The 70,800-nt window shown below is 49.1% G+C and overlaps 3 protein-coding genes across 10 annotated transcripts in view; 2 read left to right on the top strand and 1 right to left on the bottom strand.

Moving 5' to 3' along the window:
• ANKRD11 (ankyrin repeat domain containing 11) overlaps positions 1–14,596 on the top strand; it is a 248,442-nt gene extending 233,846 nt beyond the window's left edge. For 5 of the 8 annotated variants that reach the window (XM_079800356.1, XM_079800354.1, XM_079800355.1 and 2 more), the window contains 4 exons: positions 8,309–8,407; positions 8,494–8,637; positions 10,955–11,047; positions 13,322–14,595. In XM_079800356.1, coding sequence (XP_079656482.1) covers positions 8,309–8,407; positions 8,494–8,637; positions 10,955–11,047; positions 13,322–13,507 — 522 coding nt within the window. In that variant the 3' untranslated portion in view covers positions 13,508–14,595. Of the gene's footprint in view, positions 1–8,308; positions 8,408–8,493; positions 8,638–10,954; positions 11,048–11,237; positions 11,392–13,321 lie in introns of all 8 variants that reach the window. The other 3 variants (XM_079800360.1, XM_079800361.1, XM_079800359.1) reach the window with 2 other exon arrangements.
• A 33,244-nt stretch (positions 14,597–47,840) lies between these two features.
• On the top strand, positions 47,841–52,501 carry SLC22A31 (solute carrier family 22 member 31; the record flags this gene model as incomplete). Its single annotated transcript, XM_079800501.1, has 9 exons — positions 47,841–48,218; positions 49,724–49,827; positions 49,923–50,077; positions 50,375–50,543; positions 50,752–50,897; positions 50,993–51,101; positions 51,220–51,434; positions 51,842–51,953; positions 52,195–52,501. The coding sequence occupies 9 exons, from the start codon at positions 47,841–47,843 to the stop codon at positions 52,499–52,501; spliced, it is 1,695 nt and encodes a 564-aa protein (XP_079656627.1).
• A 765-nt stretch (positions 52,502–53,266) lies between these two features.
• CDH15 (cadherin 15) lies at positions 53,267–70,027 on the bottom strand. Its single transcript, XM_079759624.1, has 14 exons — positions 69,890–70,027; positions 62,876–63,034; positions 62,522–62,677; positions 61,343–61,487; positions 59,515–59,675; positions 58,543–58,671; positions 57,939–58,124; positions 56,797–57,050; positions 55,918–56,060; positions 55,522–55,758; positions 55,082–55,321; positions 54,834–54,970; positions 54,460–54,627; positions 53,267–53,544 (listed from the first exon to the last, which is right to left on the bottom strand). Exons 1-14 carry the CDS (start codon positions 69,929–69,931, stop codon positions 53,344–53,346), a joined length of 2,358 nt encoding a protein of 785 aa, XP_079615750.1. The 5' UTR covers positions 69,932–70,027; the 3' UTR covers positions 53,267–53,343.
• Between the last annotated feature and the right edge of the window lie 773 nt (positions 70,028–70,800).

Genomic DNA, 70,800 nt, shown 5'->3' with positions numbered 1-70,800 from the left:
GGCCCCGGGCTTTTGTTTGCCGGAAGCTTTTTGATGACTGCTTCAATTTCGTCCATAGTTATTGGGCTATTGAGCTGTTTAGATTCTTCCTGATTGAGTTTTGGAAGGTTGTATTTGTCTAGGAATATGTCCATTTCCTCCAGGTTGTCCAGTTTGTTGGAATAGAGTTGTTCGTAGTATTTTGTAACAATCCTGTGTATTTCGTCAGGGTCTGTTGTTATTTCACCTCTTTCATTTCTGATTTTGTTTATTTGGGTCCTCTCTCTTTGCTTCTTGGCGAGCCTGGCTAGAGGTCCATCAATCTTGTTTATCTTTTCAAAGAACCAGCTCTTGGTTTTGTTGATCTTTTGTATTGTTTCTTTGGTCTCTATGTCGTTTATCTCCGCTCTGATCTTTATTATTTCTTTCCTTCTGCTTACACTGGGCTTTTCTTGTTGCTCTCTCTCTAACTCTTTGAGTTGTTTGGTTAGGTAATTTATTACCATTGTTTCTTGTTTTTTGCAGTAGGCTTGTAGAGCTATGAACTTCCCTCTCAGGACTGCTTTCGCTGTGTCCCATAGATTTTGGATTGTTGTGTTTTCATTGTCATTTGTTGCCATGATGTTTTTTATTTCTTCCTTGATGTCTTTGGTAACCCAGTCATGGTTTAATAGCATGCTGTTTAGTCTCCATGTGTTTGATTTCTTTGGGTTGTTTTTATTGTAGTTGATTTCCAGTTTTATGCCACTGTGATCTGAGAAGAAGCTTGATATGATTTCTATCTTCTTGAATTTGGAGAGACTTTGCCTATGTCCTAACATATGGTCTATCTTTGAAAATGTCCCATGTGCACTTGAGAAGAATGTATATTCTGTGGCTTTGGGATGAAATGTTCTGAAGATGTCGATTAATTCCATCTGGTCTAGTGAGTCATTTAGGATTGATGTTTCTTTGCTGATTTTTTGTTTAGAGGATTTGTCCAATGGTGATAGTGGGGTATTGAAGTCTCCTACTATAATTGTATTGCTGTCAATCTCTCCTTTGATATCTTCCAGGAGTTTTTTAATGTATCTTGGTGCTCCTGTGTTGGGTGCATATATGTTTACCAGAGTTATTTCTTCTTGTTGGATTTCTCCTTTTAGTATTATGAAGTGGCCTTCATTATCTCTTGTTATGTCCTTCACTTTGAGATCTAATTTGTCAGATATAAGTATTGCTACCCCAGCTTTTTTTTCATTTCCATTCGCCTGGAAAACCTTTTTCCATCCCTTTACTCTCAGTCTGTATGCGTCATTTTTTTTGAGGTGGGTTTCCTGTAGACAGCAGATATATGGGTTTTGTTTTCTTATCCAATCTGTTACCCTGTGTCTTTTGATTGGGGCATTCAATCCATTTACATTTAAAGTTATTATTGATAGGCACTTATTTGTCACCATTTTTATTCTATACCCCTGTGTTCCTTCTTTGCTTCCTATTTCTTTCTTTCTTTCTTTCTTTCTTTCTTTTTTTTTTTTTTTACAGCAGACCCTTTAGCATTTCTTTCATTGCTGGTTTGGTGGTGATAAACTCCCTTAGCCCTTTTTTGTCTCTGAAGCTCCTGATTTCACCTTCAATTTTGATTGATAGCCTTGCTGGGTACAGTATTCTTGGATTGAGACCCTTCCTTTGCATGACTTTGTATATTTCATTCCATTCCCTTCTGGCTTGATGAGTTTCTGTTGAGAAATCAGTTGCTAGTCTGATGGGGGTTCCTTTGTATGTAACTGTCTGTCTCTCTCTGGCTGCTTTTAAGATTCTTACTTTGTCGTTGGTGTTTGCCAACTTAATTATAATGTGCCTTGGCGTCGGTCTTTTGGGGTTCATTTTGCTTGGAACTCTGTGAGCTTCTTGGATTTGTGTGAGTTTTTTCTTCCCTATATCAAGGGAGTTTTCTGTTATTATTTCTTCTAACAGGTTTTCTATTCCTTGCTCCGTTTCCTTTCCTTCTGGTACCCCTATTATCCTTATGTTGTTTTGTTTTGTGTTATCCCGAAGTTCCCTTAGGCTCTCCTCATGCTTTCTAATTTTTGTTTCTAGAAGCTGTTGTAATTGGGTATTTTTTTCCATCTTGTCTTCTAGCTCACTTATGCGGTCCTCTGCTTCTTCTAGTCTGCTCTTGATGCTTTCTATTGAGTTCTTTACAGCAGCGATGTCATTTTTCATTTCTTCTTGGTTCTTCTTCATTTCCTCTTGGTTCTTACTCATATTGTCGAATTTGTCTTCCATCCTTTTCAGCCACCTTATGACCATTTCTCTGAATTCTTTCTCTGATAGGTTGTTTGCCTCTAGTTCGTTTACTTCCTTTTCTGGTGATGCCTGCTTCTCTTTCCTGGGGGGGCTAATTCTTTGTTTCCCCATGGTCTCTCTTCTCCGGATGTCTGGTTATATAGTTCTCTCTCTCCGGCGTTGATTTAAAGGTACAAAATACAACACAACCAGGCACAACACACAAGGCACTAAACAGAATTGTATTCACGATATTAATAACCTCCAATAAAGGTAACCACCAGAGAAAGCCAAATTAGGGAATAGGAGTGGAAGAGGGAGAGTAAAAAGAAAGAACAACAACAAAAAAAAAGAGTGTGAATCTGAACTTGGGAGAAGAGCAGTAAGAAAAAAGAAAAGAAAAATGAGTAAGAGAGGCAAGAACAATACTAAGAGAGAAAAGGGGAACAAACTATATATATGGGGAGTAGACTCCACTAGAACAACCACTAAACCCAGCAAATTCCAGCAACACGAGCCTGGAGATTAATACCAACTGCAACAGCAACTCTTATCAAGTGAGGCAAGAGAAAACAAAAGTAATTAAAAAAAACAAAAACAAAGCAAACAATAGAACCAACCAAACAAAAAGTATAATCAAAACAATCTCATAAAAAAAGCATAAAAATTCAATCTAATCAACATTCAAGCAAACAACAACAAAAGGCCAGAGAGAAAAATAATTTTTTTAAGGGGAAAGGTTAGGAGGAGAGTGATGGCAAAATGTTAGCGTTGAGATAGGGTAAGGGAAAGATGCAAATAGAATGTAGGACACTAATCCCAAAATAAAAGAAAGAGAAAATCTAATGACATTTAAAAAAAAAAAAAAAGTAAAATAATAGCAATAATAATGCTGATTGAAAATAAAAATGTAATAATTAAAAAGGTGAAAATCGAGGAAAAAGGAAAAAAATTTTTTTTTCTTAAGTAAAGATGCAAAAAATGAAAATAAAAAAATTAGAATAAAAAAATTGAAAAAAAATTGAAAAAAGAATTAAAAATTAAAAAATAGACTAAAATGTGCAGTAGCGGCTGTCATTCACTTCCTCTTTTATTCTGTTTGGTATGCCTGTTTCCCAGTCTGGGCGGTATTTCAGTTCAGCTTCGTTCCTCAGCTCCTCCGTGTTGTAAGCCAATCCTGCTTTTTAAGCCGGCCGTGTCTTAATTTCTCGTATTTATTTTTGATTACACCAGAGACAATTAGCGTTTCAGCCCCTGGGTGGCAGTGTTTCTGAATTGACTTCTGGGCCTCTCTAGCTTTTTTTTTTTTTTCCCTCTATGGCACTCACTACCGGTTTGTGGAGGTGTGTGCCTCACAGCTGCCTCTCCGATGGTCACACCCAGCTCTGTTCCCAGGTTCCGAAAAAAACAACTTCCCCTGCAGTCTTTCAGGGTTTTTCCACCTGGGTTTTCCTATGCGTTGGGCTCAGTAAGCAGAGTCGGAAAGAGCCCAAGTGTGCGGACAGTGGGTCTGTGCGCCAGACTAAGGAGCCCGCACTCCTTTGAAAATTATTAGTCTGATCCTCCTCGTCAGATTAAAATGAGTTGATTTTAAGAGGACACTTCAGTTAGCAACTCAGAGTACCCCCTTCCACATTCACGGATTTCGGCAGCTCCAACTGCCGCTGGTTTTTCTAGGCACAGACCTCCCGGTTCCCGCCGGTCCCTCGGCTCGCGCACTTCCCTCCCACCGCGGGGATTAGAAACCACACCTTATTTCAGGCGAAATCTGACCTTTCCGTGGTACAGTGAAGGGTTCCTTTGAATCCGAATGTTTGCGCCGATAGGGGACCGGTATTCTGGTGCTCGCAGCTGTTCAGTGTTTGCAGTTGTCGCGGAAAGTCAGGTTTCCAATAAAATCCTCCTTTCCTTGCAAGATGGCGAGGCGCCCGGTGAGCCCACAGCTCCGGGAGGGAACCCAGCCCCTGTCAATGCTGTCTCTATGTGGTCTCCACTTATGTCCTTGGTTATCAGAGTTCTCTCCAACTAGTCTTCAATTGATTTTTCAGGAAGTTTTTCTGTATTTTAGTTGTAATTCCAGTTTGGTCCTGGGAGAGTGTCAGTGTAGCTTCCACTTAATCCGCTGCCATCTTGGAATCCTCCTCTTTCTCTGTTTTCTTGAGTTTGTCTTATACAAGTCTGTTTTCTTTGCGTAATCCAAGGAATCATAAATCATGCCAAAGCCAGCTGTCTTGCCACCACCAAAATGGGTTCTGAATCCAAATACAAGGATGACATCTGGTGTGGTCTTACACATTTTGGCTAGTTTTCTCTGAATTTGTCTTAGGTACTGTTGCCTTCCCAGGGTGAAGGACATCAGTGACCATTTGTTTCTGCTGAAGTAACCTGTTGGCTTATGAACTTCCTGGTCCAGATGTTAACTGTGTCATTCATTATGGCAGCCGATCTTCAAGCAGCCAAGGAGAAAAAGAGTTTTCTCAACTTGTTTTAACAGCTAAAGGCCTCCACGGGGATGTATGGCCTGGCTCCAACCCCAGCCCGTCACCCTTGAACTCCTCTACACCTCTTATTCTGGTTTCCAGCAGTTCCATGTTACTGACCTGAGGTCAGGCCTCAGTTCTCATCCCACTGGAGCCCTAAGTGACCCTGGCACCTTTGTCACTTGCTCAAAGCACACCCTTCATTGGGCTTCCAGGCTTCTCTATCCAAGCGGGTCTGTCCTCAGTCAGCACCCATCTGTCTCAGCACTGTATCCAGGGCCTCTATTTTCTTTCTTTTTTAAATATTTTATTGATTTAAGAGGAAGGAAGAGGGAGGGAAACATAATGATGAGAGAGAATCATTGATCGGCTGCCTCCTGCATGCCTCCTAATGGGGATTGAGCCTGCAACCTGGGCATGTGCCCTTAACTGGAATCAAACTCAGGACCCTTCAGTCTGCAGGCTAACGCTCTATCCACTGAGTCAAACCAGCTCGGATCCTCCATTTTCTTTCATCCATTTTCATCCCTTGGTGGCTCACCCTCCACCTCAACCTGATGACTCTTGGTTTATGCAGAGGTGACACATTTAATCCCCACTTTGCACATCACCCTTTTATCCTCATGCCAGGAGCAAATCCATCTATGTGGGGTTCTGCAGGCCAGCACCTCCCATGTCACTGCTTGTCCCACTCTACTCTCTTACCTAGGCCAGCTCCTGCTTCTTGCCCATTGGGGTCTGTTCTCTGCAGAACAAGCAAAGAGATCCTTTTACAGTAGAGCCAGACCTCTGCCCTCCTCTGCTCAGCCACAACCTTCCTGGCTTTCCAGTACTCCAGCCTAATGTGCTCCCCAGGGGTCACCTGTTCACACAGTGTGCAGTTGATTTGCTTCATTTCTTAGACCATTCCACCCCCTTGAAGAAAAGCCAGGACTTCTGTTTGATTTGCCTATTAGGCCCAGAATGAGCCTCAGTCACAGCTGTTGAAAGGATGCTGGTCAGGATTCCCCAGAGGGAACTTCCTGTCCCAAAGGAGGGTCATGTTGGATATATGTGTTCTGCTGTCAGATCTTGGTGTTCCAAAAGTCAGTATCTATGCTGGCTCGCCATCAGGCAGCAGGCTCAGCTAACCAGGACTGACACCCTGGTTAGCTGAGTCAGCTAACCAGTATCTTCTGAATGAGGGTGAGTGGCTCTGAGCATCAGGTTCAATGGCTGAGGCATGGGGGCCCACTTACCAGGGCCACCACCCTTCCTGCCCAGCCCAGCACTTTGTTCCCAGGGAGCATGGCTAGCTTTGAACCCAGCGGGATGTCAGCATCACACTCCCTTCTCCTGGTACACTAACCCCGAGCTGTACTAGGGAGGGGAGACTGAGGCAACCTTGCCCTTGTCTGGCCTGGGAGGATCCAGCTGTCTGCCTTCATCTGGGTCACTAGATTCTGAAAAATCTGGCCTAAGATGTGTTGTTTGGTGAGTGTTTTTGTTGTTTAAATTTTAGTTAACAAAAGAGTACCATGACAAAGTTTAGATTATAAAATAGTAGACGTCATTATACTCCTACTACTCAGGGTTCATCCTTTCAGTGGTCTATACATTTCTACTTCTACGTAATTAAGCACCCAGGCTGTTAAGTGAGGTCAAGCTTTCCTGTATTTTTCACCAGGCCAGAGGCATGAGGCCTTGTTCCAGCAGCTGTGGCACCAGGTCTTGGTGCTTTTCCTTGAGGATCCAGAAATGGTGCCTTAGAAATACTAAAACCCGAAAACAAGAAAGGCTTACACCTAGATGCACCACTGTGTTTGTGTCTCCCCACCTGGTACCACCTATGGGTGGCTCAGGTAGAGTCAGAAGAGGAAGGCACACCAAGACCCCATGGGGCTGGGTCCTTTGAGGCAAAGGGGATGGAGCAGAGCCTGATGAGCGAGGTGTCCAGCTAGAACATTGAAGAGTCCAGCTAGATGTTCTAATGTCTTATTTTGAGCTAATTTTAGACTTGACAGAGTTGAAAATACAGAGTATATGTTGTGCCCTCATTGGGCTCTGGGATGCATCTCCTTCTGGGTCTCCTGAGCTGTGGTTAGTCATCCACCCCTTGTCTTCCTTGAAAGGCACAGTTTGATGACACTTTTGAGGAATATTGATTAGTTGTTTGGTCTAATGTCCACACCTGGATGAAGGGACATGTTTTTAGTGAGAATGCACAGATGTGTTGTGAGGTCTTGGTGCATTGTGTCTTGTTCTTGGTGTCAGCAGTTGCATTGTGGCGCAGCTGCTGTCTTTCCCTTTTTAGTTGATAAATATCTTGGGGAAGGTACTGTGAAACTTTTTTATATTTTTTTTATTTTTTACAGAGAGGAAGGGAGAGGGACAGAGAGTTAGGAACATCGATGACAGAGAAACATCGATCAGCTGCCTCCTGCACATCCCCCACTGGGGATGTGCCCGCAACCAAGGTACATGCCCTTGACCAGAATCGAACCTGGGACCCTTCAGTCCGCAGGCCGACGCTCTATCCACTGAGCCAAACCGGCTTTGGCGGTACTGTGAAACTCTTAAGGCCTATTATTCTCGAGCTTGTGCCTATCTATTTTAGTATCCTTAGTGAACCTTGTCTGCAGCAGTCAGTACTGTGGTGTTGGCCTAATGATTGTCTACTTCCCTCTCTCTACATTTATTGACTAGAATGCTCTTGTAATCCAACATGAATCACCATTACTTATTTTGTGTGCAAATTGTTCCAGCCTTGGCCATTAGGAGCTCCTTTAGGTTGCCCCATCTTTCTGAGCATGTTCTCACTTTTCAGCCTCACAAGATGTTCCAGCTGAGTCCTCTCATTAACCACGTGGTCCCTTCTAGTGGGAATGGTGTTTAGAAACCACATCCTGGGTGCAGGATGTGCTCACTGTCCTGAGTGACATAGCCAGGTGAGGTGTGTTACTCTGCATCCCTCCATGTGGTCTGCATTGAAATCTTGACTTCATCATGTGCTTGCATCTTCCTTCTTTAAGACAGAGACTCGGTGCTTCTTACTGCAAGGTGTTTACTGGCCTGACACTCCCAGCATACATGTCTCATTTCACAAGTGCTGGCCCATCCATGAAATAAATGCGTTCACTGGTTAGATGGCCTTTATGGTAGTTCTCCTGGTCTTCTGCCTAATGATATCTTTTCTAAAGTAACCCAAGTGAGCACTCTCTTCCCCTAACTCTGACCCCCAGTAGGACAGTCAGGCTCTGTTGTTGCATGTGTTCCATGTTGGCATCTGCATCCCTTTGGTGTTAGAGTTTATTTGGGGGACATGAAACCTATTAATAAAGGAAATAGCCCAGCATCCTCCCCCTCTCCTCTGCCCCATTGGCTCTTCTTCTGTCTTTGTCATATTTCTTTTGCACAAACAGCACAGCATTGTTCATTTGCCTGCTCTCTTGAGTATGAGCATCTAATTGTTTCCAGAAAATTCCCTGGTGCATCTACATTTGGTGGGACCAGAGGTGTGTCTTCAGGTCAGACTTGGTCACTATTGTTGGTGCAGGTTCCCAGCCTCCACTAACCCCCCTCCCTCTCACCCTTTGTGACTGTAGATTGCACCCCCTCCCTCCTTGGCGGAGCCCCTGAAGGAGCTGTTTAAGCAGCAGGAGGCTGTGAGGGGGAAGCTGCGCCTGCAGCACAGCATCGAACGGGTAAGAAGAGGTCTTGCATCGGGGACTGTGGGCCTGGGATATATCTGGCCGTGTTGGGATTGGCTCATATGGTTTCTGTCCTCCAGGAAAAACTGATCGTCTCCTGTGAACAGGAGATCCTGCGGGTTCACTGCCGGGCAGCGAGGACCATCGCAAATCAGGCAGTGCCATTTAGTGCCTGCACCATGCTGCTGGACTCGGAGGTCTACAACATGCCTCTGGAAAGTCAGGTCAGTGGTTGCCAAGGTTGTGCACTCACATTTGTCTCCTAAGAAGATCTGTGCCCCCACAAACTACTCTGAACATGTGAGCAGGTCTGCCCTCGGGACAAGGGCGGCAGGGGTGATCAGATAGCAGTACATGCAATGCTGATGTCATGAGATGCTGCATGGGCTCTTCGAGGCCCCATTCCAGGGTCCTCACAAACACAGGCTCTTAGGTCACTGGGTTGCACTGGGCCTTAGTTTCAGTCACATGAAGAGTTAAACTTTCCTCTAAAACATACCAATGATTAGGATGAGCAGCACCCAGAGCTGCTGCATAAATAGCCTTCTGCAGCGAAGACCCCCATAGGAGGCTATCATGCTGGGGATAATGGTGGCCTTGCACCAGCATGGTGACATTGGCAGCCAGGTCCTGCAGTCAAGGGCCAAGAGGTATGAGAGCCTGGGGCTGCTTAGCATAGCAGTGGTTCCCTTCCCACTTCCCAGAGTCCTGTTAGAACTTCCCCGCTGATTGGATGCAGGCTGGGCAGCAGAGTTCAGAGCAATGCCCATCTGTCCTCCAGAGAGGCCCTGCCTCATCCACCCCAGCTGATCATCCTGGTTCCACTTGCCCCCAGGGTTAGATTTGTCCCATGTGGTCATACCCTTTGCTTCCCCCACCAAACCTGACCTGTCATTAAACATTTGGGTGCCCTTGCCCCCATGGGTCTCCTGGGGTGCAAAACTATCCCATTTAGTGGCTCTGTCTACTGGCAACCCCAAGCTTCAGGAGATTTCAGCTGCCTCTTACCAGTCCATGGACACAGTTAAAATTGAAACTGTGCCAAGTAGTCTCTCATGTCCCCAATTGTCCATCTTAAGCCTGGCTGCTTCTCCTACCTCCTACTGCCTGCCACACTTAGGCCTGGTCTCCTGAGGCTGTCTGCCCTGGGTTTTACTCCCCAATTTATTCTCTTCCCCAGCAACCACTGTGACTTTTTTAGAAACAACCCAGTGTGCATCATTCCAGGCCTGCCCTCTGCTTCTTGCCCCGCTCATGTTGACTTTCCCAGAATACTGTTGCTCTCTTGGGCCTCTCCTGCTGCCCCCCTTCACTGTTCAGGCCTTGGCACCAAGAGCCCTACTGACAGATGCACCTCCTGGCACCCTAGCTGGCATGAACTCCTGCTGTGTCAGGATCACATGGACCCCTAGGGTTCTGAGCAGCATTTCTGGTTTGGCTGTGGCTGTGTGGTATCATACAGTGGGTTCAGTGGTTTTAGTTAAAATTTTATTTTAATTAGCAAATTAAAGATTTTCCATTCACTTAACATACATTCTTGAAGGATATATTTGAAAGTTTCCCCACTTAATATACTATGTATTGAGACGAGTTTTTCCTAAAACAAAACATTTGTCAACAAACTATAAAACAGAATATTTGGTTGGGGATCAAGTGATTACTTCAGGGTTAGGTGCTTCAAAGTTTTGCATCTGAAACAAAAAAGGAAAAGGAATATGGTGGTCTTCAAGGGATTTCCTACATTCCTTCTGAATGTCCAAGAGAGAAGGCCTCAGGGTGCACTTCTTCCCGGCAAATATGTTTGCTGTGGAGCCTGGGCTCAGCCACCAGGTGGTCAGTCGCTCACATACCTGTGGCTGAGAGACTTTCACATGTTCTTCTCAGCACGCTGTCCACTCCATCATCCAGGGAGAACCAGACAGCAGGAATCTGAAAACTACTTGCTCCATTGTCTCCTGGTTCCTCCTAAAGCATCCCTGTTTGTAAACTACAGTCCATCACAGGCAGAGATGCTGCCATACTTGAGAATGGTGACCTCAAGGTGTAGTGCTCCTACAGAGTGAAACCAGGAGTCTGGCCCTCAACCACCTCAGGCCTCTCAAACACCCTTTACGAAGAAAAAAAAATTTTACTTCCAGTGTTTACAAACAGAAGTTAAAATAGATACCATCACCAGCTTTACCGTGCGCCTGTGTGTGGCCTCCAGAAGCAGTGCAGGCCAGAATTTGAGAGCCTTCCAATTCTGTTTCTTCTATGGGCGTCGTAACAGACATGCAGAAAGCCTTCATGGACGGTACCAAGTCATCCCCAGGGCAGCTCCATCACAGACAGCATCCACCCAGGCATATTACACAAGCTATAGGCGGAAGAGGACAACCAAGAGTCATACTGGTGTGTCTTTTAGCATGACGACAGCATGTGGATTCAGGAATGAGACTACAGCTTTCATTCTTCACTTAGGAAGGAGGATTTGAAACACCCTGCAGGTTTGATTTCTCCATTATTCCCCTATCAAACGCCCATATTTGATTTCTCCTCCAGGGTGACGAAAACAAGTCTGTAAGAGATCGTTTCAATGCCCGCCAGTTCATCTCCTGGCTCCAGGATGTGGATGACAAGTACGACCGCATGAAGGTGAGTGCACTGTACTCCCCTCAAACGTTACTTGGGCTGGGAGCCCCCAGGAGTCTTCTGGGATGTGGGGAGGCTGCTGCTGGGTCCCATGTTTGGAGGTGACAGTTTCAGACTCTCTGAACCCAGCAGATACTTTCAGGGAATCCTCACCCCCATGTTTCCTCCTTAGAGTATCTTCCCTCCTGTCCAGGTATGCGGGGAGCAGCTCCTGTCACCAGCTGGCGGTCAGACCTCTGTGGGACCCCACCTTGAGCCCTCCACAGCATACACCCATCACCACTGCTCTGGATGTGCTGACCAGTGCAGCAGGCCAGAGGATGGGTGGGAGATAGAAAAATTAGCAAGTAAGAAGCACATCCTCATCTTCAGTTGCTAGAGTTGCACATGGGCATGGGATCACTCATGAGAATGAGCTGTAAAACTTACCAACAATAACAAGCCAGTTACAAAATTCATACACAGGTCAGCACCACCCTAGGAAGCTCCATGAGGCAGGGCTGAGCAGACTGTGCCTGTTGCTCTTCTCACTGCGAGCTACAGAGCTGGTGGAGGGAACCCAAAGCTCCCCCATTCCAAACCCTGTATTACCTGTACTTGGAGAGTAAGACAGTGTTTCCAGGATTCTAGCCTTAACCTGTGCTCCTTACCTCAACAGCCCATGACCATGTTGTCATAGCAGTGCACACAGGTACCACATGAGGTAGACACAAAACACGGAGCCGAGAACAGTGAGACCATGTGGCGTTTCAGGCCCTAGCATTTCATCATGATGTGGGTGCAGGTGTAGCTGAGGTGAGGTCCAGCTCCCAGGTGACGGTGCAGAGTCATACCGTTGTTCTTAGCCAGACTTGAAGGTAGCCACGGGGAAGATTTCCCAATAAAAAGAGAAATAAGTTTTAACCACATTAAAATTATACTTTATAAATTTAAAATGCCACATAAGTTCAGTTTCCTTACTGTACCAAAGAACTTGCAAACTAATAAGAAAAAAGGTGGATAGAAAAAGAAATTAGTGAAGAATGTAGTCGGTTTATGAAGATGAAGCAGCCACACACACCTTCATGAGGCCATGTGTTGTGTGACCATTTGTTTCAGAACCACAAATTAAATTAGATCCTATTTAGAAGACAGAGTATCTATCAAATTTCACAATATTTTGGCCATCTAACCTATCGAGTTCCCTTGAGTCATTTAAAACTCGTGAAAATGTAAAAAAAAAAAAAAGTTCATTGGAACAACCCAATAAAATAGAAACCCAGAAGCCCATTGATAATTCTGTGGTTAAATGGAGTATGGGAATATCTGAAGATGTAATTACTACAAAATATTTTAAAGTAGGCAAACATGGCCCAGCCTGTGAAGGTATCGGAGCTACTCATAAAATGGGTCCAGTCCATCTTGAGGTTCAGACCGTTGCAGCGTACACATGAAGACAGTACAGAGCCATGGCTTCCAGGCTGCAGCACTCAAGAGGTTATTTCCAGAAGACTAAAGATGGAGGATTTTTATCCCCCATCCTCAACACACTTTTTAAAAGAAAAATTATTTTAAAACGTATTATACATTGTGATACTCCATCCCAAATATTTGTGTGCACACTTAAGAAAAGATTATTTTTCTGTACAGTCACTGTAACAGAGTCAAACTTTATTAATTCAAAGTATGGTCTACTACCTGGCCATGTTTAAATCCCCTTTGTTCCCAAAATGTGCCCAACCCTGGACCCACAGGTGCTACATTTGGTTATGTCCCATTTCAGTAATCCAGTGAGTCATTATTTGTTTTTAACTATACCTATTTAATATGATTTAGTATCTATTTAGTAATATACCCATGAAGATTAAACACTTTAATACTAAACCCTAGATAACCCTTTTAAAAAAATAAAACTTCTATAAATGCAAATGAAATCAACATCACCACCCATAAATTAGTATTGTAAACAAAAGAAAATCAGTTGCAAATTCTAATTAGATGCTGTTGTGAAATCCATGGAGGGTGAGGACACAGAGCAGGGATAGTCTCCTCATGTGGTCAGCCAGACTACTCAGAGGGCAGGATGAGAAGGCCAGGGGTGGTGCTGTGGGCCATTCAGAGGGGCAGGCCATCCTGCTGCCAGAGCTTAGCCTGGGTCCCTCAACCCCATCCTCCCAGTGGGTATTGCGGCAGCGGGAGTGGGCAGGGGGGCCCAGGCCCAGTCCTCTTAATTGGGTACCTGGGAGCTGGGCCAGGGTCTTGCTTCCACTTCCCTCACCTACTGTGCTTTCCATGCAGACGTGTCTCCTGATGCGGCAGCAGCATGAGGCTGCAGCCCTCAATGCTGTGCAGAGAATGGAGTGGCAGCTAAAGGTCCAGGAGCTGGACCCCGCCGGTCACAAGTCCCTGTGTGTGAATGAGGTGCCCTCCTTCTATGTGCCCATGGTAGATGTCAACGATGACTTCGTGCTTCTGCCAGCCTGATGCACAACAAGGACAACTGCACAGGACACAAGCAAGGGCCACATGGGTCAGCCCAGCACTGCTGCCGAGTCCAGGTGGCGGAAGGAGACCTTGTCCCTCAGGTGGGAACACCCAGGGAAAACCCTGCACTTTGCCCCCTAGAGCACGTCTCTTATACCAGCTGCCAAGGGAGGACAAGGAGACCTCGGGGACACGGACACGGCAGCCTTGGGATCTGTTTTCCAGCCAGCTGCACGGGCATTTCAGGAGCTGCAGAACGGATTGTGTTTTTAAAAATCTCTTGTTCCATTCTGATCAACTAAAGGAAATAAAATTAAGGCGTCCACTCCTCACAAACAGTGACCTTCAGGTTGGAGGGCAGGGAGAGTGCCATCCTTGCTGCTGTCCTGTTGCCATGGAGCTGCTGACAGCCACAGGCCTCAGACTGGGGCTGGGACGCTGTGCTGTGCGAGGGCCAGCTGCGCCGCCCACCTGCCTGCCACAGAGGGACACAGAGCCAGGACTCTCCGGTTGTGTTTTTAATGGAGTCAAATCCACGTGGTTTGTATATTTTTCCTTTAATCTTGGGCATTTTGTTTCTCTTTCTGAGAACATAACTTGAAACACTACAGAGCCAATAATCATATAAAAAGTGTACCCGTAAACGCTGTACAGTTTTATACACATTCACAATGTACTTTTTGCTGCCTTCTAGATAATTTATTTTGCAACACATTACTGCACAGTTGTAAATAACTTATGTACTGTAACATCACTTCAGTTATGTGTAAAGAAATAAATAAATTAATTAAATGCTCTTTGTACATGACAGTCCCCTTCCCGGGAGGGGCCAGTATACAGGACTGTGAGATGAGGGTTGTTCCACTGAAAAACTCCATTGTCTTAAACATTTTTCCTCCCAAATGATTAGCTTTTGATTTTGAAACAAATTATACAATTGACCCTTGAACAATATAGTCAAAAATCGTTGACTCCCTCAAAACTTAACTACTAATAGCCTACTGTTGACGAGAAGCCTTACTGGTAACATAGTTGATTAACACATATTTTGTGTGTTACATTATATACTGTATTCTTACAATAAAGCTAGAAAAAAGAAAATGTTATCCTATATAATAAAAAGCTAATATGCAAATCGACCGAACAGCGGGATGACCGGTCGCTATAATTTACACTGACCACCAGGGGGCAGACTCTCAACGCAGGAGCTGTCCCTGGTGGTCAGTGCACTCCTACGGGGAGCACCGCTCAGCGAGAAGCCCTGAGCTGGGCTCACGGCTGGTGAGCGCAGCATTGGTGGCAGGAGCCTCTCCTGCCTCCGTGGCAGCGCTAAGAATATATGACTGTCAGCTTAGGCCCAGGGAGCGGGCCTAACCCATCAGTCAGACATCCCCCAAGGGCTCCCAGACTGCAAGAGGGTGCAGGCCAGACTGAGGGGACCCCCCCCCCACGAGTGCACACATTTTGTGCACCGGGCCTCTAGTTAAAATTGTAAGAGAAAATACTTTTACCACATTTATTGGGGAAAATACACATATAAGTGTACCCATACAGTTCAAACGTGTTATTGTAAGGGTCAAATGTATTTTCCCCTCCTTTCTTGCCCCTACTGAAAGGCTCTCCTCCGCTGCCTGAGGAGCTGCTCAGTTCATGATGGGGTGGATTTAGTTGGGGAAGCTGGGGGCCAAACCACAATCTTCACATCCCACACCCCAGACAGACAACAAGGGCCTGGGGCAGATCCATCAGCTCCTGCAAAATACCAAGGCTTTCTCTCTGCTGAGGAGACTGAGGGCATGGGAGCATAGAGAAGACCAGCCTTTGGCAGCCAGAAACAACAGGATGCCTGCATCATCTGTCCTGAGAGGCCTGTCAGAGTAGGAAGGAGACAATCTCTCGCTGCTGGGGCAGCAGGTCTCTGGGCATCATGGCCTTAGAGAGACCACTGTCTAGGCCTGATCAGCTCTCACTTCCTGGCTCTACCTGTTCCCTGTGCTGAGAAAGCTTCTGCTTGGGGATGAGTCTGCATTGTTAGCAGCAGCTGGTGTGGAGTCCCCACTTTAACAACCTGATGCTAACAGAAATCCAGCTCCAGGGGCAAGAATTGGAGGTTTGAGCCCAGTGCATCCCAGGAGGGGCTGGAGCATTACAAAGAGCAAAAAGGGCATTCACACCCTGCACTTCTCCAAGGAGGACATCTGCAGGAATGGGATGAGAGCCTGTGTGCTGGCTGATAGTCTGGGGGTATGCGGGGGCCACCTTTGTAGTAGGAGCTCCCAAAGTGGCATTTTCCCCTAAACCACCCTTACCCCATTCTGTCTATAACTCCTGTTCTGACACTTGGCTCACAGACAGTTGGCTCCCCCAACACCTGGGATGCTGCAGGAATGCACAATGTGTGGAGGAGACAGGTCCAGGTCCACGGTCTAGACAGCCCTTTTCCTTGCTCATGTCTTGGGATCCCTCAGCCTCTTCTCCATGCTTCATATACCTGGTGGGTGTAGCAGGAGTTGTAGGAATGAGTCCAGATAACTAGCTCTGCCTCACAGTATTCCAGGGCAGGATTCCTGATGCCACATCCACTGCAGAGCACCCTGCTCAAAAGTGTACCCCAGAATGGCCTGAGACAGCCTGTGACCATTTTCTCCTCAGGCAGGTACAGGTAGGACTCCTGGGCCTGCCCTGACCTCTCTGGGAGCAGGCAATGGGCAGGGCTTGGTTTTCCCAAAGGGTGTGAAAGTGGTGTGGCCTTGCAGGGTCCATGCCTGGGATAATGGTGAAAGCACCCCTTCTCTACTTCTGACTCCCTTTTCCCCTTTGTGCAAATCCCCTCCTTCATTTGTGTGTCTGGGAAGGGGTACAGCAAAGCTCCATTGTATGTTCTGGGCAAAAATTAGTTGTTTTCTAATTACAGAACTCTGATCAAAATACCACTTCTTTTAAGCCATGCTGATGCTGCTTTTTTTTTTCTTTAATCACCCAAGGATGTTTTTATTGATTTTAGGGACAGAGAGAGAAACATAAATGTGAGAAACATCCATTGGCTGCCTCCCATATGCACACCAGCTGTGGATCAAACCCACAACCTAGGTATGTGCCCAGACCAGGAATTGAACACACAACCTTTTGGTATACTGGACAATGCTCCAACCAACTGAGCTACCCGGCCAGAGCAACTCTGCTTATTTTTTTTTTTTTTTAAGACAACATAAATTGGACTCATTCCCAGGGATATGCCTTGGCGTCGGCAGCATAAGGCCACAACAGATATTCTGGAATCCCTGACTCCATGCATGTGGCCACCTGCACAACATGCATAGCCTGGTGGCATCAGTGAAGTGCCCTAGAGATAAATTCTAAAAACAAAGGCTGTTGGTTATTCTCCCAATATTCATCTCTATTGGAGTTTGAGGAGTCAGTGCAGGTTTTTGGGTTTTTTTAAAGATTTTTTTTAATAATTGATTTTTAGAAAGGAAGGGAGAGGGAGAGACAAACATTAACATGAGAGTGAAACATTGATCAGCTGCCTCCTGCACAACCCCTACCAGGGATCAAGCCCACAACCCAGGCATATGCCATGACTGGTAATCGAACCAGCAACCTTTTGGTGCACAGGACAATGCCCAACCAATTGAGCCACACTGGCCAGGGCCAGGGCAGGTGGTTTTAGAACACTCAGGGGTCCGGAATTGTGCCTGGTTGGAGATACTGTTGATGGTCCCTGAGGCCTGTGACTGCAGATGTGGGTATCAAACTACCCTCAGGAAGGTCTGGCTTGAGCTTGAAGAAGGCAGTGCTTGGCCACAGGCACTGGTGTCTTGCCATTAGCCCCCTGCTCCACACACTTAGTGCCCCCTGACTGCAGCCTAGGATCCTGGCTTTGGCACAGATTGGTGCTGAATTCCTCACTGTGAGAGGGTCTACCACCCCATAAATCAAGGCCTCTGCAGACACTTCCTGATACTTTGGCCTTCAGAGGCTTCAAAATCTTTATCAGTATCAAAAACAAAATTCTAGACAAATGCCCAGTCCCCAGGGGCTATGGGCCAACATGTCAGTCTGGACACAGGGTCCTGTCAAGGAAGTGGGTGCCTTGCACAGGTAGCCCCCAACTTAGATGAAAACATAAAAGAAATGAAGGCCTTTTCCCAATCTACAGAAGAGAAGCTGACAGCAAAAGAAAACCGAAGTTAATATATTAGGACTAGAAAATAAAGTAAGCATAACAAAAAGCTGAAATGTATAAACTTAATAGCAGAATGAAAAGATATAATGACCTTGAAGAGAGATCAATAGAGATTATTCAATCTGAATTACAAAGTGAAAAAAAACTTATAAAAAGAACAAGATTCTCAGGTATCTGAGGGACACAAAGATCTAACATTCATGTCATGGGACTTCCACAAGAAGAAAAGAAAGCAGATGATGCTGAAAATTTTGAGGGAATAAAAGGCTGAAAAGTGCCCTGGCTGGTTTGGCTCAGTGGATAGAGCATCAGCCTACGGACTGAAGGTTCGATTCCTGTCAGGGGCACATGCCTGGGTTGCGGGCTTGATCCCCATTAGGGGACGTGCAGGAGGCAGCCAGTCAATGATTCTCATCATTGATGTTTCTATCTCTTTCCCTCTCCCTCTCTAAAATCAATAAAGATATATTTAAAAAAAAAAAAGGCTGAAAAGTGCCAAGTTAGGCAAAAGATATGAACCTATATATTCAAGAAGCTAAACAAACCTAAAGAGGATGAACTCCAAGAAATCAATACCTAAGTGTAAAGCATTAACTACTAAAAGTAAAATTAGTAGAAATGAACAGTTTGAAATTCATTACAAAAGTAATTTCATTCACAATAACGTGACAAAGATTAAAATATTTAGGAATTAATCAAAAAGGCAAAAGACACTTGTACACTGAAAACTACAAAATATTTCTGGGAAAATAAAAAGAGACAAATAATGGAAATGCATACTATGTTCATGGACTGGGAAACAATCTTATTTAGATGTCAGTACTAGGAGATTAAAAATGGTAGCGGAGTAAGTGGACGCTGCACAGACAAGCTTCTAGAACCAAACTGGAATTACAACTAAAATACAGAAAAACTTCCTGAATAATCAACAGAAGACTCACTGGCGAGAACCCTGATAGCCAAGGACAGAAAGTGGAGATCACATAGAGACTGGTAGGAGGGGTGGAGGCCCGAAAGAGCTGGCCGGACTCCCACAGAAAGCAACTGAAGTTCCTGAGAGCTATCTCAGCTGTGGGGGGTTGCCACTGAGAATTCTGGGGTCTAATCCCCAAGCTAAGCCCTCCAGCAGAGAGCACCAGAACTGATAAGGGTACCCATATAACATCTGGCTGTGAAAAGCAGCGAGGTTGCTGTCTAACAGGGAGAGGTGACTAGAAATGCAGGCACCCTCTTAAAGGGCCAATGCACAAAATTTGTGGAGCCACTCACTTTGTGCTCTGGCAGAGGGAGGGCAGAGTGGACTGGAGCTATGTGAGCAGAAGCTAGGATCAAGAGCTCAGAAGGCAGACAACTCAGTTTGGGGTTAGAGCTCAGAAGGCAGACAACCCAGTTTCCTGTGCTGAGTCATTGTCTCATACTGCGGAGATCATCTTTTTTTTTTTAATTGATTTCAGAGAGGAAGGGAGAGGCGGAGAGAGAGAGAGAGAGACATCAATAATAAGAATAATGGATTGGCTGCCACCTCCATGCCCACACTGGTTTGATCCTGGAACCCGGGCATGTGCCCTGACTGGGAATCAAACCATGACCTCCTGATTCATAAGTCAATGCTCAACCACTGAGCCACGGTGGCCAGGCTGGAGGTCATCTTTTTTATGCAGACATTTGCTATACAGGTGGCTTGTCCTGGGGGGGGGGGGGGGGGGGAAGACAGTTGACCCATCCTATTGGAAAATACCTGGCCCCACAGTGTTGAGTTTCTGAGGCTCATTAAGAGGCTGAAAATAACAGCCTCCAGGCAGAAACAATTGCCCACCCTATTAAAAAAAAAAACACAAAAATCCTGACACACCTGTGAATGATTGCCTGAGGGCAATTCAAGACAGAATCCTATCTGTAGACAGAGGTGATCTCTGGAGGCTTTGAGTCTCTGCCTGATCTAATTAGTCAGCAACAGCATTTGACAGTCCTGCACTAGAGATTGAGAGGCGTAGCAGATCTACCTAATATATAGTTACAAACCCAAACAGGCAGCCAGAATGAGTAGACAAGGAAACAACCCCCAAATGAAATAACGGAATTCTCCAGAAGAGATAAATGAAATGGAGATAAGAAATTTATCAGATATAGAGTTCAGAATAATAATGGTAAAGACACTCAACAGCACAAGAAAAATATAATAACTGAAAACAAATAATGACATAGCACAAATATAGAACACATTTGGAAGGAATACAGCAGATTAGGGGAAACTGAGGATCGAAACAGTAAATTAGAAGTCAAGATTGAAAAAAATCACTCGATCAGAGAACCAAAAAGAAAAAAAACATTAAAAACAAACAAACCAGGAGAACAGCTTAAGGGAGCTGTGGGATAATGTGAGACGTAACAATATTCGAATAGCAGATGTGCAAGAAGAGGCAGAAAGGGAGAAAGGGATAGAGAATGTGTTTGAAGAAATAATGGCAGAAAAATCCCCTAACCTGGTAAAAGATAAAAAGTCACACACATGAGGCACAGAGAACCCTAAGCAAGAAGAACCCAAACAGGCCCATGCCCAGACGCATCATAATTAAAATGCCAAAAATTAAAGACAAAGAGAGAATCTTAAAGGCAGCAAGAGAAAAGCAAACTGTTACTTACAAAGGAGGTCCCATAAGGCTGACACCTAATTTCTCATCAGGAACTCTATAGGCCAGAAGAGAATGGCATGAAGTACTCAAGCTAATGGAAAGCAAGTAGCTGAAACCAAGATTACTATATCCAGCAAGGCTGTCATTCAAAATAGATGGTGAAACAAAGAGCTTCCCAGACAAAAAAAAAAAAAAAAAAAGCTAAAGGAGTACATCACCACCAAGCCAGCATTACAAGAAATGCTAAAGTGACTGCAGTAATGAAGAAATAAAGACAGAAACCTAGGCATAATCACAAGAGACACATGAAAACATGCTCAACGTCACTAATTATCCGAGAGATGCAAATCAAAACAACAATGCGGTACCATCTCACACCTGTCAGAATGGCTATCATCAACAAATCAACAAACGACAAGTGTTGGCGAGGATGCGGAGAAAAAGGAACCCTCGTGCACTGCTGGTGGGAATGCAGACTGGTGCAGCCACTGTGGAGAACAGTATGGAGTTTCCTCAAAAAACTGAAAATGGAACTCCCATTTGACCCAGTAATCCCACTCCGGGGAATATATCCGAAGAAACTAGAAACACCAATCAGAAAGGATATATGCACCCCTATGTTCATAGCAGCACAATTCACCATAGCTAAGATTTGGAAACAACCTAGGTGCCCATCAGCAGATGACTGGATCAGAAAACTGTGGTACATCTACACAATGGAATACTATGCTGCCATAAAAAGAAGGAATTCTCATCATTTGCAGCAACCTGGATGGAATTGGAGAACATTATGTTAAGTGAAATAAGCCAGTCAATGAAAGAAAAATACCACATGATCTCACTCATTTATGGATAATAAAGAACATTATAAACTTGAACAAAAAGATAGATACAGAGACAGTAAAGCATCAAACAGACTGTCAAATTACAGGGGGAAGGTTAGGGAGAGGTGGGGGAGATAAGAGATCAATCAAAGGACTTGTATGCATGCATATAAGCATAACCAATGGATGCAAAATTCTGGGGGGTGAGGGCATATATGGGAGTGGGGAGGGGGGGCAATGGTAAGATATGTACACATATAATACCTTAATAAAAAAATTGAAAAAAAAAGAAACCTAGGCATAATCAATTAAAATGGCAATATATAAGTATCTATCAATAATAACCTTAAATGTAAATGGATTAAATGCTCCAATCAAAAGACATAGCGTAGCCCGACCGGTGTGGCTTAGCGGTTGAGTGTTGACCTGTGAACCAGGAGATCAGGTTTCAATCCCCAGTCAGGGCACATGCCAGGGTTACAAGCTCAATCCTCAGTGTGGGATGTGCAGGAGACAGCCAATCAATGATTCCCTCTCTCTCCTTCTCCATTCCTCTCTGAAATCAATAAAAATATATTAAAAAAAAAAGACATAGGGTAGCTGAATGGATACAAAAACATGACCCAACTATATGCTGTCTACAAGAAACCCACCTCGCCCTGACTGGTTTGGCTCAGTGGATAGAGCATCAACCTGAAGACTCAAGGGTCCCAGGTTCGATTCCGGTCAAGGGCATGTACCTTGGTTGCGGGAACATACCCAGTGGGGAGTGTGCAGGAGGCAGCTGATCGATGTTTCTCTCTCATCGATATTTCCAACTCTCTATCCCTCTCCCTTCCTCTCTGTAAAAAATCAATAAAATAATATATTTTAAAAAAAGAAGAAGAAGAAACCCATCTCAGAACAAAAGACATACACAGGATGAGAGTGAAGGGATGGAAAAAATTTTTCCATGCAAATGGAAAAGAAAAAAAGCTGGAGTAGCAATACTCATATCCAACAAAATAGACTTCAAAATGAAAGCCATCACAAGATACAACAAAAGTCACTACATAATACTAAAGGGATCTATCCAACAAGAGGATATAACCCTGGTAAACATATATGCACCCAATATAGGAGCACCTAAATATATTTTTAAAACTTCTAGAGGACTTGAACGGAGAGATCGACAACAATACAGTCACATTAGGGGACTTTAACACCGCTGATTTCACTTGGATAGATCTTCCAGACAAAAAATTAACAAGGGAAGAGTGACTCAAAAGGACACAACGGATCAGATGGATTTAACTGACAGAACATTTCACCATAAAGCAGCAGAATATACATTCTTCTCAAGTGCACATGGATCATTCACAAAGATAGACCACATGTTAAGACACAAAACAAGTCTCTACAAATTCAAGAAGACTGAAATCATATCAAGTATCTTCTCAGATCACAGTGGAAAGAAATTAGAAATCAACTATAGTAAAAACACCCCAAAACATTCAAACCCATGGAGGCTAAATAGCATGTTATTAAACAGTGAGTAGGTTACCAATGAGATCAAGAAAGAAATAAAAAGTTTCCTGGAAACAAATGAAAATGAACACACAACAACCCGAAATCTCTGGGACACAGCAAAAGCAGTCCTAATAGGGAAGTTCATAGTATTTCAGGCTTACCTCAAAAAACAAGAAAAATTAACAATAAACTATTTAACCCTATAACTTAAAGTACTAGAAAGAGAACAAGAAAACCCCAGAGTAAGTAGAAGGAAGGAAACAATAAAGATTAGAGCAGAAGTAAATGACAGAGATTTTTTTTAATACAAAAAAATTCAATGAAACCAAGAGCTGGTTCTCTGTTTTGTTTGTTTGTTGTTTGTCTTTTGTTAATCCTCCTAAAATAACCCAATAATATTTTTCCATTGATTTTTTAGGGAGAGTGGAAGAGAGAGGAAAAGACAGAAAGAAGCACCGATGTGAGAGAGAAACATCAATTGGTTGCCTCCTGCATGAGCCTGAACAGGGCCCAGGCTGGGGAGGAGCCTGCAACCAAGGTATGTGTCCTTGACTGGAATCAAACCCAGGACCCTTTGGTCCACAGGCTAACGCTCTATCCACTGAGCCAAACTGGCTAGGGCCAAGAGCTAGTTCTTTGAAAGGATAAACAAGATTGATGAATCATTAGCCAAACTCATCAAGAAACAAAGAGAGAAGACCCAATTAAATAAAAACTGAAACAAAAGTGAAGAAGTAATCACTGACACCACAGAAATACAAAGGATTGTAAGGAAATACTGTGAACAACTATATGCCAACAAGCTGGGCAATGTGGGTGAAATGGACAAATTCCTACAATGTACAATCTCCCAAAAACTGAATCAGGAAGAATAAAAAAAACTTGAATAGGCTAATAACAACTGATGAAATAGAGCAGTAATCAAAAGACTCCCAGCAACCAAAAAACCTGGGTCTGGACAGCTTCACAGGGGAGTTTTACCAAACATTCAAAGAAGAACTAATATCTATACTCCTCAAACTATTCCAAAAAGCCCAAGAGGAAGAAACACTTCCAAGCTCTTTTTATGAGGCCAGCATTATCCTAATTCCAAAACCAGATAACGACACTACAAAGAAAGAAGAATTACAGGCCAATATCCCTGATGCACATAGAAGCTAAAATCCTCAACAAAATATTAGAAAATCAGATCCAGCAATATATTAAAAAGATCATCCCCCATGACCAAGTAGGGGGATGCAAGGCTGGTACAATATTCCCAAATCAATAAACATTATACATCACATACACAAATTGAAAGACAAAATTCACATGATCATATCAATAGATACAGAAAAAGCATTCTACAAAACCCAACACCCATTTTTTATAAAAACTCTCAGCAAAGTGGGAATAGAGGGAGCATATCTCAACATGATAAAGGCCATATATGACAAACCTACCATGAAAATCATACTCAATGGGCAAAAACTAAAATCATTTCCCCTAAGAACAGGAACAAGACAGGGATGTCCGCTTTCACCATTCTTATTAAACACTAGAGGCCCAGTGCACATGCACTGGAGGGGGTGTCCCTCAGCCCAGCCTGCACCTTCTCCAATCTGGGACCCCAATCTGTCTGACTGCCGTTTAGGCCCAATCTCGCAGGGACTGCTGGCTCCTAACCACTTGCCTGCCTGCCTAATTGCCCCTAACTACTTCTGCCTGCCAGCTTGATTGCCCCCTAACTGCTCCACTGCCGGCCTGATTGACACCTAACTGCTCCCCTGCCAGCCTGATCGCCCACAAGTGTTCTCCCCTGCCGGCCATCTTGTGGTAGCCATCTTGTGATGGCGTGGGGGTGGCCATCTTGTGACAACATGGGGGCAGCCATCTTGTGATGATGCGAGGGTCATCTAGGCTTTTGTTAGTATAGATAGTACTGGAAGTCCTAGCCACAGTTATCAGAGAGGAAGAAGAAATAAAAGGCATCCAAATTAGAAAGGAGGAAGTAAAAATCTCATTATTCACAGATGACATGATATTGTACATAGAAAACCCTAAAGACTCTACCAAAAAACTACTAGATTTAATAAATGAATTTGGCAATGTAGCAGAATACAAAATAAACACCCAAAAGTGTATGGCTTTTTTTATACACCAACTAGAGGCCTGGTGCATGAAATTCGTGCACGGGGGTGTTCCTCAGCCTGGCCTGCACCCTCTCCATTCCAGGACCCCTCAGGGGATGTCTGACTGCCAGTTTAGGCCCGATCCCAGGGATCGGGCCTAAACTGGCAGTTGGACATCCCTCTCACAATCTGGTACCATTGGCTCCTAACTGCTCACCTGACTGCCTGCCTGATCACCCCTAACCACACTCTACCTGCCTGACTGATCGCCCCTAACTGCCTCTGCCTGCTGGCCTGACTGCCCCCTAACTGGTCCCCTGCTGGCCTGGTCGCCTCCTAACTGCCCCCTGCCGGCCTGGTTGCCCCTAACTGCCCCCTGCCAGCCTGGTCGCGCCCTAACTGTCCAGAAGGAAGTCGGACATTCAGAAGATGTCCGGTTGACCCAGTCTAATTAGCATATTACCCTTTTATTAGTATAATGAATTCTCAGAAAGAGAAACTAAAAAAATAATCCCATTTACCATTGCAACAAAAAATTTAAGATACGTAGGAATAAACTTAACCAAGGAGGCAAAAGACCTGTATTCAGATGTTGAAAAAACAGAGGAGATATAAACAAGTGAAAGAATACACTGTGTTCATGGGTTGGTAGAGTCAACATTAAAATGTCCACACTACTCAAGGAAAGCCACAGATTCAATGCAATCCCTATTAAAATACCAACAGTATATTTCACAGGCCTAAAACAAATACTCAAAAAATTTATATGGAATCAAAAAAGACCCCGAATATCTTCAGCAATCTTGAGACAGAAAAGCAAAGTTGGAAGAATCACAATACCAGATTTAAAGTTATACTACAAAGCCACCATAATCAAAACAGCCTGGTATTGGCACAAGAACAGGCATGTAGATCAATGGAACAGAACAGAGACCCTAGAAATCGACCCACGACATTTTGCTCAATAGTATTTGACAAAGGAGGCAAGAGCATACAATGAAGTCAAGACAGTCTCTTCAATAAATAGTGTTGGGAAAATTGGACAGAGACATACAAAAAAAAAAAATGAAACTAGACCATCAACTTACACCATACACAAGGATAAACTCAAAATGGATAAAAGTCTTAAATGTAAGTCGTGAAACCATAAAAATCCTAAAATAAACAATAGGCAGCAAAATCTTAGACATCTTTCATAGCAATATGTTTATGGATACATCTCCTAGGGCAAAGGAAACTACGGAGAAATAAAACAAATGGGACTACATCAAAATAAAAAGCTTCTGCACAGCAAAAGAAACCAGTAACAAAAAGAAAAGGGAGCCCACTGTATGGGAGAACATATTTGGCAATGATACAGCTGATAAAGGGTTAATATCCAAAATACTAGTATATAAGAAAATCGTACAAATGTAGCAGAAGGAAGACAAACAATCCAGTAAAAAAATGGGCAAAAGACCTAAATAGACACTTCTCCAAAGAGGACATACAGATGGCCAAGAGATATACTCAGTCACTATTCAGCCCTAGCTGGTTTGGATCAGTGGATAGAGCGTCAGCCTGCAGACTGAGAGGTCCCAGGTTCAATTCTGGTCAAGGGCACATGCCCGGGTTGTGGGCTCGATCACCAGTAGGGGGCATGCAGGAGGCAGCCAATCAATGATTTTTCTCTCATCACTGATGTTTCTCTCTCTCTCTCCTCTCTGAAATAAAAATATGTTTTTAAAAAATTTAAATATGGAACTTCCATTTGACCCTGTGATCCCACTTCTAGGAATATATCCTAAGAAACCAGAAACACCAATCAGAAAGAATGTATGCACCCCTATGTTCATAGCAGCACAGTTTACAATAGCTAAGATTTGGAAACAGCCCAAATATCCATCAGTAGATGAGTGGATAAAAAGCTGTGGTACATTTATACCATGGAATACTATGCAGCAGCAAAAAAGAAGACTCTCTTACCCTTTGAAACAGCATGGAGGGACTTGGAGAGTATCATGCTAAGTGAAGTAAGTCAGTCAGAGAAAGGCAAGTATCATATGATCGCCCTCATATGTTGAATCTAATTAACAAAATAAACTGATGAAGAGAGTGGATCCCGAGACATGGAAGCATGGAACAGAGTGCAGAATCTCAAAGGGAAGGTGGGGAGGGTGGGTGGGTGGGAGGTAATTAACCAAGGACCTTGTATGCAAACATGCATAACCCATGGACGCAGACAATTGGGTGCTGAAGGCCTGGGACAGGGGTAAGGTGTGGGGGTGGTCTGGAGGGAGTCAATGGGGAAAAAAGGGGGGACATATGTTATACTTTCAACAATAATTACTAAAAGAAAAAAAAACTGAAAAAAATAAATATACTAGGAAAAAATGTTAAACACTATAAATAATAATAATAATAATAATAAAGCAAAACACAAAGCAACCATCATTCAGAACCACCTGAAAGTTAGCTGAATGGAAGTCCTACAACTAGAGAAGTAAAGAAGCACATTGAAATTACTAGAAAAGCTGGAGGCGTGGAACAGTCTGGTCCAACACCCACGTGTGCCTTTTTTTTTTTTTTAATCAGGAGGGATGTCTCAGCTGCAGAAGTCCCCCGTGAGAAGCAAGGGGTCCCACCCCTACACCAGGCTCCCAGCCCAGGGTTCCAGATCTAGGAAGAGACATCCCTGTAATTTCGGGCTATAAAAACCAGTGGGGACTGTGGCTGAGTGACACAGAGACTGATGGAGAACCAGGTGCTCCCCTTAAAGGGCTAGCACACAAACTTACTTGGACTCAATCCCTCTGAGCTTCAGTGCAGGTGACTTTGGGGGACCCAGGGACATCCAGCAGGGAACTGGATTGTTTGGCATCAGAGCAAGAACTCAGGGGCAGCTTTCTCCCAGATGGGGGTGCTCACAGGGGTCATTGTTTCTGTGCTGGGACCTCCCGCATTGAAGAGCTGACTGGCAGTCATATCTGAGTTTCCAGCTGTTTGCATTGGCTTTTCCATATGAATGGCCTGTCCTTGTTCAGGCTTCAGACTTTGCTAAAATCTCTCAAACAAGCAGCAGCTGGTATCAGCATGCCCTAAAACTATCAATAAAAGGTCCAAAATCTGGCACTAGCAACAGCCTGCTTTGCTTCACAGCTGGGCTTTGCCTGGGCACTTCACAAGCCCAATACAAGTTGCAGCCATCTGCAGATCTCTCTGTAGCTCCTGCTGGTTGGACCACCGCAGTGGCTGACACTGTACCTTCCAGGAGGCCTTAGAGCCAGTGCATCTGGTGTACAGCTTCAGATCATACCAGATTACAACTCTACATATCTACAAGTGACACACTCAAGGGGCAGACTCGGTGAGCACCAAAGCTCCACTGAAGCAAGTCCTGCACTAGAGGGATGTCTCCTGCACAGCTGTTCTCCCACTGTAGTAATAGCTGGTCCTCACAGCCAAATGGCCAAGAGGTCAACTCCTCCCAGTGACACCAACAGCAGTGAAGTTTCAACTATGAGACTGTACACACAGCCCACACATTGGCATACCTAGAGTGCCCAGCTCAGGTGACTGGGAGGCTGAACCACTAGGCCCTATAGGACATCTACTATATAAGGTCACTCTACCAATTTTAGGAGACATATCAGCTCTACCTAATACAAAGAAATAAACACAGGGAAGCAGCCAAAATGTGGAGACAAAGAAAGATGTCACACACACACTAAAAAAAGAAAGATGTCACAAATGTGCAAAATGGAAGCAAGCAAACTACTGGATACAGAGTTCAAAACAATGGTCATAAGGTTACTCAAGGATCTTAATGAGAGCTTCAAGGGACTCAAAGAGAGCTTCAAAGGACTTAGTGAGACTTTCAAGGATCTTAGGGAGAATGTCAAAGACATGAAAAAGAACCAATAAAAAATTAAGCATACATTAACTGAAATGAAGAATAATTTACAGGGATTCAACAATAGAGTTGAGGATTCTGAGAATCAAATCAACAACTTGGAATATGAGGAAGCAAAAACCACCCAATCAGAAGAGCAAAAAGAAAAAAGGAATCCAAAAATATAAAGATAGCAAGGAATCTCTGGTACAACTTCAAGTGTACTAACATTTGCATTATGTGGGTGCCAGAAGGAGAAGATACTGAAAACCTATTTGAAGAAATAATGACAGAAAACTGCCCCCACCTGGTTAAAGAAATAGACTTACAAGTCCACGAAGCACAGAGAACCCCAAACAAGAGGAACCCAAAGAGGCCCAAACCAAGACACATAATTAAAATGCCAAGGGCAAAAGACAAAGAGAATCTTAAAAGCAGCAAGAGAAAAACAGTTAGTTATCTACAAGGGAGTGCCCATACGACTGTCAGCTGATTTCTCCACAGAAACTTTGCAGGTTTGAAGGGAGTGGCAAGAAATATTCAAAGTGATGAATAGCAAGGACCTAAAAACAAGATTATTGTACCCAGCAAAGCAATAATTTACAATCAAAGGTCAGCTAAAGAGCTTCAGAGACAAGAAAAAGCTAAAGGAGTTCATCACCACCAAACCAGTATTACATGAAATGTTGAAGGGAGGAGGAGGAGGAGGAGAGGGAAGAGAAGGAAGACGAGGAGGAGGAGGAGGAGGAGCAGCAGAAGGAGGAGGAGGGGAATAGGGATCAAAACTATGAACAATAAAATGGCAATAAATACGTATCTATCAACAACTAAATCTATAAATCAAAATAAGCGAACAAGAAATCTAATGAATAAAATAAACTGGTGAAGCTCTAGTTGGTTTGGCTGGTGGATAGAGCATTGGCCTGAGGACTGAAGGGTCCCAGGTTCGATTCCAGTCAAGGGCACATGCCTGGGTTGCAGGCTCAATCCCCAGTGGGGGGTGTGCAGGAGGCAGCCGATGAATGATCCTCTCTCATAATTGATGTTTCTATCTCTCTCTCCCTCTCCCTTCCTCTCGGAAATAAATAAATAAATAAATAAATAAATAAATAAATAAATAAATAAAATAAATAAATAAAATAAACTGGTGACTAAAATAGAATCAGAGGCATGGAAACATGGAACAGACTGATGAATCTCAGAGGGAAAGTGTGTGTGTGGGGGGGGGTGGGTTGGGGGGGGAGAGATTAGCCAAAGATCTTACATGAAATATGTATTACCTATGGATACAGACAATAGGGTGGTGAAGGCCTGGGGTTGGGCGGGAACCGGGTGGAGGGAGGCAATGGGGGGAAGAAAGGGGGACATCTTTAATACCTTCAACAATAAAGATTAATATACTATCCTACCTAATAATAGACAAATATGCAAATTGACCATACCTTCGCTATGCCCGCGATTGGCCAGGAGGCGCGGGGAGGGGGCGGGACTCGGGGTGGCTGGGGTGGCCGATTGGGCCGGCGGGACGCTGAGCTCACGTCGCCAGCGGCGGCTCAAGCTCAGCGTCTGCGCCATGGCTGTGCTGCGCCATGGCTGTGCTGCGAGCTCACGTCCCACCGCGGACCATCAAAAGCGGGGGGAGCTGGGTGCCTGTCCGCTCAGGCACCAGGCCTTTCAGAAGCCTCCGCCTCGCTGGAGGCTTCTGAAAGGCCTGGTGCACCAGCGACAGGCACCCAGCTCCCCGCGATCAAAAGCAAAAGCGTGGGAGCTGGGTGCCTGTCTGCTCAGGCACCAGGCACCCAGCTCCCCCGTGATCAAAAGTGAAAGCATGTAGGGGACCCTATACGTGCATGATTCAATCATGCACTGGGCCTCTAGTACATATATATACATACATACATACATACATACATACATATATACACACATACACACACTGACTGAGTGGCCAGATTATTATGATCTCTGAACACATAATAATCTGACCACTCAGTGTATATATATGTGTATATGTGTGTGTGTGTGTATATATATGTATATATACTAGAAACCCGGTGCACGAAATTCGTGCACGGCGGGGGGTTGTCCCTCAGCCCAGCCTGTACCCTCTCCAATCTGGGACTCCTGGAGGGATGTCCGACTGCCCGTTTAGGCCCGATCCCACCAGGATCGGGCCTAAACGGGCAGTCGGACATCCCTCTCACAATCCAGGACTGCTGGTTCCCAACTGCTTGCCTGCCTGCCTTCCTGATTGCCCCTAACCGCTTCTGCCTGCCAGCCTGATCACCCCCTAACCACTCCGCTGCCAGCCTGGTTGATGCTTAACTGCTCCCCTGCCAGCCTGTTTGCCCCCAACTTCCCTCCTCTGCCAGCCTGGTCACCCCTAACTGCCCTCTCCTGCAGGGTTGATCACCTCCAACTGCCCTCCCTTGCAAACCTGGTCCCTCTCAACTGCCCTCCCTTGCAGGCCTGGTCCCTCACAACTGCCCTCCCTTGCAGGCTGGGTGCCTCCCAACTGCCCTCTCCTGCTGGCCATCTTGTAGTGGCCATCTTGTGTCCACATGGAGGCAGGATCTTTGACCACATGGGGGCAGCTATATTGTGTGTTGCAGTGATGATCAATCTGTATATTACTCTTTTATTAGATAGGATAGAGGCCTGGTACAGGGGTGGGGGCCAGCTGGTTTGCCCTGAAGGATGTCCTGGATTGGGTTGGGGTTCCCTTGGGGCGTGGGGAGGCCTGAGCAAGGGGCCTGTGGTGGTTTGCAGGCCAGCCACGCACCCTGGCGACCCAAGAGGAGGCCCTGGTATCTGGAATTTATTTTACTTCTACAATTGAAACTTTGTAGCCTGGAGTGGAGCCAAGCCTGCTGTTCCCTCCGGGGTGGCAGCCATTTCTGTGGCAGTTAATTCACCTTCTACAATTGAAACTTTGTAGCCTTAAGCGGGTGAGCCCGGCCAGGATGTGTGGAAAGCTTTGCTTCCCCTGTTGCCGCCGGCAACCCTGGCCTGCTCTCTCAAGCTCCATTCTGCCGCCATTTGTTTGAATTTGTTTACCTTCTATAATTGAAACTTTGTAGCTTGAGTGGAGGCTTAGGCCTGCAACGGCTATGGAAAGCTTGGCTTCCTCTGTTACCTGGGAAACCTTGCTCTCTGTGGCTGTAGCCATCTTGGATTGGGGTTAATTTGCATACTCACCCTGATTGGCTGGTGGGCGTGGCTTGGCTGGTGGGTGTGGCTTATGTAGCGGAGTGGTGGTTAATTTGCATATTACCATTTTATTAGAGAGGATATATGTGTGTGTGTGTACATATATATTAGAGGCCCAGTGCATGAATTCGTGCATGGGTGGGATCTGGCCAGCCTGGACAGGGGGAGGGGACATGGACGGTTGGCCCATCTGCCTGCTGGTCAAACTCCTGGTTGAGGGGACAATTTGCATATTAGCCTTTTCTTATATAGGATATACACTGAGTGGCCAGATTATGCGTTCAGAGATCATAATAATCTGGCCACTCAGTGTATATTATAAAAGACCTGTGGCCCTAATGCCGTAATGACCAAAGACAGGTGTGGGTGGGCGGGGCTGCGAGCACGGTGTGGCCACACAGGTGGGCAGGGCTGCATGATTTCGTGCACTGGGCTTCTAATATACTAATAAAAGTGTAATATGCTAATTAGACCAGGTCAACTGGACATCTTCCAGATGTCCAACTTCCTTCCGGACAAAGCCACGGTAGCAGGGGCCGAGGCAGAGGAAGTTAGGAGCAATCAGGCCGGCAGGGGAGAGCAGTTAGGGGGCAATCAGGTTGGCAGGGGAAAGCAGTTAGGGGGTGATCAGGCTGGCAGGGGAGGGTGGTTGGGCCGGCAGGCAGAGGGGTTAGGGACGATCAGTCTGGCAGGCAGGCAAGCGGTTAGGAGCCAGTGGTCCCGGATTGTGAGAGGGATGTCCCAGATTGGAGAGGGTTCAGGCTAGGCTGAGGGACACACACCCCCCTTTCCATGCACACATTTCGTGCTCCAGGCCTCCAATGAGGGAGCACCAAAATATATAAAGCAACTACTAAAGGGAAAAATAGACAAAAACACAATCATAGTAGGAGACCTTAATACTCTATTGCCAGCTCTAGAGAGATCAAACAGAATATCAATACAGAAACACTGGCCTGAAATGATACATTATATCAAATGGACATAACTGACATTTACAGGACCTTTCATCCTAGAACCACGGATCATACATTCTGCTCCAGTGCACATGAAACGTTCTCAAGGACACTAGTATGTTGGGGTCACGAAACTAGACTCAACAAATTCAGGAAGACTGAAATTATACCAATCATATTCTCTGATCACAGTGCTTTGTAATTTACTGCAAAAAGGAAGTAAAGAAACCCACAAATACATGGAGATTAAACAACATTCTTCTAAAAAATGGCTGGGTCAAAGAAGAAATAAAAGATATAGAGAGACAAATGAGAATGACAACACAACATATCAAAACTTCCGGGATGCAGTGTAAGCACTAACACGAGGGAAGTTTATATCACTACAAGCCTATCTCAAGAAATGAGAAATCCCAAGTAAACAACCTAACATTACATCTTTTTAAAAATGTATTCATATTTTTATTAAAATGATCACAAAATCATAAAATATTGGAAACTATTCTCCTAGAATACATAATGAAAGTGAGGGGTTGAGCCTCCCAGATGAGGACAATTTTACGGGAACATTCAAGTTATGTTTGGATTGTTATATCTATTTCATTCTTTTTTTCCTGGAACAATAAAAGGTAAAGGGCTTGAGACTGAAATTCAGAAAGAATTAAGATTGGCTTCTTTCATTTGGTAATATGCATTGCCAAGATCTGTTTCCTCCTTGTCTTTCATGGCTTGATAGCTCACTTCTTTTTAGAACTAAATAATATTCCATAGAATGACTCCACCACAGTTTATCCATTCACTTACTAAAGAACATCTTGGTTGCTTCCATGTTTTTGCAATTATGAATGAAACTGTTATAAACATCCTTGTGCAGGCTGTGTGGCCATAAAATTTCAGCTCCATTGGGTAAATACCAAGGAGTGCAATTTCTGGATCTTACATTAAGTTTTATGATTCATTTTGAGTTAATTTTTTCCATTTCTTTATTTTTTTATTTATTGTCTAAAGTTTTACATATGTCTCCTTTTTCCCCACTTGACACCCCGCCCCCCGCCATTGGTTATGCTAATATGCATGCATACAAGTCCTTTGGTTGCTCTCTAACCCCCTACTCCCCTGCCATTTGTCTCTGGATCTATTCTTGTTCATCAAATTATGTTGATCATTATATCTCACATATGAGTGAGATCATGTGATATTTATCTTTCTCCCACTGGCTTATTTTGCTTAGCATAATGCTCTCCAGTTCCATCCATGCTGTTGCAAATGGTAGAAGTTCCTTCTTTTTTATAGCGGCATAATATTCCACTGTGTAGATGTACCACAGTTTTTTAATCCACTCATCTGCTAATGGGCACGTAGGTTGTTTCCAAATCATAGCTCGTGTAAATTGTGCTGCTATGAACATACGGGTGCATATAGCCTTTCTGATTGGTGTTTCTGATTTCTTAGGATATATTCCTAGAAGTGGGATTACTGGGTTAAATGGGAGTTCCATTTTTAACTTTTTGAGGAAACTCCATATGTTTTGCACAGTGGCTGCACCAGTCTGCATTCCCACCAGCAGTGCACTAGGGTTCCTTTTTCTCCGCATCCTCGCCAGCACTTGTCATTTGTTGATTTGTTGATGATAGCCATTCTGACAGGTGTGAGATGGTACCTCATTGTTGTTTTGATTTGCATTTCTCGGATGATTAGTGACTTTGAGCATGTTTTCATATGTCTCTTGGCTTTCTGAATGTCCTCTTTCGAAAAGTGTCTATTTAGGTCCTTTGCTCACTTTTTTATTGGACCGCTTATCTTCCTTTTGTTAAGTTGTATGAGTTCTCTGTAAATTTTGGAGATTAAACCCTTATCTAAAATAGCATTGGCAAATATGTTCTCCCATGCAGTGGGCTTTCTTGCTTTGTTGATGGTTTCTTTTGCTATGCAGAAGCTTTTTATTTTGATGTAGTCCCATTTGTTTATTTTCTCCTTAGTCTCCATTGCCCTAGAAGCTGTATCAATGAAGATATTGCTACGACATGTGTCTGCTATTTTGCTGCCTATGGAGTCTTGTAGGATTTCTATGGTTTCCTGTCTTACATTTAAGTCCTTTAGCCATTTTGAGTTTATTTTTGTGTATGTTGTAAGTTGGTGATCTAGTTTCATTTTTTTGCATGTATCTGACCAAATTTCCCAACACCATTTATTGAAGAAACTGCCTTGACTCCTCCTTTGTCAAATATTAATTGAGCATAATGGCTTGGGTCGATTTCTGGGTTCTCTGTTCTGTTCCATTGGTCTATATGTCTGTTCTTGTACCAGTACCAGGCAGTTTTGAGAACCGTGGCTTGGTAATATAGCTTGATATCTGGTATTGTGATCCCTCCAACTTTGTTCTTCTTTCTCAGGATTGCTGTGGCTATTTGGGGTCTTTTTTTTAAATTCCAGATGAATTTTTAAAACTTTGTTCTAGATCTTTGAAATATGCCATTGGTATTTTAATAGGTATTGCACTGAATCTATAGATTGCTTTAGGTAGTATGGACATTTTAATGATGTTGATTCTACCAATCCACGAACATAGTATGTTCTTCCATTTGTTTATGTCTTCCTCTATCTCTTTTTTCAATGTCCTGTACTTTTCCGAGTACAGGTATTTTACCTCCTTAGTTTATTCCTAGGTATCTTAATTTTTTTAATGCAATGGTAAATGGGATTGGTTTTTTTGTATGTGTGTTTCTCTTTCTGTGAGTTCATTATTGGTGTATAAAAAGGCCATAGATTTCTGGGTGTTAATTTTGTATCCTGCTATATCACTGAATTCATTTATTAGGTGTAGTAGTTTTTTGATAGAGTCTTTGGGGTTTTCTATGTATAGTATCATGTCATCTCCAAATAAGGACAGTTTCTTAAGACTTCTAAAAGACTTCTTCTTTTCCAATTTGGATGCCTCTTATTTCTTCTTCTTGTCTGATCGCTATGGCTACCACTTCCAGTACTATATTGAATAGGAGTGGTGAAAGTGGGCATCCCTGTCTTGTTCCTGTTCTTAGGGGAAATGAGTTTAGTTTTTGCCCACTGCATATGATGTTGGCTGTAGGTTTGTCATATAAGGCTTTTATTATGTCTAACGTTACATCTTAAAGAACCTGGTAAAAGCAAAAACAACTCAAAGTTAGCAGAAAAAGGAAATAATAAAAATTAGAGCAGAAGTGAATGAAATAGAGAACAAAAAGACTACACAAAAATTAATACAACAAAGAGCTGATTCTATAAGAAACTCACTAAGGGGGGAAAAAAGACTCATAAACAAAATCAGAAATGAAAGAGGAGAAATTACCATAGACATTACAGATATACAAAGGATCATACTAAAATACTATGAAAGACTATGTCACCAAACTCAATAACCTAGAAGAAATGGATAAGTTTCTAGAAATAAGTGCTTAGATTGAATCATGAAGAATTGATCAACAGTGAGGACACTGAAACAACCATCAAAAACCTCACCCCCCACCAAAAAAAAGTCCAAGACCAGATGGCTCCACCAGTGAATTCTATCAGACATTCAAAGAAGATTTGAAACCTATCCTTCTCAAATTCTTCTAAAAGATTGAAGAAGAGACAATACTTCCTAACACATTTTATGAGGCCAACATAACCTTAATACCCAAACCTAGCAAAGATAACAAAAAATAAAAAGAAAAGAAAATAACAGACCTATATCTCTGATGAATACAGATGCAAAAATCTTAAACAAAATACTAGCAAATCAAATATAACAATACATTAAAAAAAGCAATACATCAGGATTAAGTGGGGATCATTCCAGGGGCACAAGGATGGTTCAACATATGCAAATTAATCAATAGATGCATAAAGAGCATTTAGTAAGATACAACATGTATTTATGATTAAAACACTTAATAAAACAAATATAGAAGTACTTCAACACAATAAAGGCCATATGAGACAAACCCTCAGCCAATATCAGACTCAATGGTGAAAAATGGAGATTTTCCTCTAAAATCAGGAACAAGACAAAGATGCCCACTCTCACCACTCTTATTCAACATAGTTCTGGTAGTACTAGCCAGAGCAATCAGGCATGAGAAAGAAAAGGCATCCAAATTGGGAAGAAGAAGTAAAAGTGTTACTTTTTGCAGATGACATGATTCTATATATAGAAAACCCTAAAGACTCTACCAAAAAAAACCCACAACTATTAGAAACAATAAGCAAATAAAGTTGCAGGATACAACATCAATGTACAAAAATCCACTGCTTTCCTATGTACTAACAATGAAACTTCAGAAAAATAAATTGGGGAAAAATTTCTTTTGCAACCAAAAGAATAAAATACCTAGGAATAAACTTAACAAAGGATGTGAAGGACCTATATACTGAAAACAAAAAAAAAAAACATTATTAAAAGAGATAGAAAATGACACAACGAAATGGAAATTCCATGTTCATGGATTGGAAGAATCAACATAGTTAAAATGGCTATATTACCCAAAGGATTACACAGATTTAATGCAATCCCAATCAAAATCCCAATGTCATTTTTTAAAAAGTGGAACAAAAAATAATCAGATTTATATGAAACCACAGAAGACTCCAAAAAGCCAAAGCAATCCTGAGAAAAAAAGAATGAAGCCAGAGTTATCACACCACCTGACTTCAAATTATACTACAGAGCTACGATAATCAAAACAGTATGGTAATGGCATAAAAACAGACACATTGACCAATGGAACAGAATTGAGAGCCCCAAAATAAAACCACATGTATATGGGCAAATAATTTTTGATGGAGGAGCCAAAAACACACAATGGAGAAAGGAAATCCTCTTCATAAAATACATACTAGTAGAAGAAAATATAGGTACTAAACTTATGGACCTTAGTTACAGAGAGCGTATTATTGATTTGACCCCAAAGGCAAGGGAAGTAAAGGCAAGAATAAATGAATGGGAGTATATCAAACTAAAAGGCTTCTGCACAGCAAAAGAAACATATAACAAAATAAAAAGGCAACAACTGAATGGGAGATGATATTTGCAAACAACAGCTCCAATAAAGGGTTAATATCCAAAATAATAAAGAACTCATACAATTCAACATCAAACAAACAATCCTATTAAAAAATGGGCAGAGGACCTGAACAGACACCTTTCCCAAGAGCACATACAGACTGCCAACAGATATATGAAAAGATGTTCAACTTTACTTGCTATTAGGGAAATGAAAATCAAAACTACAAAGAGGTAACACCTCACACCTGTTAGAATGGCTATTATCAACAAGATAGGTAAGTGTTGGAGAGGTTGTGGAGAAAAAGAAACCCTCATTCACTGCTGATGGGAATGTAAACTTGTACAACCACTATGGAAAACAGTATGGTGGTTCCTCAAAACACTAAGAATAGAGTTACCATATGACCCAGCAATCCCTCTTCTTGGGTATATACCTGACAAACTTTGAAAACATTTATTCACAAAGATATATGAGCCCCTATGTTCATTACAGCATTATTTACAATGGCCAAGACATGGAGACAAACAAAGTGTCCTTCAATAGAGGACTGAATAAAAAAAGATGTGGTACATATATGTATTCTATGGAATACTACTCAGCCAAAAGAAAAGATGAAATACTGCCATTTGTGACAACATGGCTAGACCTTGAGACTATTATGCTAAGTGAAATAAGTCAGTAAAAAAGTGCTAAGAGCCATATTATTTCACTCATTTGTGGGATATAAAACTTAAACTCATGGACTCAGACAACAGTATGGTGGTTACCAGAGGGAAGGGGTGGGGTAAGTAAAGGGTAAATGGGATGACAGAAGGTGATTTGACTTTGGTGATGGGCACACAATGCAATATACAGATCATGTATCATAGAAATATTCCTATTGACTAGTGTCACCCCAATAAATGTAATTAAAATAAAACATTGGAAAAATTAACTCAAAATGGATTAAAGACCTAAATGTAAGACCTAAAACTATAAAACAAAAGATAACATAGAGGAAAAGCTTCATGATACTGGATTTGGCAATAATTTCTTGGATATGACAACAAAGACACAGCAAGAAAAGAAAAAAAGAAACAAATTTGGCTTCATGAAAATTAAAGTTTTATTTACCAAAAGACAATATGAAGTGAAAACACAACCACAGAATGGAAGGAAATATTTGCAATCATATATCCAATAAGGGATTAATATCCAGAATACATAAGAACCCCTAAAATTCAAAACAAGAAAACCCCAAACTACCCGATTCAAAAATGGGCCAACGACTTGAATAGTAATTTCTCCAAAGAAGATACACAAACAACCAATAAGCATATGAAAAGATGCTCAACATCCCTAATCATTAAGGAAATGCAAATCAAGACTACGCTATACTATCTCACATGCATTAGGATGGCTACTACCCAAAAAGCAGAAAACGAGTATTGGCAGTGATGTGGAGAAACTGGAACCACTGTGTATTACTGGTGGGAATGTAAAATGGTGGAGCCATTGTGAAGAATAGTATGGCAATTCCTCAGAAAGTTAAAAATATTTACCGAAAAATAAGTACCATACAAGCCAGCAATTCCACTTCTGGGTAAATACCCAAAGTAATTGAAACAGGGTCTTATAGAAATCTTTGTACACCCATGTTTATAGCAGCATTATTCACAACAGCTAAAACATGGAAGTAACCCAAGTGTCCATTGATGAATAACTGGATAAGCAAAATGTGCTATATACAGACAGACAATGGAATTTTATTCAGCCTTAAAAAGGAAGAAAATTATTTTTAAAAATAATTCTTTATTGTTGAAAGTATTACAAATGTCCCTTTTCCACCCATTGACCCCCCTCTAGCCCTCCCTGCACCCCCCTTCCACCCCAGGCCTTCAGCACCCTATTGTCTGTGCGCATGGGTTATGCATATATGCATACAAGGTCCTTGGTTGATTACTTCCCACTTACCCACCATGCCCCGCTTTCCCTCTGAGATTCCACACTCTGTTCCATGCTTCCATGTCTCTGGATCCACTCCGTTCATCAGTTTATTTTGTTAATTAGATTCCACATATGAGTAAGATCATGTGATACTTGCCTTTCTCTGACTTATTTCACTTAGCATGATACTCTCCAGGTCCCTCCATGCTGTCTCAAAGGGTAAGAGAGTCTTCTTTTTTACTGCTGCATAGTATTCCATAACTCAGCTTTTTTTATCTACTCATTTACTGATGGGCACTTGGGCTGTTCCCAGATCTTAGCTATTGTAAACTGTGCTGCTATGAACATAGGGGTGCATACATTCTTTCTGATTGGTGTTTCTGGTTTCTTAGGATGTATTGCTAGAAGTGGGATCACTGGCTCAAATGGCAGTTTCATATTTAATTTTTTGAGAAAACTCCATACTGTTTTCCATAATGTTTGCACCAGTCTGCATTCCCACCAGCAGTGTACTAGGGTTCCTTTTTTCTCCACGTCCTCGCCAGCACTTGTCATTTGTTGATTTGTTGGTGGTAGCCATTCTGACAGGTGTGAGATGGTACCTCACTGTCGTTTTCTTTTTTTCTTCCCTCATTGTCGTTTTGATTCGCATCTCTCAGATGATTAGTGACTTTGAGCATTTTTTCATATGTCTCTTGGCTATCTGTATGTCCTCTTTTGAGAATTGTCTATTTAGGTCCTTTGCCAATTTTTTAATTGGATTGTTTGTCTTCCGTTTGTTAAGTTGTATGAGTTCCTTATATATTTTGGATATTAACCCTTTATCAGATGTATTATTGCCAACTATGTTCTCCCATACAGTGGGCTGTCTTTTCGTTTTGTTGATGGTTTCTTTTGCTGTGCAGAAGCTTTTTATTTTGATGTAATCCGATTTGTTTATTTTCTCCTTAGTGTCCTTTGCCCTAGGACCGTGGTTGGCAAACTGCGGCTCATGAGCCACATGCGGCTCTTTGGCCCCTTGAGTGTGGCTCTTCCACAAAATACCACAGCCTGGGTGAGTCTATTTTGATGAAGTGGCGTTAGAAGAAGTTTAAGTTTAAAAAATTTGGCTCTCAAAAGAAATTTCAATTGTTGTACTGTTGATATTTGGCTGTTGACTAATGAGTTTGCTGACCACTGCCCTAGGAGATGTATCTGCAAACATATTGCTATGAGAGATGTCTGAGATTTTGCTGCCTATGGTTTCTTCTAGGATTTTATGGTTTCATGACTTACATTTAAGTCTTTTATCCACTTTGAATTTATTTTTGTATATGGTGTTAGTTGGTGGTCTAGTTTCATATATTTTTTGCATGTATCTGTCCAATTTTCCCAACACCATCTCTTGAAGAGACTCTCTTGACTCCATTGTATACTCTTGCCTCCTTTGTCAAATATTGAGCGTAATGGCTTGGGTTGATTTCTGGGTTCTCTGTTCTGTTCCATTGATCTATATGCCAGTACAAAAAGGATGAAAATTCTGATACATGGACAAATTTTAGGTAAGTGAAATAAGCCAGTCACAAAAAGATATATACTGTGTGATTCCACTGATATAAGGTACTTAGAGTAGTAACAATCATACAGTCAGAAAAAATATAATGGTGGTTGCCAAGGGTTTAGAGGGCAGGAAAATGGGGAGTTTCTGTTTAGTAGGAATTGAATTTCAGTTTTACAAGATGAAAAGAGTTATGGGGATGGATAGTGGTAATGGCTGCACAAGAATGTGAATACTACTGTATTTAATACCACTGAATTATATATGTAAAAATGATTAAGATGGTAAAATATGTTATGTGTATTTTAACACAAGAAAAACGTACATAAAATAAGGACATTTATGTAATATAAAAGTAAAAATAATATCAAGCAGATGCACATTACATGAAAAAAGAAATCCTGCACACAGAAAGAAAATGATATCAGATATAATTCTGCATCTACATAAATGAGTGAATTAGAACTGTTAACCACATGGTGAAATGGATAAGCTTTATTTCATACTAGAGGCCCGATGCACAAAATTCGTGCAAGAGTAGGCCTTCCTTCCCCCTGCTTCCCTCTGACACCCGGGACCCGGGCTTCCCTCGCAGCCCTGGCTTCATCCGGAAGGATGTCTGGTCTAATTAGCATATTATGCTTTTATTATTATAGGTATTTCTTTAAACCAATTGCCTGTTTAAGATAATAACACAATGTGCATTATAGAACATGTAAAATAAAATATATAACAATAACATAAACAAACATATGGGAGAAATGGAAGTATAATATTGAAGGTATTTATATGTGAAATGGCATCCTATCACTTAAAGGTAGACTGTAATAAGTTAAACATATACTAAAAATCCTAAAGTAAAGAATAGAACAAAACAAAAAAAGTTATAGCTAATATGACAATGGAATCATGAAAAATAATTATTCCAAAGGCAGAAATAGAGGGGAGGGGAGAACAAAGAGATGGGACAAGTGGTAGACAAATACCACAGTGACAAATTCAAACCTAACCATATAAAAAAAAATCACATTAAGTGTGAATGTTCTGAACATCCTAACTAAAGGCACACACTGTCAAATTGTATTGAAAATCAATACCCAACTACATGCTGCTTATAAGAAATACACTTTAATGACACAGCAGGTTAAAATTAAAAATGATGGAAGGTGATATACCATGCTAACACTATTCACAAGAAAGCTAAAGATTATGGTATGGAGTTTACAGATCTATTTTTCAAAGTCAAAGGAAGAAACTTAAAATTCAAAAGTTCTTATCTGTAAAACCCATGAAATAAAGTTTATTTACAAAGAAAGAAAAAAGAAAGAAAGCTATCATGGCTCTTTTAATATCAGACAATGTAGATTTCAGGAAAGAAGGTCACTTCATAATGATAAAGGGGTCAATCCATTCAGAGGACATAACAACTGCTAAGCATGCACCTAATAGCAATTTTCAAAATACAGGAAGCAGCCCTAGCCGGTTTGGCTCAGTGGATAGAGTGCTGGCCTTTGGACTGAAGGGTCCCACGTTTGATTCCAGTCAAGGACATGTACTTCGATCCCTGGGTCAGGGTGCATGCAGGAAGCAACCAACAGATGTGTCTCTCTCACATGGATGTTTCTTTCTCTCTCCATCTCTCCCCCTTACTTACTTCTCCTCTCTCTAAAAAATAAATGAAAACATATCCTCGGACTAACAAAAAAAAAAACACCCAACAAAACAAAAACCAAAATACAGGAAGAAAAACTAATAAAATGGAAAGGAAAATTAGACAAGTACTAAATTTAATCAAAGATTTGAATCCCTCTCTCAACAATAGAATAAGTAGGTAGAAAATCAGCAAGGGCAATAAATGTGAACACCATAAATAAACTAACCTAAGTAACATTTATAGAACACTTCACACAACAAAAGCAGAATACATATTATTCTTAAGCACAGGGGACTTTTAGCAAAATATACCATACTTTGGTCATAAAGAAGTCTCAAGAAATTAAAGGATTCAAATCACACAAAATATGTTCTCATTTGTAATGGAATTAAACTACAAATCAATAACAGAAAGATCCTTTCAAAATCTCCAAGTATTTGGGAATTAACTAATATGGTTCTAAAAAAACCCATGAATCAAAGAATAAATCAAATGTGCACTCCAAAAGCTGGTCCTTTGATAAGATAATAAAATTGATAATCTCTAGCCAAACTGTTCAGGAAAAAGAGTAAGACATAAATTATCAATAGCACTACGAGAGAGATGACATCGCTAATCGCTAATCACTAATCAATATCACAATGAGATGACATTATGTTTTCAATTACAGTTGACATTCAATATTAAAGTTTTACATCATAGGAGTTAGACATATAATTTATTAAATGATCCACCCCCCATAAGTCCAGTATCCACCTGGCACCATACATAGTTATTACCATTTTTTTCATTTTTATTTATTTTTCTGGAGTTAGTTTTCATGATTCAATAATTAAGGAGGGGTGGATAATGAGAACATTTTAAATACAAATAGAAGAGCTAAATAGGCACTCTACTGAATTTCTCCCAAACAAATGACTTCACAATCCATCCAAAACATGTAATCCTTTTTTTTACTTTCAATATTAAATTTATTAGTTTCAGGTGTACAGCATAGTGATTAGATAATCATATACTTTACAAAGTGGTCCCCCTACTATTTCCAGTACCCAACTGGCACCATACATAACAATATTATTAACTATACTAGTGGCCCGATGCACGAATTTGTGCGGGGGGGGGGGGTGTTCCTCAGCCCGGCCTGCACCCTCTCTAATCTGGACCCCTTGAAGGATGTCCTACTGCCAGTTTACAGGGATCGGGCCTAAACCGGCAGTTGAACATCCCTCTCACAATCCGGGACTGCTGGCCACGCCCCTGGGTCCGGGAGAGACCACGCGCCCCTGGGTCCAGGTGAGGCTGGATCCCGGGACCGGGTGAGGCCACGCGCCCCGGGGCCTGGGTGATGCTGGGTCCCAGGTCCGGGTGAAGCCGCGCCCCTGCATCCGGGCGAGACCAAACCAGAGGGAGTCGGACCTGCATTACCACCATTTGTATTATTATTAACCATTTGTCCACCATCCAGAGCTGAAAAGTCAGTGCCGACATGTACACATAAGGAACTGGTGGACATTGAAATTGGGTCTCAAAAGAACTGTTGGTCCAGAAAGAAACTTACTACAGACTGATTCATTTGCCTGTCAGCATAACTATTATTGCTCATCTCACATTCGATTCTTATAAGTATATTTCTAGTGACACATGATCTCGCTCATGTCGGGCCTCAGAGGGAGGGTAGGAGAGGGTGGGGGTCGGGGGGAGAGATCAACCAAGGGACTTGTGTGCATGCATACGAGCCTAACCAATGGTTAAGGACAACAGGTGTGTGGGGGCATCCGTGGGGAGTGGTGGGGGATGGGAATGGGGGGATGAGGACAAATATGTGACACCTTAATCAATAAAGAAATTTAAAAAAATAATAAAAAAAAATAAAAAAACATATCCTCAGGTGAGGATTAAAAAAAAAGTTCAACCCATCAAGGACTTGTAACAATCATAATCATACACACACCAAACAACAAAGCCCCAAAGTACATAAACCCCAAACTGACAGAACTGAAGGGAGAAATACATAGGTTATACAGGGTGAGGCAAAAGTAGGTTTACAATTGTTGTGAAACACAGACTTTATTCTTGTATTATTATTAACCATTGTATTATTTTCCATACAAACAACTGTAAACCTACTTTGCCCCACCCTGTTGGAAACGTCAATTCCCCACTTTCATAATGGACTGAACAACGAGACAGAAACTCAGTACAGAAACAGAGGACTTGAACACTGTAAGCTAACTAGACCTAACGAAATATATAGAACATTTAACCCAACATAGCAGAATAAACATTCTTCTCCAGGGCACATGGAACATTCTCAAGGACAGACCATTTTTTAGGCCACAAAACAAGTCCCAGTAAATTTGAACAGACTGAAAACATACAAAGGATCTTTTCTGACCATAATGGAATGAAGCTAGAAATCAGTAACAAAACAAAGCGGAAAGTTTCAAACTTCAAAGTTTTAAAGTTTCTTTAAATGGAAATTAAAGAACACACTCTTAAATAACCAATGAGTCCAAGAAGAAATCACAAGAGAGACTTTTTAAATAATTGGAGAGTATAGAAAATAAAACGTATAGGAATGCAGGAAAACTTACAGCTCTGAATGCCTGCTACATAAAAACCATCAAATTACACCCAGCTGGTGTAATTTGGTTGCGTGTCCTCCCAAATAGAAAGGCATGCAACTCAAGTAAAAAAACGGGCAGAAGATTCGAACAGTTATTTTCCAAAAATATATACATGAACAACAAGCACATGAAAAGATTTTTAACACCAGTAGCCACTAGGGAAAAGCAAACAAAAACCACGATAAAATACCAGGATGCGTATAGTTCCGCTTTTGTTTTTTAAAGAGAAGATAAGTGGTGGCAAGGAGGTGGAGAAATTGGAATCCTCGTACATTGCTGGTGGGAATGTAAAAATAGGCAGCTGTTGTGGAAAATCGTTTGGTGGTTCCTCAAAAAGTTAAACATAGACTCACGACTTGACCCAGCAATTTCGCTTCTACACATACACCTGAAAGTTCTGAAAACAGGTCATCAAACACCTGTATAGTATCGCTCATTTAACATCGACAGGTTTTGCAACTAAACGAAATGACATATAACAAAACCAATTTTACCACAGGCTAATATGCAAATTGTCCCTGTGGGTGGGAGTTCGACCCACCCGGGAGTTAGACGTGCGCTGACCACCAGGGGGGGTTGCAGAACATGGTGGGCGATGGTGACGCAGCGCTGGCAGCGGGTGGCAGTGGAGGTGCTGCTGCCCTGATGGGGCCTGATGAGAGCGGGACTGGGATGGGTTGGTGGAGCAGGTGAGTGGGCGGTGCCAGGCCAAGGCGGGTGCGAAGGGAGGCCCTGGCTGGCAGCCAGCAGCCGGCAGCCGCTAGGGACCCTACCCGTGCACCAATTTTGTGCACTGGGCCTCTAGTTGATATATAAACAAGAGTGAAGTTCCCACAGCAAACCATCAACGTGTAACAAAACAACTTTGAATGAAATGATGTTGTTGGAGACTATGCTGTACACCAATGTTCACAGCACTAGTCACACCACAGGCAGAAAGTGGAAACCTAATGTCCATCAACAGAAAACATGTGACAGCTTTATATAATGGAATATTACTCAGCCATGAAAAGGAATGAAGCCCTGGCAGATACTGCAAAGCAAGCGAACCTTGAAAACATTATTCTAAGTGAAAGGAGCCAGACCCAAAGGCCACAAATGGCATGGCTGTTGGGAACAGGAACTGATTACCTAAACGACTACCAGGTTTTCTTTCGTGGTGATGAAAACATTTTGGAACTTGAGAAAGGTGTGGTGGTAGCATAAAATGGTAAGTTGTACGTTATGTGTATTTCACCTCAGTAAAATATTTTTAAAACCAGTAACATCCTTAAACATTGCCAGCTAGGAAATACAATGCAAATCCACAGTCCCTTCACAGAGCAACAGGAAGCAAACTACTTAGGAACACTCAGGTGTAACCTATAGGGCCGGTGGCAAGGTTCCTGGCGAGGAAAAACGGAAGTTGAAAACAAACGCGACCTACTTTGCTCCCGGGAAGGGACGCCTCCGCTAGGGTGACGGTGTCGGTGTCGGTCCCCCTACTTAATGCACAGACGCAACGCCATTCCGAGCCAGGTGCACACAAGGACCCAGAGCTGGACAAAGTACCTGAAGCTGGTTTTGCAAAAATAACGACGACCGTCTTCAAACTTCCGAGAATGGAGCACCAAGCAGACCTCACTGGACACCACACTCCGCCGGGGCTGCAGCAACGGTGGCCGCACCGAAGGGCCGGGGCTGGACACGGGAACAGAACGGTGCGAGCCGCTCCCTCCCGCGGCGGCAGGGCAGCCTCAGGCTGCCGGCCCGGGGGTGGGGAAGCGGGAGGGTCGGCAACCCGTGCTCCGTAGGCCCGACGCCGGGCCGGGAGGGCTCCAGGGCGCGTCTGGTCCGCGACCCCCAGGCACCCCGCGGCCGCCGGGCTCTCAGGCCGACGCCGAGACCCCGAAGCCACCTGACAGCGTTCGCCCGGGGTCCGGAGGACAGCCCAGGCTCGGCCTCCGGGGCGGCCCCGACGCCCGACTAGCCACACCTCCGCAATCCCGCAGGCGCGCCCCGGCTCGGAGACCCTCACGTGCCTGGCAGCCCGGGCTCAGCCTCTCAGCCCCGCCCAGTCTCCGCCCCTCTCAGGCCCCGCACGAGGGTCCTGTCCGCCCCAATGACCACGCCCCCTGACGGCCCCGCCCCTCGGGCCCCGCCCCGATAGCCCCGCCCCCAGGCCCACCTGTCGACCCCGCCCACCGCCCATTAGGCCCCGCCAGCAGCAAGGCTCAGCCGGGCGGGTTCCTCCCTCACGGGTTCCGCCCGGGCGCAGAGGCGACGATGGAGCCGGAGGTGCGGGTGTTGCGCGCGGCGGGAGGCTTCGGCCGGGCGCGGCGCCTGCTGGCCACAGCTTCGTGGCTGCCGTGCGTGGCGCTGGGGCTGGCACTGGGCTCGGAGCCCCTGCTCACCGCGCTGCCCGCGCACCACTGCCAGCCGGACCCCGCGCTGCTGCCCCCAGCGCTGCGCACCCTGAGCGGGCCCGCGCTGCTGGACGCCAGCGTGCCTCGCCTGGGCCCCTCGCGCGCCCCGAGCCCCTGCCTGCTCCTGCGCTACCCCGAGCCCTCGCCCGGCGCCCACCCCAACGGCACGCGGTCCTGCACGCGAGGTTGGCACTACGCGCTGCCCGCCGCCGGCCTGCTGCGCAGCCCGGTCACCCAGGTGCGAGAGGACGGCTCTTCTGCACCCTGCCACCAACCTCTGCTCCCCTCCTTCGTAACCCCCTTGTTCTGTACTCCCATTCCTCTGCCCCCCTGCTCTTCTTCCCCCATTTCTCTGTTCTCCTTCCTCCGGGCCCTCTCTGCTCCCCTTCCTCTATCCCCTCTCCTCTGTTCCCCCTCCTTTCTCTCCCTTTCTGTCCCTCCTCTCTTTTCCCCTTCTTCCTCCCACTTTCCTCTGTCCCCCTTCCTCTGCTACCCCTTTTCTTTGTCTCCCTTCCTTCACTCCCATGTCTGCCCTTGGTCTACTGAGGCTCTCCTTTGGGCGTGCTGCCCCCCTCTCTGATGGTGCAGCTGATGCCCAGCTGATCGGGGTGCCAGGTAGAGTCCAAGGCCCAAGGGCTGCCAAGGTGGGCAGGCAGCCTGGGGGAGGAAGAGGAGGAGTTGAGCTGAAGGTATGACCAGGTAGGCGGCACCAGGAGGTCACTTCAGTGCCAGGAACATTTTGAGCAACCTGTAGCTTTGGGCTATGCCAAGACTGGGTTTCCAAAACAGAAGGCTTTGAATCGAGGGAGCAATACAGTCAGTTCAGTTTGGGAAAGGCAGACCTCCCACCTGTGAGGTGTGTGCAGGTTGGACTAGAGGCAGGGGCGCCCGAGGGGGCAACTCGGGGGTCTGGGCGAGAAGAAATGGGGGAGAGGGCAGCTAGTACCTTCTGATCCTAACTCCCTTTGGCAGCCTCAGCCCCAAAGCTGCGCCCCCATCCCTGGGAGGATCGGCCGTGTGGAAACTGGAGCGAGGTTGCCACATCCCTGCCAGTCCTCCCTTTGGCCCTCCAACCAGCAGGGCTTCTCTCCTCCCACCCCTTCTGTTCCACCACACACCTGCTTCCCGTTGGTACAGCGATCAGTCAGCTGGATTTTAAAATTAAAACTCTGACACTCTGTGACTCCAAACAGTATGTTAAGCTTGTACAAAAGGCACAGGACCTTAGTGGGAAAGTGCAAAAAACTGAGGTCAAGTGCCCTTGACAGGAAGAGCAGGTAAGCACAGCTCTGCAGGCTGTTCCGGGAGTTGCTCTTGAAGTGAGGGCAGGGGAGAAGTGAGGGTAAGGCCCTGGAGGCCCCGGGCACAGCAGGGAGAAACTAAGGTCAGCCAAGGTCCAGGCTCTGGGGGAGAGTGAGGGCTGGAAAGAGGTGAATGAAACTCCATCCAGAAAAACAGAAACCAGACTTGGGGCTCCATGTGGGTACTCTGGGGACCACAGGTCATCAGCCCCTGGAGGCTCAGCCCAGACATTTTTCTAATTCCATGTGAGGCCCACCAGAGTCAGGAGACCACCCTGTGTGACCTCGAGCAGGTCCCTTGCCCTCTCTGTGCCCCAACTTCCCCTTCTATCAAGGGAGGATTGGAGCGGGATGTCTAAGCCCCCCTCCAGCCTGATATTCTGGGGACTTCGGCAAGGTGGGGGGGTCCTGGCTGGCTGACAGTGACGGGTGTCCCCTGCAGTGGAACCTCGTGTGTGAGAATGGCTGGAAGGTGCCACTGGAGCAGACGAGCCATCTCCTGGGCTGGCTGTTGGGCTGCGTCATCCTGGGCATGGGCTGTGACTGGTGAGGTGCCGCCCCTCCCTTGAGCCCCTCAGGGTCCAGCTGAACCCCTGAGCTGTCCTGACTGGCACCTATGTGTGTCCCCCGCTGCCCACCAGGTTTGGCCGCAGAGCTGTGTTTGTGGCCTCCCTGGTGCTGGCCACAGGCCTGGGGGCCGGTGAGGCTCTGGCTGCCAGCTTCCCTGCCCTGCTGGCCCTGCGGCTGCTGCACGGGGGGTCCCTGGCAGGGGCCTCTCTGGCCCTCTACGTGACTCGTGAGTACTGTGGGGGACTGGAGAGGGGCACCCACTCAGCCTAGGCCTCCCACCCCACTGGAGGACGTCAGCCGCATGGGAGGGTTCTCTGTACTCTTGTTGAGGGCTCTTCTTGAGAAAACGGAGGGCGCTGTTTGCTGTGTGACTCTGCTGTTTGCGGGCGGGCTCAGGTGCTGGAGTGGGCAGTGAGTTGGCTCAGATGCCCACTCCTGGGCAGGTCAGCAATTGGTGCCCGCAGCCCTGGACAGAGCAGCCCTCTCTAGCGGCCTCGGCCTCAGGCCATCTGTATCTGCTCAGGCCTGGAGCTGTGTGACCCCCCACACCGCCTGGCGTTCTCCATGGGGGCCGGCCTCTTCTTGGTGGCGGGCACTCTGCTGTCGCCTGGCCTGGCCCTGCTCGCACAGGACTGGCATCTTCTGCAGGGGCTGAGTGCCCTGGCAACGGGACTCCTGCTGCTCTTTTGGGGGTACGTATGGCAGGAGACAGGTCAGCAGCCTCCTTGGAGGCCACCTGCCACTTCCCTCTACACCTCCGTGCAGCACGCGGCATGTGGGTGTGGGAGAGGGACACAGGAAGCCACTTGATGTCCTGACCCTGGTTCCAGGGAGGAAGGGCATTGGCCCTTGTTATCCCTGCGTGGAGGACCTGCAGGCATCCTCACCCCACCCCTGCAGGTTCCCAGCCCTGTTCCCCGAGTCTCCCTGCTGGCTGCTGGCCACGGGGCAGCTGGCCCAAGCCAGGAAGATCTTGTGGCACTTTGCGGAAGCCAGCGGCGTGGACCCTGAGAGCAGCGCTGAGGAGGAGAGCTCCCTGGCTACGGGTAATGCACCAGCCAGGAGCAGGGGGGCCTGGGTGCGGGAGGAGGGAAGGCGTCACCCCCACAACACACCTTCTCCTGTTCTCTCACACCCATAGAGCTGGATGTGCTGTCTGCAGGGAACCCCCAGCCCCAGCGCCACTGGGTCCTGGAGCTACTGCACACGCGCGTCGCCTGGAAAAACGGACTCATCCTGGGCTTCAGTTCGTGAGGAGAGGAGGGTGTGGGTGGGCTGAGAGGGATTTGTGCCCCCCGCCCCTTTTGGGGGTTCAGCCGCCAGAATCCTGAGCTCTGGCTGAACCCATAGCTTTGCCCTCTCCCCCAGGTTGGTCGGTGGGGGCATGAGAGCCAGCTTTTTCCGAAGACTGGCCCTTCATGAGCTGGCCTTCTACGGACCCTACTTCCTGGGGGCTGGCCTAGAGGTGGTGGCCACCGTCTTCCTGCTCCTGACAGTGGATCGCTGGGGGCGCCGCCTGGTCCTGCTGTTGGGCACGTTGGTCATGGGCCTGGCATCGCTGCTGATTCTCTCGGGGGTCCAGTGTGAGTGCAGAGCCCCGTAGGCGAACAGGGTCACCCTGTTTGGCTGAGGTCAGCCCGATGGAGTGGGGAGGGTCCTGGGATCAGCCCCTCCTGGGATTATAAGAGAGAAGCACACGTGTTGGGATGAGGCCGCTGTTCTTTTTACCTTGTTCATCTTCCCCCTGTGCACCCAGAGAAACTGAGGCCCAAGGAGTTAAGGGCCTACAAGGATATACCTGAAGGGGCTAAATGTAAGGGTCTGGTCTGGACGGGGGCAGCCTGGAACACCTGATGCCAAACTCAGAGTGCAGGTGCAGGGGTGAAGGGTTGGGGAGGGCAGGCCCAGCAGGACCCCTTGAGACATGGACAAGGGGGGAGCCTGACACCGCCGGGCCTGGGCAGCATGGGACCCCTCTCTTCATCCCCAGACCTGCCGGGCTGGACTGTGCTGTCCCTCTCTGTCCTGGGGCTCCTGGCCGCCCAGGCCGTATCTACCCTCAGCAGCCTCTTTGCAGCTGAGCTCTTCCCCACAGTGATCAGGTGAGCTGTGGGCTGCCCAGCCTGACATCCTGTGTCCTGCCAGCCCAGCCCCCAGAGCCCTCTTGGGATTGGACACCCCACACCGCTCCCTCCCCAGCGTATACCCAAGACTTCTTCATTCAATCACATCTGGAGTCCAGATGGACTTTTCCTGGGTGACATGGGGGACACTGGCACAGAAAGGTCAGGAATGGAGGATGGCCACCTGCCCAGGCGGCTCACACTGTACCCTCTCCTGCAGGGCGGCAGGGCTGGGCCTCGTGCTGGGTGCCGGGTTCCTGGGCCAGGCGGCCGCCCCCATCACTGACATGCACGGCCGGCGGGGCTTCTTCCTGCTACACGTGGTTCTCGCCTCTTTTGCCATCCTCACCCTGGTGTGTGTCCTGCTGCTGCCCGAGAGCCGTGGGCGTGGGCTGCCCCAGTCACTGCAGGATGCTGACCGCCTGCGCCGATCACCGCTCCTTCGGGGCCGTCCCCGCCAGGACTACCTGCCCCTGCTGCCACCCTCCCACTGCTGGGCTCAGACACAACTGGTCCAGGAAGGGTGACTCTGGCTGGACAGTGACACACCTCCCCTCAGAGGGCCACCTGTCAGTGTGGGCAGAGGGGTCTCAGGGAGGAGCTGTGGGCTCAGTGTGAAGGGGGAGTCCTCAGTTGGGCCCTTAGTTCCTGGGGGCCCTGGCCTCCTCACCCCAACCACCACCTGTGAAGGATAAAGGCGTCCATGGAACTTGACATCCTCACTGGTTCTTCCTTCGGGCTGCATCCTGGGCTGAGGGGGTCCCCACTCCAGGCTCGCCCACGCCAGGGTGCCTGCAGCCCCTCCCACCGCTCCCCTTGGGAGGCCAGTCCCCACTGCAGGCCTGGCGTGACTGGGGTGGAGTGAGGCACTGCAGGTCATTGTGCAGACCCTGTACTGGAAAGACCACACTTTTAATTCACATTTGCCGGAGAGCTGCTTCCTTTCATACAGAGATGAGATCTGCATGGGGGTGTCAGAGCTGGGAGTGAGGGTGGCTGACCCCTTCACAGGTGACTCAGAGCAGTGCTTGTTGGGCTCTCAGGGTGGTAGAGGCACCTCCTTCCCACAGCTCCACTCCAGGCTCTGGGCTCTGCCCCTGGGACTGTGTCTTCCCCTGGGAGAAGCAGGCTGCCCAAAGCACCTTGGGTGTGGGACCAGGGGCCCTGTGGCCATCTCTGCATAGGTCAGCTAGTCCTCCCGCTACACGGCCAGCTGTTGACATGTGCAGTCAGACCTCTGTGGTCAGGCTGTCCATCCTGGTAAGGATGTCCACCCTCTGTGTCCAACTGCTGTGCCCTCAGCAGGGTGGGTGTAGGTCCCCATCAGAAAGCTCTCTGCCCTGTCCCGAGTGGCCGCTGCATCCGGCCCTCAGGGAGGCCCGTACAAGTCGGCGAGCCGGGCGAAGCGAGGGCCCCAGTCCTGGAGGCAGCTGTAGTCTTGGTCCTCGTCAGCCAGGCTGGAGAGGATGGAGCTCAGTGTCCCTGCCATGGACCCATCGCCTTCGTAGTCATAGATGAGAGCAGTGTCGTAGGGCGGGACGCTGAGGTCACTGTCCGCAGCTTCCAAGCCCTACGGAGAGGCCCCAGGAGCTCAGGACCCCAGCACACGCACCTCAACTGCAGTGCAGGGTGAGGTCAACCAAGGTATGGCACCAGGAAGGGGCAGAGGAGGTCTGAGGGTTACCCGGGGTTTGAGGAGCAGCCCTGAGTGTGCGGGCACCACTGGGAGCCCCAGTCCCAGGATTCAGATTGGAAAAAAGAAGGTTCCCTCTGGCTTTCCTTCCTTGGGCCCAGCCCTCCCTGAAGACTGTGTCCTGCCTGAGGCTTCCTGACACCCCAACTGGGAGAACAGTTGGTTCTGCCTCTTAAAGGTTTGGCTGCGGTCTGTTGCCTCCACCTGTTAATGTACACATTGGCTTCTGCAGGTTGCATACCTGAACCCAGGCCTGGCCCTCGCCAGGCAGCTGTCAGGGGCGTTCTATGAGGCAGGGCACTAAGTGTGCAGGCAGGTGTGGCCCCTGGCACACTCCTGAGAAATACCTGCATGCTCCCCCTGTCGCCCACTCAATTGGATTTCCCAGGTTCTGGGCATCTCCTGTGTTGACCTTAGGAAGTCAGTGATGCTGTGTCCAGAGGAGCGAGTATGGACGCCTGGGTTCAACTGCCAGCTGCACTTCTACCTGCAGCGGTCATTTCGTTTCCTCTGCCAGCACTGTGCCCACGCCGCAGGGCAGCCTACAGCCAGCCCCAGCTCCACTAGGTCTGCCGCGGTCTTGTGCCGGGGTCACCAGCCCCCTCTCCCCGGGGCTTCAGTGGCTGTGACCCTCTGTTCCACAGCCTCGCTCAGCTCTCAGGGCCTCAGGAGCTTCCTGGAAGCGGGAGCCCACTCCCTGCGGCTGCGCGTGTACGGGGTACACGGATGTACTTGTATGTGGTGTGTGTGTGTGTGTGTGCCCCCTGCCCTCTCCACCCCTGGGGGACCTACATCGTGGATGAAGTCTGCCATGTCAGCGGGGCCGGTGGGCAGCACGCGGGATGGTGGGGGGCGCACCCAGCTGAACGGGGTGTCGCGGCGCAGCAGCGGCCGTCCCAGAGGGGCGCTCAGGGCCGCCAGCTCTGACGGGTGGCGCAGCTGGCTGATGTCGTAGGCATCCTGCAGACAGAGTGCGTGGACTTGAGCCTGGGTCCATGGCAGGGTGGGCTTTCCATCCCAGGCACCTTTCTGAGAGCGATAGGTTTGGGGGTTTGGGGAGAGGATCTGGGGAGGCCCCTACCCTTGGAGCCTGGGTGCTGGCCCACGGCCACAGCTTAACATTCTGAGCCACCATGCCACCCCCCCCCCTCCACCCCTGCCCTTACCTGGTCTTCCTCCCCGCCCCCCTGCTCATCATAGTTGAGGATGTTGTCCCGGAGGTCATCCTGCAGCCCCTGTAGAAGCCCCTTGTCCCATGACCGCTGTCGGAACCGCGAGAGGAGGGCCACTGGCAGGGCGAGCACTGGGCAGGCAGACAAGGTGAGGTTGGCCCCCAGGAGAAGGAGGCGTGGGCCGTGGGGGCGGGGGGACGGGGCGGGTCTGAGGGCAGTGGTCTCAGGGCCTGGGCACTCACAGAACAGCAGGACGACACTGGCCAGCATGATGACCAGGGCGCCCAGGCTAATGCCTGTGCCCTTGGCCCTCAGCGCAGCGGCCCCCTGCAGGCAGACGCCATCCTGGCCGCAGTGGCACACGGTCACATTAAGGAGCTGCTCGCGGTGCTGAGGTGGCTGCCCTGAGTCCTGGAGCAGCAGGCTGAGGCGGTGCAGCCCCTCCTGGACCTGGTGCCGCAGCCGCAGGCGCGCATGGCTCACTGTGGAGGGACCTGAGGTCAGCAGGGCCCTCCGTGCCCCATGGGGATCACGGGATGCTGGGCCTGTTCCCATCTGCCCACTGAGGGTGATAACTGCCCCACCTGAGAGTGCACTGAGGTGGAACCAGCAGGACCACGTCTTGAGTGCCCTCCCAGGTCCCAGGTCTGGACACCACCCCCGGGCGGGGGGCAGAGCTCACTGTTAATCTGGCTGAGGCTCCAGTTCCGGGCCAGCTCTGGGACCCTGGGGCTCAGCTGGAAGTGGAAGGGGGCCCCGTGGGGGGGCAGGTCCTCGTCCGTGGCACCCAGGAGAAGGCCAGAGCCCTGGTCTGGCTCACTGCACAGGCTTCCAGATGAGGGGGACAGCTCGGGGGCGTGGTCATTGACCTCCAGGATCTCAATGGACAAGGTCCCGGTGGCCGTGCAGGGCGGGGAGGCTGCAGACAGAAGAGCTGGTGGGCTTCTTGCCCTGCCAGAGCCACTGCCCACCCTATCATCGCTCAGGGAGGGCCTGGCTCCCAGCCCTTGGGCCAGCAGCTGGGACTCCCAGCCTGGGTCAGAGAGCCATGGAGTCCAGGCCTGGACTTGGTGCTCACCATCGTCGTAGGCCAGGATGATGGCCCTGTACCAGCCATCCTTGAGGAAGGGGGACGCTGGGCTGAGCACACTCTGGGTCTGGACCCAGCCTGTGGCTCCATCCACTTGCAGCCAGTCCTCAGGGTCATAATCCTTAGAGTAACTGTTGGCCAAGGAGGGAAAATGGGAACAGGGTGTCCCTGAGCTACATGGGACCCCCTCGAGGTGTGGTTACATACAGACACACATGCATCCTCACACTGTGCGCGTGCACATACACAAAGTCACATACACACACACACATACACACGCATTCACACAACACTACACACACATACACACACACTCACACACACACACTACACACACATACACACACACACACACTAGCCTTTGAGGCCCTAAGCTGGTGTTTTCTATCCCATTTCACAGATGAGGAGACTGAGGCTCAGGAAGGCAGGTGCACTGACCAGGGCCCTGTGGCAGCTGAGTGACACAGCATCACATCAATAGGATTCAATCATGGACACGGCGGAGACAGACACAGATACGCAGGGCCGGGCTGGGGTGAAGTCCCAGGACCAGTCCCATGGGAGCACTGCTCACCAGGATGGACAGGGCTAGACACCGTCTGTTCTGAGGCTGGTCAGAATAGACGGTGGCCGTGTCAGTATGTGCCAGTTGTAGCCCAGTCCTGCCCTTAGAACAAGGTCACACCAATATGTGCACACATGGGACTTGAGACCCCCTGAACGGTCAGGGAACACACAGATGAGCCCTCCATCCTCTGACCTATGCCCTGATGGGAACCCTCAGCTGTGCTTCTGGCCCTGGCAGGGAAATGGGGGGATGGGGCTATTAGCTCCCTCTGCTTCACCCCGAGGGTCCCGGGAAGGCACCTGAGCCTCTGCAGCTGCTGTGTGTCGGGGTCTCGGGCAGAGAAGGTGGCCACAGGGGTTCCTGGGGCCGCCCCCTCCGCCAGGCTGGTCCTCAGTGGATTCTCCTGGAACACAGGTGCCTCGTTGACATCCCGCACCTGCACGCTGACTCTGGCCTGATCCCGCTCCGCCCTGGGGGCAGCCGCCTGCAGGGGGACCTCGTTCTGCACCTCCACTTTGAGGTCATACTGGTCACAGCTCTCATAGTCCAGGGGCTGTGGAGAGGAAGCAGAGCTGATAGCCTGCTCAGGACTCTGGGCACCCGGGGGCAGGTGCGGCCGGGAGAATGCCTCCACGTGGCGCTGCTGCCCCAGATCTGTCCTCGAGCCCCCGCTCTCCTTCTCCTTTTCAGCCTTGGAAAAAGAAAGCTTATGCAGGACAAAAGAAGGCACAAAAATAATGTAAAAATGATCAAATAAGTACTTGTCACTCAAAGTGAATTTGTTGGGTGTTGTGTGACCAGTTCAGTGTTATTTGGCTGGGCGGTCCTCCCAGCGACTCAAGCAAACGCTCATCTGGGTGTTGACGGAGATACTGGGTAGATGTGGTTACAGTGACGTCTACAATCAATTGGCTTAAAGAAAGAAGACTATCCTGAACCATCTGGGTGGGCCTCACCCACTGCTGAAAGTCTTTAAGAGCGGAACAGATTTCTGAGGAAGAAGGAATTCCGCCTCAAGACGGCAGCCCAGCTCTGAGCTGCCAGCTTACCCTGCAAACTTCAGACTTGCCCAGCCAGCCCCATAGCGGGAGCCAATTTCTTGCAATAAATCTCTTCAGATATCAATATCTAAATATATCTATACCCTTACATGTGTGAATATACACACGTGTGTGTACACACATGTTTCCTGCTGTTTCTCAGGTTCATATCTGGCTGGTGCAGGTACAGTCTGTATTCACACACGATTCTTATACAGAGTGAGTGGCAGCACGCTGTGAACAACGCACAGGCCCTGTGGTCAGCGGGACCCGAGCTCTGGCTCCATCCCCTCCCTCTACTCTCTCCTGAGGATGCACAGAGGGCCCAAACAGGGTCCCAGGGTGTGAGGAGAGGCACCCTGCATGGGATGCTTGTGCTGGGGGAGTTGTGCGCTGCTCACCTTCACCACAGACAGCACGCCTTCGTTGGTCTTGGGGTCTGTGCGGATGGCAAAATGCCCATCGGGGTCGCCCTCCAGGATGGTGAACCTGGCTGCCCAGTTGGGGGAGCCTGGCAGGTCCCTGTCCTCCACCTCCAGCCGCCCCACATCGACTCCACTCGTGGCCTCTGTGGCCTCCATGAAGAACTGTGGGAGCCACGCCAGTTACCTGCCAGGGTGGTCAGGGGTGGGGCCTCCCTCCCTCAAGCCTCCCGGCTGAGTGCTGCCCACCCACTGGAGTCCTCCCGGGTTAGTTTGCCTCCAGAGCCACTCACTACCCACCCCCTCCAGAGGCCCCACGAGCCCTCTCCGTGGGCTCCACTGCACACAGATTTGGGGGGAACAGAGGGGTGTCTGGGCTGCTTCTCCCGGGCCCCCCCTCCTGACTCCTTCTGATCACAAGCACCGTCTCTGTTGCCCCCAGTTCAGGTCTCTGTGCTACCTGTGCAGGACTCCTGCCCCAAAGCACCCAGCCTCAACCCGCCACGGAGCCCTGGTCCCCACTGGGCCTGGGGAGGGGAGGGCAGCCTGGCAGGGGCTGGCGGTGGGGGGACAGTGGTGGCACCTCATCCCTGGTGAACCCGGGGGCGTTGTCATTGACGTCCTCGAGAGTGATGATGGCCGAGGCAGTGCTGGTCAGGCCATCTCCAGACATGTCCGCCACCTGCAGGGTCAGATTGTACACGGCGACAACCTGGGGATGACAGCATGGGGGCGGGACACTGAGCGGGCACAGGCCCAGGTAAGGAGTGGGCCACCTGCGGGCTCAGTTGACCCAGGAGAGCCCGGTGGGTGGCAGAGGCCCCACGTGGCTCCAGGTACCCTGCCTGCTCCCAAGCCCCTCAGGGTCCAATGGCAGCGCTGTCAAACCCTAGACTCTGCCCAGCCATGGGGTGGGCAAGAGGTCAGTTACCAAGCAGATGAGCATTTACAGAGCACCTGCTGCTGCTGGGTGCTGGGTGCCTGCCATAGTAGAGAGAGAGATGGATGAGGGTCACCTAACACAGCAAGTGACCAGGCAGAGCCACACAGGTGAAACCAAGAAGGGCTTCCTGGAGGTGCGGGCGCTGCACGGAAGCCCGGCAGCGAGAGGCAGCAGTGGTCCTGACAGAGGGTGGCCATCACTCCAGAGCATGAGTGGTCGCCGTGGGGTCCCAGAGGTGACAAGCCCGACTGCCTAGCAGGCCATGGGTATTTTTGGCAGAACAAGCACCGAGGACGTGTCAGGGCCAGGCACTGCAGTGAGGGCCTTTCACACCCCCTCTCCACCTAACCCTGCAACCACCCAGGAGGCAGGTGCAGCCCAGGCCGAGTCTGTGCCCAGAGCCTTGAGCCACCATGACCTTTTGCAGCAACGGGGGCCTCCTTCAGCTGCAGGGGAGGGCAAGCCTGGCTGAGCAGCCCTGGGTCAGAGGGCCCAACTCTACATGAGCTGCCCTGTGCATCCAAAGGCACCAACAAGGTGGGTAAAGATGGACTGAAGAGGACACTGGCTTCCCTGTTCCCAGCTTTCAAAGCAGCGTGCTGGCGGCCTCACCTCGCGGTCCAGGCCCACTTGCACCGTGCGTATCTCCCCTGTGTGCTCATCGATGCTGAAGAGCTGGGGGCTGCCCTGCTCCAGGATGGAGTACCGCAGGGCCGCGTTGTCCGTCTCTGGGTCGTCAGCATCTGTGGCCTCGGCTCGGGTCACATAGGTGCCTGGGAAGGATGAGGGCATGTGAGCAAGACACCCCTGAGTGCCGAGCCCTAACTTCCACTCCCCAGTGGCCCACCCTACCAGGCCCAGGCTCCCGGTTAGGCCTGTGCAAACGCGAATGTCCAAGCCATTGCCTGTGTTGTTGGAGGGGGAGAGAGCAGAAGTGTGTGATACATGTTCAATCAACAGCTGACATCTGTGACTCCCACAAAACATTGGGACAGCCCGGCAGGGGCCGAGAGCACTGGGTCAGACGAGGTGAACCAGCAGGAGAACCCGGTCCTGGCCCTGAGCCCCAGCTGCCTGGGAGTCAGAGGGTGCGCCGGCACGCGGAGCAGGCGCTGTCCTCAGCCCCACCAGCGGAGAGGAGCAGTGGCCAGGGCCGGACCTGGGCTCTGGGGCAAACAAGCCACCAAATCTCAGGAAGGGGTGGGGGCTCTGCAGGGGCCAGGAGGCTCCTCAATGCCTGTCCTCACACCCATTTCCCTCCGGTGAGATTTAGGTCTGACCTCCTTCCTCCCCCTAGTCCATCTGAAGCATGACTTGCCTGGGATCTGACCAAGCCCCTGAGAGCAGGATGGGAGAGAAGGAGGGAATCTGTCTGGAATGAAATCTGCCTGCCCTGGAACAGACTCAGACTAGCAAGTCCGTCCTGTAAAGACTCATAAAGGACCGAGGGTTGTGTTTTGTTTGTGATAAAAATGTAGAATTAAGAAGCAATGAGAGCCCTGACCGGTTTGGCACAGTGGATAGAGCGTCGGTCTGCGGACTGAAGCGTCCCAGGTTCGATTCCGGTCAAGGGCATGTACCTTGGTTGCGGGCACATCCCCAGTAGGGGGTGTGCAGGAGGCAACTGATCGATGTTTCCTTCATCGATGTTTCTAACTCTCTATCCCTCTCCCTTCCTCTCTGTAAAAAATCAATAAAATATATTAAAAAAAAAAAAAGAAGCAGCAATGAGAGGCATGACTGCTTTGTGGGCATGGGGTTTCCTCTTGGGGGGGGGGGGGGGGACGACAATGTTCTGGAACTAGATAAGGTGTTGGTTGTGCAACCTTGTGAATGTACCAAATGCCACTGGAGTGTTCATTTTAAAATGGTTAATTTTATGTTATGTGAGTGTCACCTCAATTTATTTTATTTATTTATTTATTTAAATATATTTTATTGATTTTCTACAGAGAGGAAGAGAGAGGGATAGAGAGTTAGAAACATCGATGAGAGAGAAACATCGATCAGCTGCCTCCTGCACACCCCCCACTGGGGATGTGCCCGCAACCAAGGTACATGCCCCTGACCGGAATCGAACCCGGGACCCTTGAGTCCGCAGGCCGACGCTCTATCCACTGAGCCAAACTGGCCTCGGCAAGTGTCACCTCAATTTAAAAGCAGCAGCAGCAGCCAGAGCTTTGCCATCCATGACTCCTCTCAATGCATTTTGGACGACTTGGGGGTTTGAAGTTAACATTGGAAATAGGAAGTGACTTGAGTTGACTTGTGGAAATTCCATCAGTACTGGAGACTGTTTACTGATTTTTAGACTCTTTGAAGACCTCTGACATCCTGCTAAAGGGAAACCCTGGACTTCTGACCTACCCAGAGCCCCTCCATGGCAGTCCCTCCCTCCCGCTCCCCCCCACCCCCCCGCGGGTGGCCCGGCTCCGCTCACCTGGCACAGCACCCTCCAGCACCTGGCCGGTGAACACCTCCTGCCGGAAGACAGGCCGGTTGTCGTTCTGATCCACAACCACAATCTCCAGGTCCGTGGGCTCCTCCAGGGTGGATCCTCCCAGGTCCAGAGCAAAGGCCCTTAGCTAGTCGAGCAGAGAGCAAGGGCTGGCACTGTGATCCCCACATGTCCGTGGCTCCCACCGGGGCCATGCAGAGGGGGCAGCACGTGCAGACTTAGTGTTCTGCTGGAAACACCAACTCAAACAGGTGAGAAGCGGTCCAGGGGCGGGGCACGTGCTGCAGCAAACGGAACTTCCCCTGAAGAGGACACTGCTTCCTCCTAGCAGGCAGGGCGACCCGCTGCTTCCCCGCTCGCCTTGGCCACCAGGAAGCTCCCGGCCCAGGTATGTTTCAAGTGGGACGGAAGGAACGCTCTCACTAGCATTCCTGGTCTCTCTCCCTTTCTCTATACAGTCTGGCTCCTCTTGAAGGTTGTTTTAATTCCTCTGTGCACATGAAATTTTTAATTAAACCACCTTTTGTTCTTTCGGAGCATGGCCATGATATAATTTCCAGGTAAAGACATCACTCTAAAGACTTCCCGTGTAAGGAAACACAGTCGGAAGGAAGATCCCAGGCACACGAGGCAAAGGCAGAGGACCCTTCCCCAAGGCAGGTCCGAACGACAGACCAGGATGGGGCTGGGCAGATCACTCTGCAGGGACTCCGATGAGGGCCTGGCTTTCCCCACCCCGCCCATCCTCTTGCTTATGTGGCTCCTTACCTCCCTCCCCACTGCCTTTTCTCTCAGATCTCACAGTCTCAAACCTTCCAAGGGTCTAGGGTGCCTTCCCCGGGGCGCCACCCCCGTGGATCAAGAGGCACCTGCCAGTGGGGTTTGGCAGTGCTGTGGGGTTCCTCCAACATCCCGTCCCCACCAAATGTGGCCCGCTGTGGGGGAACTGGCTGTGGGTGACGAGGGCGTCACTAGGATGGGGTGATGCTTTCCTTGCTGCAGGCTGCCCAGTCCTCCCCTCCTCCACGGGGCCTCAGTTTGCTCCTTTGTTAAATGGGGCGATTCCTTGGGTTGCCAGTCCTAGTCCCCAATCCCCGCCCCTGGCCGCCAGTTAAGGACGCCAGATCTTGCTGGGGAAGTGACCTGGCCTAAGGTGCCCACCCGGAAGCGGTCCATCTTCTCGCGGTCCAGCAGGGCGTTCAGGAACACCTTCCCCGTGAACTTGTCAATGGAGAACACGCCCCGGGGCTCCTCGTCCACGCCGGGCCCCTGGATGCTGTAGATGACGCTGCCCAGCTGCTGCTTGTCAGACTTGATCTGCCAGGGCAGGACATGGGCTGGGGGAGGTTCCCCAGGGTGGGGTGTCCTCCCTCTCCGCAGCCTCGGCCCCTCCCCCCGCCGGGGTGGGCAGCTCAGCCTGTGGGCCCGATGGCATTCCCATCGGAAAGCACACACCTTCGGGGACCCGCTGGGGACAACCACCCCTGCTCTGCCCACTCTCGCCCCGCCCCTCACCTGCACCAGTGGGTAGGGGAGGCGCTTGTAGTTCTCGGACACACTGATGGGGGGGATGACCCAGGCTCTGCGCACGCGGCCAGGCGAGGGCGCCCGGCGCCAGGGGAACAGGGTGCTGGGCCTCCTCAGCCCGGGAACCCCCAACGAGAGGTCCAGGCTCTGCAACAAAGACACAAACAGCTGTCACACAGCTCGTACCCCAGGGAGCCTGGGGAGCAGGCTGAGAGCTACTCTCAGCAAGTGATGGGCAAGGGAGCTCCCCTCCCTGGAAGGCAAGGAGCACCTCGCCCCATATCAACACCCTGAGCTCAGGACCCTGCGAGGCCCCAAGCCCGGGGCCCCAAAGCTCAGTGTCTGTCTCTAGCCCTCTCCTGGGAGCCTGGGAACCTAGGGACCAGGAGTTATCACAGGCCTCAGATGACTGAGGGGAACTGACCGTGCTGTACCCCCACCTCATCTTCCTGAGGGCCAGGCACCTCTCCCCCCAACGTGGCCCAGGGGAGACTCGGGTGCCAGGGCCTGGGAGACATGGTATACTGGGGCCAGGGACTGGGGACGGGGGAGAACCTAGGCTGGGAGAGGAGGGCTGGGCGGGAGGCAAGTGATGAGTAATGGTGACAACAGCTGGCCCAGCTGGGAGGACCCTTGTTGTGAAGAATGTGGATAAGGGGGTGGAGAGTAGAGAGCAGGTGCCAGGGGCACGCCTGTGCCCTCCACGTGGCGGGATCTGTCAGAGGTGGAGGTGTGGGGGCTCCTGGCTGCAGGCTGGGGGCAATGGGAGGTGACACGTGGCCTTCTAGGCCTCCTCACAGCTTGGATCCTTGAGGACTGGTGAGGTCAACCTGACTAACGCTTTTGTCAGAGGAGGCCCAGCGACAGGAAGGGCCGGCTGAGGGCCAGAGCGCCCGCTATTCTGGGCTGGCTTTCTCCCAGACCTGTGGGCCCAGGTGCCCTTTCCACCCCTTAGTTCCCAGCACCTGGGGACCCTCGGACACACTCCTCCCTCCCAATCCACACGCCCAGGGGCCTGGGATGCCCTGTGCACCATGCTGCCACTCAAGTCCCAGTGCCCAGTCTGTGGGGCAGCAGAGGGCTGAGGCACACGTGGCAGCCGTGCTCCCCCCCTCTGCCCCGGGGTGGGGGGCCAGCAGACAGGGTCCCGGGTCCTGCCCCATGGTTAGGCTGTCACCGCCTATTGAACTCTGGGATCAAAACCAGGTGGGCCAGCATAGGAGAGTGGCCCAAATGCTCCTCAGACCCACAGCCAGCTCTCTGCCACAGTGACAGCCCCACCCTACCGCTCAGATGGGGAAACTGAGGCTCAAGAGAACGTCCCATCCTAGGAGTCAAGGGCAGAGCTGGCAGCAGCCCCACAAACCGCATTCCTCAGAACGGCCGGCCCTGGCTCACCTATGAGGGCTCTACGCCGGCTCCCCGGCCCGGTGCTGGCTGGCTTGAGTATGGACTCTGGAGTGGAAGTGCTGGGGACCCCTCTTGCTCCCCAAATCATGGGTGAGGCTGATGCTGGAGCAGCTCTTGGATAGGCCAGGCCATGGGAGGGTGCATTTCTTACATTCTCCTGCAGCCAAACCCAGCTGGGCCCCAGCAGGTGACTGGACCCCCTACCCACACCACAGGCCTGGGAGATGTCTGCCCCCACCCAGGGTCTCTAGGCTCCCGGGCCCTTCTGAAGGGGGCTCTCTTCTAGCCGAGGCAGACCAGGTGGCTCCCACAGCCCCTCCAAGCCCTGCAAGGCCCCCTACCAGCTCCTTGATCCTGCTGACTTCACTTTCCCTTCCTCCCAGCCATGCAGTCTGTGGAGGGACCGCGTGGGAGCTGTGGGCTGGTGGCCTCAGGGGAGTAGGGGGCAGTGTTTGGTGAGTGGGGGTGCTTAGGGGTGGGGCAGGGGCAGAAGGCTGCTGGGCTGTGTAATCCTCTTGACTTCAATCCTCGTCGCGCCCCCCTCACTCCCCATCCCGTCCCGGCTTCTGCCCAGGGCTTGTTCTCTTCCGTCCCAGGGCCGGGCACAGTGGGTCCTGTTACTGCCATCCTGTCAGACACTTTGCTGACAGGACGGCAGTAACATCCAAACTAAAGCCAACCTCTCGGATGGCCCTAGCCGTCTCCTCAGTTTTGGAGTCCTCCTCCCACTGCCTCATCTAAAAGGCCAGCACCTGGTCCCCTACGGAGCCTGGAGTCCAGGTAGCAGAAACGTGGTTACAGGAGGAACCAGGCGGCTGGCCAGGCTCTGAGCTCCCTGCAGCCGGACAGATGGCAGCGCTGGCCTCTGAGCCTGCCGGGGCTTCTTGCCAGAACCACCCAAGCACAAGCCACTTCCAGGTGGGCGTGGTGTTCCCACCGAGTGGAGACCGGCCTGCCTGCGTCACCGTGCTGGTGGGGGCAGCCTATGCTTTCTGAGCATCTGAGGGGAGCACCAAGCTCGAGTCCTCCCTTGCCCCTTTCCTTTCTTTCCCTCCCTCCGCCTCCCCAGACCCTCTCTCAGCCCTCACAGTCCCTAGGGGTGGCGGTGATCACCTCATTTCACAGCTCCCAGAGTGAGGCTCCCCCAGGCTGAGTCCCCATTTGCTCGAGGCCAGAGCACAGCAGAGCTGGGAGCTGCAGGGAACCTCGCTCAGGAGCAGGCTCTGCAAGGAGCCCAGCGTTCGCCGCAGCGCCCTCCCTGCCCTGCCTTCAGCATGGGGTGGGGATGGGCCGGGGGCTGGGCACAGTCCACAGGTGCTCCTTGTCCTCAGGCTCTTGGCAGGACCCTGGGGACACACTCAGCCCTGTCCAGCTGTGGCCACATCTGGGCCGGCCCCTCCCCCCGCCAGCCCACCACAGAGCCTCTGTGTGCCCACTCCCTGCCAGGGCCCCTCTGACACTCCACGATGCCCACCAGCTTGGTGTGGGGCCCGTGCGGTGGGGGCAGAGCCTGGGAACCCTGGGTCCTAGTCTGTCTGTGGCTAAAGTTCATGAGGTCAGCAGAAGCCACAGAGCCTTGGCACGGGCCCCTCACCCAGATCAGAGGCTGCGGTGGGGGTGGCTGCGCTGACTTCCGGACGCAGGAGCAATTCTCAGTGTGTCCTCTGTCCTCCTGCACCCCCTCCCAGACGATGTGCTGGCCGGGGGACCGTGGGACAAAGTCACATGGACAAAGCCAGCTCACACAGACCCCCAGACGCAGGCAACACCGTTGAGGGACATGTACTCACATATGCCACCCATCCTGCTGTCTCCCATGCCAAGCCAGTACCAAAGGGTGTCATGGACCCCCTGCCCTCGAGTGGGTGCCCGGTAACACCCCCATGATCACCCTTGACCTGCCTTTGACCAAGGACCCGAGAGAACACTCTGGAAGCCCTAGAGACACCAAAGCCATTGCCCCTCCCTGGGGTCCACCCCAGCACTGGCACCCAACCCCAGGGCTGCCAAGTAATGAAGCTCCCACCGTGCAGAGCCCTTGCTAGGACCAGGCTGCGTGGTGAGCGCCTTACAAACACCCCTGCAGAGGCCAGAATGGTGCCACCCAACCCAGACCCCGCCAGGGCACTGGGCCTGTGAGCAGCTGGCCACCTCCTGCCCCGATGCTCCTCTGGCTTCAGGGAAGTTCCCATCCCGTAGGGTTGGTTACTCATCTCCTCCCTGGTCAGACAACACAGGCCACGCTGTGGGGCAGAGGCACGAAGCCCAGGCCAGGGTTCCAAAAGCTGACTAATCAACTCATGGTGTGTGTGTGTGTGTGTGTGTGTGTGTGTGTGTGTGTGAATAGGGATTCCATGAGTATACCTCAGGCCTACTGAATTAGGACACCCAGGTAGTCATGAAGCCCATGTGATTCTTGGAAACACTGGGGAAACTGGGCAGCACTGAGCTGAAAGGTGGGACTTCAGGGTCAAACAGCCCTGATGTGGCTTCAGCCCTACAGGCAAGTCCCTCCACTTTTCGGGGGCTCTGTGTGTGGGGTGACCCAGAGCCTGTGGTGAGCGCTGGGTGAGCAGATCACTGCCAACATCAATTCCGTTCAGAAGCAATGAAGAGACAGTGCCCGCCAGAGGGCCCTCGCCCTTTGCCAGCGTCCGTCCTGCCTGCGGGCCTGGGGCAGCCCCAAGGGCTCTGCTTCTCTCCATCAACCCAGGCAGGTTCAAAACCAGGAACTATAAGGCAAGGCCCCTCTCTCAGGAGCCTGGGAAGAAAGCTGGGCATGTGGCTGGGTGCTCACCACCCTGGGCAAAGGCTGGGTAGAAAGTGAGGAGACACCCGCCCCCTTCCCCTCCTGGCACGGGGGCTTCTGGTGGCCCCTGGTGAATGGGAGCAGGGGACCTGGGCGTGGGCAGGATATTTGCTGACTGGGGTCTAGCTCCCCGAGTCCTGTCCACAGCTGTATGTCTTGGTTGGATAAAAGGGAGCACTCATTTGCTATTCCACCCCCTCCTGGTATAGTTGGGCAAACCTGAGAAAACAGGATGCAGCAGCAGCTTGGGGAGGTTTCTGGGTGCAGGGACATACCTTCAACATGGCCTGTGCCCTGGGTTTCTCAGATTCAAAGAACCAGGCAGGAGGCCTGTAGCCTGGGCTGGGGGTGGGGGGAGGGGGGAGGCCGGGTGCCATGGAGGTCAAGAATCCCTGCTCTGGACTCCCCACAAGCCTGAGCCCCTAGCCCCAGGCTGGAATCCAGGCCACCTCATTCCTGGATGGCCTGGCAAGCATCAGGCATGCCAGGAATGGGCCCAGCTGTCGGCCTGGCCCCCAGCACCCCTGAGCTCCCCTCCAGCTGCTGCAGGCTTTAGGGAAGGAATGAGGATGGTCAGGCAAAGGGCCGTGGGAAAAGCAGCCGTTTCCTCTGCCTGTTCCCGCTGCTGTGACAAACTGCCACTGCGCCATCCAGCCATCCAGCCATCCAGCCACCCTGGAGAGCCACTCCCCAACTGTCACCCTAACGAGTGGCTGACAGCCCCACTCTGCACTGGAAATGATGAGCATCTGCTGTGGGCGCCATCTTGTTCTAAGCACTTTCCCACTTTCCCACTTTGCCAAGCCCCCAGCAGTGTGGGCGGAGCCTCTTTCCTCCAGAAACCATGTGGCTCACTGGCCAGACACAGGCTTGGGGTCCCTCCCCGCAGGGCATGGACCTGTCCTGAGTCATCCCTGCTACCCCAGTCCCTCTGCCTCTCCCAGGGTAAGCTCAGCTATTGGAGCCACTGTGGGCAGAGGATGGGGTGAGAACGTCGGTTCTGAAAATACACACTCTAAGCCCCCTGGTGGAGATTTTTAGGGGACCCAGGCAGGGGAGGGGCATGCCTCATCCAAGGCAAAGGATCTGCCCAGCCTGGTCTCCAGGACCCTCACCCCGACCCAGGGGCCCACCCCAGACAGCCCTGCAGGGCCTGAGGCCGACCTGCCTTGGGGGTTCATGGAGGTGGAGGAAAGAGTGTCCAAGGGCGGCCACAGAACCCATGCGGCTGGACAGGAGAGGACTAAAGTCTGAAAGCTGAGCCGGGCAGGGGAAGGGTGGGCTGGACCCTCCTTCCCCTGACAATGGAACTAATTTAAGCCTCTGTGTGCAGGAACTTGAGCAGCCAGGCCCCCACTGGCTGGCCCCTCACCCCCACCTGAATCCCAGCTGTCTGGCGAGGGCATTCTGTAGTACCCCTTGGGGGAGGGGCAAGGAATCTGAGAGGTTTCTACTCCCCTCCCCTCCTCAGAGTGGACGGTGGATACCCCCAGACCCAGAGGAGCAGGTCTGCGGGAATGTGCCCGCGATGATAGGATGCTATGACATCCGGTGGGGTGCTGGGGCAGAAATGCTGTTCCTAGATCAAGTGGGGAGGGAGCATGGGCGTGCTGAGGCATCTGGGCCTACAGGGGTGGTCTCCCGGCAGAGGGCTGGAAGGGCAGAGGCCTTGCGGGCTTAGGTGATCACCGCTGTGCTGAGCCAGCTGGACATGGCAGCTGAGGCCTAGGCACAGGCACAATGTCTGGGGGGGAGTTTAGGGGGGACAGTGGGAGGGCCTAAAGGCAGGGGAGGAGGTGGTTGGAGCCTGGTGCTAGGTGACCTGAGGGGCCAGCTGCTGTGGAGGGTCGGGCTGGCAGGCACCTGGTCAGCTGCCAGGGCTGAAATCTGAGCTGGCCAGCCGGATCTGGGAGGTCTGTGGGAATTAGGGGACTGTGGAAAGCTCCTGTGGTGGGTGCTGGGAAGCCCGCCTCTCATCAGCATCCCGTGCTGCCTAATGGGCCTGGACTGTAACAGCAATAATAATACTACCGCTGCCCGGCCCTGGCCCCTGGCCTTTGGCCTGTGACCCTGGCTCAGCCCAGTCCTCTGAAGGCCGGAGGCCACTGAGGTCACGCTCCATTCTCGGCACAGCCTAGCGCCTGCCCAGCAGCCGAGGGCCTGAGGAGATGTGGCCCTACTCAGGGGGGCGCCGTGGTGGGGAGGAAGGGGGCAGTCTGTGCTTCCTTCAGCCTATCCTGCTCCCGTGTTGGGGATGCGGGAGGCTTTGTGCTGGGACCTGGCTTCCCGGGCACAGGGCACTCCCAAGGGAGAGCGAGTTTCTGGAGGTGGAGCTGCCGCTGCTCCTGCTGGCAGGGCTCATGGAGAGGGGCTCCGACTTCCCCCAAACCTCAGCAGGGTCCCGACAAAAATCTGGCCTTCCAGCTCCTCCAGCTGGGGGTGCCCCTGCTGCTCCGCCCTCTCCCTGCCCTCCACCACAGGACTGACTACCCCAGGGCTGAGGGGCACACCTCCAAGGGAGGGGCTGGCCTGCTAGGCGGTCCCCTGGCAGTCCCCCAGCTTGGCTCCCCGTCCAGGCGGAGGCAGTTACTCTGGCATCTGGACCCCCCTCACTCCCGGGGCATACGGCGCCCTGGGCAGCGGAGCCTCACCCAGGACCCTCAGCTCACAGGCCCACAAAGGCAGCCCGGGCCAGTAGTCCCGGGGTGGCCGGGGCGCCCTCCTCTAAGACTCTGTCGGGCAGTGCAGGGAGGCAGGGACCCCGTGCAGCGCCTGTGCCTTACCTGGGCCAGCAGCCCGAGGGCGAAGAGGAGCGCAGTGTCCATGGGCCGACGGACGGGCTGAGTGTCCGCCTGCGGGCAGAGCTGCGCCTCCTGCTCAGACGGAACCCACTAAGTGACAGCACAAGTGCGTGGTGGAGGGGCAGAGTGAGTGACTGCACGTGGGCGGGGCGGGGCCTGGTGCTGAATGACGGCACAAGTGTGCAGGCTGGGGATCTAGTGAGTGACAGCACGTGTGTTGGGGCGGGACGGGGGCGGGGTCTGGGCCTGAGTGGCAGCGCAAGTGTGCGGCAGGGCTGGGGGCGGGGCCAAGTGAGTGACAGCCTGTGCGCTGCGTGGGGTGGGGAGGGGGCCGGGCTAGGACTGAGGGGAGGGGACTTGGGCTGAGTGACAGCACCTGTGCAGGGCGGGGCCTGGGCTGAGTGACAGCACGGTGCTGGGATAGAGAGCTGGGTCAATAATGAGTGACAGCACTGTGTGGGCAAGGTCTGGCGCTGAGTGACAGCATTGCAGGGGATTGGGTCGGGGTCGGGGGTTCAGGTGGGGGTGGGGTGACCAGGGCCTGAGTGACAGGACTGCGTGCACCTAGGTTGGGACTGGGGGGCGGGCCGTGACAGCACTTGGGAGGCTGATGGCAGGCCCTGGAGGGTCGGGAGTCAGGCGGCTATTCTGGGACGCTGGCTCCCAGGGTCAGACGGTGGAACCGAGGCTGTCTGTAAAGGCAGCGGTCGGTGAAGTTGGGCTAGGGTACCAGAGTGGATCCATTCAATCATATTCTTTTTTTTACTGGTCCCCAAACCTACCAGGCACACTCCTGCTTGGGCAGGGCCTTAGCACTAGCTGTTCCCTCTGCTTGGAATGCTCTTCCCCGCCTTAAGGGCTGTGTCTAAAGGCGCCTCCTCACCACCATATTA

Source organism: Cnephaeus nilssonii (assembly GCF_951640355.1).
Source record: "Cnephaeus nilssonii genome assembly, chromosome: 20".
Lineage (NCBI taxonomy): Eukaryota > Metazoa > Chordata > Mammalia > Chiroptera > Vespertilionidae > Cnephaeus > Cnephaeus nilssonii.
The sequence above is the reverse complement of the archived record's forward strand: the minus strand, read 5'-3'. Positions and strand labels throughout refer to the sequence as shown.

Excerpts from the sequence above, each read along its gene's own strand:
- CDH15 (XM_079759624.1), bottom strand. The coding sequence starts at position 69,931 with ATGGACACTGCGCTCCTCTTCGCCCTCGGGCTGCTGGCCCAG. Across the intron at positions 59,676-61,342 it reads GCTGGAGGGTGCTGTGCCAG|GCACCTATGTGACCCGAGCC; the intron begins GTGAGCGGAGCC and ends CATCCTTCCCAG. Across the intron at positions 58,125-58,542 it reads CCGGGTTCACCAGGGATGAG|TTCTTCATGGAGGCCACAGA; the intron begins GTGCCACCACTG and ends TGGCTCCCACAG.